Source organism: Carassius auratus, chromosome 7 (genome assembly GCF_003368295.1).
Source record: "Carassius auratus strain Wakin chromosome 7, ASM336829v1, whole genome shotgun sequence".
NCBI classification, from domain to species: domain Eukaryota; kingdom Metazoa; phylum Chordata; class Actinopteri; order Cypriniformes; family Cyprinidae; genus Carassius; species Carassius auratus.
In genome coordinates, this window is record NC_039249.1 from 7,120,343 (window position 1) to 7,185,537 (window position 65,195).

Genomic DNA, 65,195 nt, shown 5'->3' on the forward strand with positions numbered 1-65,195 from the left:
AATGACATTTTTTATCTCAATTATTACCTTTTTTTATCTAATTATGAACTCTTCTCACAATAATTTATATCTTGCAATTCAGACTTTCACCCAATTTCAACTTTTTTCTTGCAAATGCGAGTTTATATATCTCAATTCTCAATATTTTTATCAGAATTGTGAGATATAAACTTGCAATTATGAGTTATAAAGTCAGAATTTTAGGATATAAAGTATATCTCGCAATTCTTAACTTTTTTTTTGTAATTCTGACATTTCCTTGCAATTCTCCCTTCTTTTTTTTTTCTTTTTTTTTATTGTGGACTATAAACTCGGCATTGCAAGTTATAAATTACCAATTCTGAGGAAAATATTGTTTAATGTTAATATCTCACAATTTTGACTTTAAAACTCACAGTTGCTTGTTATAAAGTCAGAACTTGCGAGATATAAACGTTATATTTATTCTTTATATCTCAGAATTTCAAGTTTACGTCTAGCAATTTTGACTTTATAAACACATTTGTGACTTTTTATTATAATATTCTCACTTTATATGTGACAACTGGGAGTTTATATCTCGCAATTTTATGAAAAAAATAAAATAAAAACTGCTCATTTATATCATGCAATTCTGAGAAGGAAGTCAGAATTACATGATGTTTACTCGCAATTGGGAGGGGGGAAAAATCTGAATTGTGAAATAAAAAGTTGGAATTACTTTTTTTATTCAGTGGTGAAACAGGCTAACATAATCGACTCCACAACCAGCCAATAATCCAGCTTGATTGATGGCTTCTGTGCACTGCTGAGGTTCTGACAAAACAATAAAAAGAGGTTATAAGACAATAACCCTAAAGTCAACAGTTCCCGCCAGCATTGATGACCACCCCGTGAGCTGTGTTCACAGAGCTCGGGTGACGTGTTGGGAGAAAATCCTGTTGAGGAATTCTGAGATGGGTCTGGCTGACCTTGAGAATGGGAATTGGGTAAACATGAGGATCTGCTAGCAGCTGTTCCTGATCTATTTGGGTACCTGGACATAGAACAGATTACCACAGTATAGGATATTTGTTTTGGGGTGACATGGGCTCTGTTCCAAAACCTAGTGAGCTGCCTGAATGGGAAAAAATAGTTGAGAGAATATAATTAATGTTGATTATAAAAATAATTCAGTACTCAAAGGTATCAAAAAACTGTTCAAAACTGTTTATCATTATGAGGTATTGTTGTATTATAAGCCTCAGTTTATAAGTTATGTCAAGTGTATCACAAGAGTCAGTAAAAAGGTTAAATTAGTTCGCTACAGGTCAAAAGTTTGGAATAAGTTTTATTTTTAATGTTTTGTTCACCAAGGGTTCATTTATTTGATTTTTTTTTTTAAAGTATACATAAATAGTATTTACATTTTAAATAACTGTTTTATATTTCAATCCTGTGATGCAAAGCTTAATTTTCAGCAAAATTAAAAATTAAAAAAGCTTTTGCTGATTAATATTTTTCTGGAAACTTTATTTTTATTTTTATTCAGAATTCTTTAACAGAATATTCAAAGGAACAGCATTTTTTAAAAACAGAAACTGTCATTTTTTATCAATTTAATCCATCCTTGCTGAATAAAAGTATTCATTTTTCTTAAAAAAAAAAAAATCTAACATATATTGTACTGACCTGAAACTTTTTTGAAGGGAAAAGTGTATATGCATTATATTTTTACTTTATGTATGTTTAAATAAATGTCCTAGTTTGGTTAAATCAAGTCTTATCTGGAATCATTCAGGAACTGAGAAGTGATTTAAAATGATGGAGCAGGTCACAAATATTTGCCTGTGCTATGTGTGTTTGTGCTTATTAGAGTCCCACATCATTTGATTAGCAACATATGCTAAAATTCAAACTCTGTTGAAATCAGCAGTGACCTGATTCTCCCGAACGCTATCTGTATGACACAAGAACGTTATGTTCCAAATCTTTCACTTACAATGTTGCATTTCAGACTGAATACTAGCAAGGCAGTCCAAGGTTTTGGAAGAGAGCAATAATCTTTTCACCAAAACAAAAAACATTTGCTCATATTGGCCTGTCGAGGCGAAGTCTTGACAATTGAGATATTTATGATGGTACAAACACATTGTTGCAATATTTCACAGTTAATCATGTTAAAGTATTTCCATTTCTGAAATATGTCTGAGTCTGGAAGCAGCCCAAGATAATGCTGCCTTCCACTGTTATATTTACTCTAGTCTGTGACCCAACCTCGTCTGCTCTTAACCTCCTTAACAGTTAACGCTTCTTATCACCCTCCCTTACAAGCACCAGCACTGACACATTTGACTCCAGGTTGGCTCGCCACTGGCCAAACCTCTTCTGTTTCTAATCACACCCCTTAACACATCAGCTTAACGCCACTCCACCTCGCTAACTCTTAACCCTGCCTCCTCCACCTCTAATACCAACAAAAAAGTGCCCGTCCTCTCGGAAAAAAAATCCTGCATCCACAGCGTCTGCCTGTGGGAAACGTCCAGCCTTGGCTCAGCAGGAAGCTCGGGATTTACCGCTAAGCATTTAATGGTCCTAACATCCATAACTCACACTTGTCCATACCACCCAAAATAAAGTGGGGGGTTGAGAGGCACAGAATATATTCCCTCTTTCAACATCATTATGCTCAAACTCAACATGAAATGGCTTTTGAAACTTATTTGACTCCCTTGTACGTGAATACTTAACACGGGGCTTGATTTCATGCATCAGGAATTGATTGGATGAAAAAAAAATGCTGTTGCATACCAGATCTGTTTTTGATTTAGCTGATTAATGACCTTCAACTGAAAAAAGAACATAGTTTAAGGCATCTGCATGACCTTTGTTGCAATATTATTAATCATAAGAGTAAGATTGTGCATGTCTCTTGAAAACCTATTTGAAAACAGTCATTTTTCTGCAGTAATAACACTTACTTTACAGATATTAAATACAATATGTAAGCAATTATTTTAACTTAGGGTGAGCAGTGTTTTACACTTAAAAAAATCATTTCCAAAGTGCAAACATGCAATAACATGTCTAAAGAGTTGTTTAATATGTTGCTATATGCAGTATATTCAGATAATTCAGAAAATGAAAATATTAAATAGTTAGAATACGTTAAATATGTTGAATTCAGTTTATCATATACATTTTTTTTAACTTTTGTATTGAATATTTATAAAGTCTTTTAAACTTTGTTTATCTGTTTACTTTTTTCAAATGTTACCAATTACCTTTTTTCATGATGGGATTTTTGGTGAATTATATTAAAACATTTTATATATGTGTGTGTGTGTGTGTGTGTGTGTGTATGTGTGTGTGTGTGTGTGTGTGTGTGTAATTTTTTTACATTTATTGTATTAAAACCAGTTACAAAACATAAAACATTTTATTGGTTACATTTTTCAATTCATTATTAATAACAAGTAAGATTTTAATGATGTTATGACCACTGAATCACTATAATGTCCCTGATTTCCATTTCAGATTTCTGGTCACCTTTTTTTAACTTGCAAACTATACATTTAAATTTCAAAAAAATAAATAATAAAATTTAAATCTTAAGGGATCAGCTGGACACTGAAGTTCAAATACGAAGACTGAATCGTCTTGTTTGCTACCGTCACGACTCGAGCCCCTGAGGAGCAGAACTTGTTTTAAAATATAATTGCAATGACTCCCCATCAGTCTGAACTAAACTGCTTTTTGATTGCTATTCTGTTTTTATTATGAAATGAAGATGCACAAGCTAACAGATGCTGTGAGGTCAAAAAACACTGAGGTGAACTGTTGCTGGATATCTACCATATGCAAATCCAAAAGCCGCTTGAGGCGCTTCAGTGCAGAGATTGAAATACTTACTGAGAATAATAAATAGTAAAGGTGAGAGAACACACAGTTTACTATATTTACAAAGCAAGGCTGCTTCAGGAAGTGCCTCAGTGCTGGGTAAGCAGTTCACACGACTGAATTTAATACTTTGAGTGTAGTGATGCATATGAATAGCATGCCGATCACATATCATATGCAGATCACACTGGAAGTAAAATTATAAAGGGTTAGTGCAGTAAGAATGATCTGAAAATTGGGGTGAGATGTTATGAACATAATGACAGCTATATTCTCATGAATATTAATAAGGTGACATAACATACTTCAAACTACATACTATAAACTAGTTTAAGGCAGGTAAGTGGCACTAGTAACACTAACACAGGCAAAGTTTTCAGTACACCGGCATTGCAGTAAGCTGGCAGAAGCTGCTGCCTGCTCTTAAAGAAATAGTTCACCCAAAAAAGACAATTTGCTGAAAATCTATTCACCCTCAGGCCATCCATGATGTAGATGAGTTTGCTTCTTCATCAGAACAGATCTGGAGAAATCTAGCATTGCATCACTTGCTCACCAACGGATCCTCTGCAGTGAATGGGTGCCGTCATAATGAGAGTCGAAACAGCTGCTCAAAACATCACAATAATCCACTTGTGAAGTTAAAAGTATAGAGTCTGTAAGAAACAACCCCATCACTGAGATATTTTAAACCACAAACCATTGCTTACAGATAAAATACAAGTCCTCTCTATCCATAATATTGCTTTGTCCAGTGAAAGTCACATTGTCTGAATCAGGAGAGAAATGTTCACAGATCAAGCACTGTTTATAAGTGCAAAACAGTTCCAAATATGTTGGTAGATTTTCATGTAAAAGAACAACCAGCAATGAAAATTTTCACCGAAGGAAGGAATATTATGGATTTTAAGGTTTATGTGAGTTTTTAATCAACCATTGGACTCTCATTCGGACGGCACAAATTCACTGTAGAGGATCCACAGGTGAGCAAGAGTAATGCTAAATTTCTCCAAATCTTGTCCAATAGAGAAACTCATCTACATCTTGGATGACCTGGTGGCAAGTATATTTTCAGCAACTTTTCATTTTTGGGTGAAATATTCCTTTAAAGCTACTGTTGAACCAACATGAAGCTACTACCGGTAATAATGCTGTATGTTATTAATCTGCCTCTAGCAATGTAATTACAAACATAAGGACAGTTTTTAAACAGATTTCTCAAGCACTCACTCCATCTATCATTGGCTCAAACTGGTTGTGATGATGCACATTAAATCTGACAGGAAACAGGCTGTAAACAGGCTGTAATGGTTGCTACTCTTGAGGTTATATTCCACACTGTCTTTGAGATCAGTATGGATGTAGCAGTGTAGTTACTGTTAACTGTAATTATACTATTTGAAAATTGTTTTTATTTTTATTAGAAAATTGAAAGGTTGCCTTCGCAAATAAATGAAAATAGAATTAAGTGTAAGTTTAATAAAATAAATATAAAACTAAAAATGAAACACAAATACATTTAATAATAATAAAAAATAACAAAAGAACTACAAATTTACCAAATCATAAACTAAAATTAAAATTAAAAGATAAAAAAGAAAATTGAATTCTAATTCTAATAGTACACACACACAAAAAAAAAAAAATACTGGGATGTGGCAAACCAGTTATTTTTTACCGGTAAACTGCAAATGATCTGGTGGCAGTTGGATATCACAGTCCTTTCAACAACTAGAGATTTGTGAAATGAGGCAGAACCTACAAGCTGAGCCCCAATCAACGTTTGCGGAGGCTTAAAAAGAGGCTAAAAGATTACTTCTCAAATGAATTGTCCTAAACATTCAAAAAGAAATAGTTCACCCCCAAATTAACATTTTGTAACCATTTACTCACCCTCATATGATTTCAATCTCATATTACTTTCAGTTTTCTTTGAAATTCAAAATGAGACACTAGACAGAACAGCCAAGCTGCTGTTTTTAGAAACACTGAGAGTTGATGGTGATTCATACAATCCAATGATAAAAACCAACAAAAGTAATTAAAAGTAGATTAAACATTAAAATTATAAAAGTAAAAACTGCTAATCATTTTAAATCCAAAAAGTGTCTCTTTAAATGCACACACATCAGGTTTAACATCATTATATTCTTGTGTATCAAAATAAAAGTTCTTTTTCTGAAACTTTGGTTCCATGAAGAACCTTTAACATCCATGGAATCAAAAGGTTCTTCAGATTATTTCAATGACAATAAAAGATTGAGAAAATATTATTTTAAAGACTTTTCATAGAAAGTTTTTGTGGAACCAACAATGGTTCTTCTATGGTCCCACTGCGAAAACTTTCATAATAACTTGCATGGTACTTTTTTGTCCCTCTTGGAGCTTGACCGTATAAATCATCATCCTTTTCCTTGCATTTCTGCTCTTTATTTGAAGAACGAAAAAAAATGTGAGGCTTTAAACAGCATAGACAAGAGTAAATTATGATAAAATTGTCATTTTGGGGTGAACTTTTCCTTTAAGGTCCTGAACTAAACATAATGTCACATTCTCTATCAAAGCTGACTGGGCCCATTAATGGAATCATGAAATATGTGCCAGGGCTTAGTGTCAAGAGCCTATTTGCCATGTCAGAGAGTGAAGGAGAAAGAGAGAGGGTCCCATCCAACAGATTAGCAGTGCAGCGGGTGAAAAAAGCCAGCGAGTCTGTTTACAGCTGGACGGAGTGAATGGCCACACAGTGACTGTGTATGAATGAGCCTTTCAGTTCAACTCAACCCACCATAGACTGAGAGAGAGAGAATTCATGACGAGCCGTATATGTCAAAACATACAGATAAGAGCTCTTTTACCCTTTCACATAACTGATGGAGGCTCAGACACAATCGGCAGACTTTCTTTTGCATTTACACTCTTTATTCTGGAGGAAAATCTGCAGAATGGATTCAAAGAACTCGAGCACATAGATGACACATTCAGTAAAAAGATGTTAGATGAATAAAGCTGTCTGCAGATAAATGTTTAAACTCGTATGTGTCTGGTAAAACAGAATTACGCATGCAATCCGCAAACTCATGCATGAGTTAAACCCAACATCTTTACCATAACAGGCCAGATATATGCTTTCATTTTCATGGACCAAACCAGACCTACAGGAATTGCATCCGGATTTACATCATGCATGAATTTAAAGATGCAAAACAATATTTGGTATTCAGTGATTTAATGCTTATCCTGCACTCAGGCTTTGACTGCCTCAGAGTAACGTATATATGTGCTGCATTGATTTAAGGCTTTATCTGTAAAACTGCAATTAAAAGCAGCTGTGTATTTATGGCCCTTCATGGACCAATAAATCAAAACATTAACACAGTTTGAGCCATCAGCAGATATATTGTGAAGCTGTAGAACACATGAAAGCCGCATGATTTTGCCTCATCAATGCTATTTTCTGAGTAAAAAGCAGGAAAAAAAGAGTTTAAAATCTGTCAACCCCTATGAATAGATCTTGAATGTCTCAAAGTTCTAATTTTTTTTTTTTTTGCTACCTAGCAACCTTGTAAAATCACTCTTCCATGACGCAAGGCTTTCCTGTGGAGGTCAAAGCCTCTGTTAACACATAACCTGCCATTTTTAATAAATATAAAAATTTGGATTAAAAGGATGCATTATTATTATATATATATATTCTAACTGACCCTCTGATGTCACATGGACTACTTTGATGATGTTTTTCTTACCTTTCTGGACATGGACAGTATACCGTACATACATTTTCAATGGAGGGACAGAAAGCTCTCGGACTAAATCTAAAATATCTTAAACTGTGTTCCAAAGATGAACGGAGGTCTTAAAGGTTTGGAACAACATGAGGGTGAGTCATTAATGACATCATTTCTTTAAGTAATATCTAAAATTATATATAAATATATATGCAATAACATTCAGACATTTTTAAGTATGGCTTAAGTGTGCAGATATCGTGGGGGCCCCTGTAGCCTTCTCGTTCATCCATAAAGAACAAATATACAAACATACAAGTGCATACTTGAAACACACACTTAAACATCCACAACCTATTCCCAGCTCTCAGCGATGAGGCTGTCTGGAGCCAGGTTTTTTGTCTCTGCTTTAGGTGTCAGCTGTTCAAACAGGCTGGAGCTGCAGCCGTAGTGTCTCTGGACCCGTGATACAACAGCAGTGAGCGCGCAAAGCTTTCGTACTGCTGCCTGACAACTCCACGGAAATCTTCACACTCTCCTCCAACACAGCATGCTCATTTATTTAAATATCCACACACACAAACACAGTATCTGTTGAGCACTAGGCAGAAATGACATGGGAGATTGAGCTGTTGTTCTGTTGCTTATATACTGTTTACCATCCTGGCTTTGTACCAAGCTAGTGCGCATTTTAAGGCTTTGGAGGATGTTCCGAAAGGTAGGCGGCATAACACACCTCATTTGTTTGCAATGAAAAAGCAACCTCTAATGTTTGAATTCAATTCTCATTCCTCCTCTCATTGCTGTATAATTTCCGGTCGTCTCTCTACGGTCTCCGTCAATAACAAGTGCTGAAAACTATCCCAAAAAATGATTTAAAAACTTCACAATGTGATTGAAAGAGTGCATTGTTATGCATTTCCTGTCTATGAAAGGCAGAGTCAACAAAAGGCTCATTTGTTCGTCCGCCTACAATGCAACCATTCAGTAATTTTTCTGAATCTGTAAATTGGGAATAAATAAAAAAATATGAAAAATGGAAAAGCAATCGAGATGGAAGAGATGGTGACATTGAAAAAGAGGGCACAAATGGCTTCAATTGAGAACTTGAGAATATCAATACCCTTGAAAACACAATGCAATAAAAAGCAATCAGGCACAAGGTTAGTGCAACATCTGCTTGTCATAATCTATGCTATAAGCCAAGCAAGAATCGCTATTTCAAAATCTACTCTGGCCCGTAATTGTTGACTATGTACTCATTTAACCTCTGAGCTTCTTCTTAAATGTTACATTTCTCTGGGAGAAGAATTGCATGCTTTCTGTCCCTGCAGAATAAAGGTTGCTGTGCTGAGATGAAGTGTTAGGTGCTGGATTATCCAAACAAGTGAATTTAAGAGCTTAATAAGAACCTGCTGCCAAAGTGCAGCAAACTATTGAAAAATACGAGGGCTGAAAGCACTGCAGTTTAGCTCAGACCAAAACCAAGCTGTATGCAAAAGGCTGAGTGGAAATGAACTGAAAATGCATTATTTTAAATTCTAATTTATTTGCTGAATCTGAATGTAGCATATATACATACATAAATATAGATAGACGGACGGACGGACGGACGGACGGATGGACAGACAGACAGACAGATGGATGACAGACAGACAGACAGACAGACAGACAGACAGACAGACAGACAGACAGACAGACAGACAGACAGACAGACAGACAGACAGATAGATAGATAGATAGATAGATAGATAGATAGATAGATAGATAGATAGACAGACAGACAGACAGAAAGATGACAGACAGAAGGACAGACAGACAGACACACAGACAGACAGAGAGAGATAGATAGATAGATAGATAGATAGATAGATAGATAGATAGATAGATAGATAGATAGATAGATAGATAGATAGATAGATAGATAGATAGATAGATAGATAGATAGATAGATAGATAGATAGATAGATAGATAGATAGATAGATAGATAGACAGACAGACAGACAGATAGATGACAGACAGAAGGACAGACAGACAGACAGACACACAGACAGACAGAGAGAGATAGATAGATAGATAGATAGATAGATAGATAGATAGATAGATAGATAGATAGATAGATAGATAGATAGATAGATAGATAGATAGATAGATAGATAGACAGACAGACAGACAGATAGATGACAGACAGAAGGACAGACAGACAGACACACAGACAGACAGACAGACAGAGAGAGATAGATAGATAGATAGATAGATAGATAGATAGATAGATAGATAGATAGATAGATAGATAGATAGATAGATAGATAGATAGATAGATAGATAGATAGATAGATAGATAGGTTTTCTAAAATATGTATTTTCTAAAATATGTTTCTGGCCTAATACTTGACACAGATAAAACACTGATAGAACTCCATACTCCGATTCAGCCGAGACCTTGTGAGTTTTATCATTTTATCAGGCTGAAAAAAAGGCAAAATTAAATACGTCTGCCCACCGACTCCCACATCTAACACAATCTGACCCTGCAAAGTCCTTTCATGAGAAAGATGTGTATGTGTGCGCGAGCGCGTCTAGCAGGAGGAGCGCACTGCCAGAGGGAGGTGAAAGAGCAGAGCCGCTCTCTAATAGGAAAAGCAGGAAAATAGGAGATGTGGGAAAAAGAGTAGTGAAAACACCTGTTAGACTCCACTTCGCTTTCAGTGCTGAAACTCACAGCTTCTTAAGGAGTCCCAGCGGCGGCTCCCACGCGCGCATAAATCAAGCCGAAGTGTTTAGCCCATAGAACAAATATTATTCTGAAAGATTACTGCAAAGAGCTTTAATGGAGACTCTGGATAAATGCACATCAAATTTCAATTTAGACTCCAGTAGAAACCTGTTCGGTCCAAGATGGATGGCCAGAGTCACCTGCTTCAGTCAGCGAAATGGAAATGATAAATTCTGACGTGGTTTAAAACGGCGTAAAAGAGAGCACTGCTGCTGTCCATCAGCTCATGTACAAACTAGGGAATGAATGACACTAGCCAAATGGTGCATGCATGGAAAAGGCGCTCGACGTGGCCGACTGTAACTCTACCCCAGAGTGCACTGCTGCACTAATGCCACTACCTGCTACCTGCTCTCGCCTCTGTCTTTCCACTTGCATTTCGTTCGGAATCCCACAAAGGCAGAACTTGGGTTTCAGCTGTCGTTATTCATGTACCGGCACGCAGGACAAAGGGATTTGGCCACTTTTGGTGGCAGCTCCGCGGTGTAAATTGCTGTTATCGAGTGGACCTATTGTACGGGATTAGGCTGGCATCCACGTCCATGCCAGCTCTTCCATTAACATCCACACCAGCCCTCTATATATAACCTGTTTCTTACAAAAAAAAGAAGGCAACGTTTAACGGTTCCCTCCGGACCTGTGATGGAGCGCATGACTGTGAGCCAACTTGAGAGGTAGGAGGAGAGAGCTGATTTGGGCTTGACTGTTGCTGTGATGTATGTGTGTGTGTGTGTACTGGTGTGTATGGTTTATGAGGACACAAATGTGTATAATCACATGGGTACTACAACGTAAACATGGTTTACGAGGACACTTCCTGTGTCCCCGTAAAACAAAAGGTTTAACAAACACACAAAAAAAGTGTTTTATGAAATTCAAAAATTCCCAGTAGTTTTCCAACAGTCAAAATTCCAACCTTTACTGTAAAATCAACATCATTTTCCGTCAGAGGACAACAAATTACTTTACAAACGATCAGATCACACTGCACTGTGGAATTCGAAAAAAGGCTCAAATGGCCATAGTGAAAACACCCATAAACTCTTGTGTGATGTCACCATCATGAAGATTAGCCAGTATAAAAAATATAAAAAAGCTTAATGGTTGAAGTCTGATTACAACTTGCAATGTGCACTACAGTATACGTGGCAATATAGCATGTTAGCAAATGAGTTTCAAAATATTGTCAGCTAAACAATGCTGCAACATCACAGAAATAACCCGGCCTGCTCATTATTATATCACAGTGCAGTTTGTTTAAATATGAACTGTATACTAAAATGTAATTGTAGGGCCAATACTGCATAAATGACTAAAAGTACAGCAGCCAGTAGCCAAGAAAATCACAGTGCAGAGAATCTGATCTGATTGATCGCATTCAGGTGAGCGATAACAAACTTCACGAAAACAGTGTTTGACATTTATCATACCCGACCAGTGGATGACATCAATGTCAACATCAAGCTGATCCGACACACTGGCAAAACCCAGAACTCCATCTTTAAAATCCTGTTCCAGAGCTGCCTGGTGAATGATGTCAGTCAGATATCAGCCTGAGGAGAGACAGACAGAGATGCATTTCACCACAGATCATCATGCAAGAGCTGCTGCTGCTGTAGCAATGATGCTCAATTATTTACCTCTGATGAGACTGCTGATTTTAAAATTGAGAGTGCCAGGCAGAGGTACTCCTGATTGACTTAATTACACTATCTAGTCTGGTATGAGGTTTCTGGCATTGAAAAAAAAGCCTCTTTCTCAGGTACTCCCCATGCATAATGCAACAGCAGTAGGAATGCAGTGTAATAGGTTTCTGTGAATCATTTTTTGTGCAGCACTGCATGCCATATATATTTATACCAATATTGACGTGACTGCTTTTATTTGATCAGATTAGTGCATTATGAGACGCTGCAAAGAGATAGAGCAACTGACCAAATGCACATACAGGTTGTGTCAGACAAATCAAAGTTGCTTTATAAATGACTCATATTATAAAACATCTTGGGGGGAAAACGATAGACCTGCTGTTATACCTCGTCTTATTCAGTGCAAAACTACGCAAAGACGTGCATTTGTACGATCAGCTCTTACCTTTGCTGCAAAGTAACTCAGAGATTCACATTTTAATCCATTAAACTGGGCGCCGCATCAGCAATCAATAAACACCGCGCGAGCCTCTGTTGATGTTGATTTGAATGGCGTGCGTGCGTGCGTCCGTCACGCAGCGGTCAGTCGAATGATAGAAAGGCTGAATGCAGAGCAAATGACTGGGAGTTTGTCCGATATCCTCAGCGCAGGGCTGCGTGCTGAAACTGAGCTGACAGAAGTTAGTGTGCTGAGCTGATAGTCCGCTAGGCGTCCCACACCGGACGCGACGCGACTAGATCGCTCCCCCCGCAGCGGGGCATGTTGTCACATATTGTGGAACATTGTGATTTAATGCTTAATAGACATTGTGTGTTTGAGCTCTTTTCTTATTTTATTTTTTCACCGAGAAAACAGGAAAAAAAACATTAAAAAAAATACGAGAAACACAAACCATTCAACGAAAAATAATAATAATAATTAAAAAAATTCAAACCAATGTTTATATAATTAGCATATAGCCTACATTTATAACATTAAAACATTACCTGATAACATGCCCCTAAAACTAATGAGAAGTAACCTTGTTAAAATCTACTTTCATTATAGACCTAAATTGATTTGAAATATCCCATATAGTCATTATTGGGTTAAAATAAATAAATAATGTTTATTATTATGAAAATATCGCTATTCTGTCTATTCAACAATTTAACTGTCCTTGCATATAAATGACAAAATATAAAAAAGGTTCAAGATCCACTACTAGGATAATCTACAAAAAAAAAAAAATGCAAATCACTAAAACACTTATCAATATGGGCCTCTATATACATACATATATATATATATATATATATATATATATATATATATATATATATATATATGTGTGTGTGTGTGTGTGTGTGTGTGTGTGTGTGTGTGTGTGTGCGTATACATTTTTTTTTTTTTTTTTCAAGTATTTGTTCAAATACTTCCGCAACATCATCAAACCTTTTGGATCGATTCCAGAGAGCAGCCCAGCGTGGGCTTTTTTCCTTCTATATGCTTCTGCGAGTGATCAAAGAGTTTGTTGGGGCACAGCATCTCTGTTTATTATGAAGTGAAGAGTAGCGTTTGGCAGTGAGAGGCTTTGATATTCTTTCACCTGCCCTGGTTCAAGTCAAAGTGAGCAGCAGAAGGGCAAAGCTTTTCATTCTTTTAAAGGGACTATTAGTGAGCTCTTGGATCTAAAAGGTTCATTATTATTCCACATAAATCCAGCAGCAGATTTTATGATGAAATAAATTTAAAGTAGCCTACTTAAGTGTTACATTTAACACTTAAAAGAAAAATAGGTGGCCTATAATCTGAATGGGGCAGAAACAACTGTGCATTTAAATTTTAGAGTTTGAACAGCAAAATACAAAAAATTACAATATTTAACCATAAGATGCATTAGAAATAGTCGTAGTCATTTCTGGCTTGTTGCTTCCTTTCTGAGTACAGAAGGAATGAGTGGATTCGTGGACTTTTATCTCCACCTGCTGTTGAAGAAAATTATGCAACGGTTTTCATTCAACGGTTTTCAAACTCAAACAGTAATATATATAGACTATATTTTTAGCAGTTATTTATATTTGATAAAAAATTCAAACATAGATGCTAAATTGTGTATTTGACCATAGACAGCTGTAATGACATAATGTTTAGTGCGATGCAAAAGTCTGAGAATATTTATTAGAATGCTTAAATTTTCTAATTTAATACATTTTTTCGATCATATAATCAGGATAACAATATGAATTAAAAGTTTGATTGTTAAAATGACCTAATTTCAGAAAGGATTAGATTTGATCATCTGTTTTTAAAAGCAACACTCAAGCTGCATGAACTCCAAAAGTTTGTGTAAAATCTGCCGATCATATTCTCCAGCATGATTTGAGGCATATCATATTGATCTTCAACTGAAGTAAGAACATCTGACCCGTACAAAAGGTGCATGATCAATGATTAACATGAGAGAATAATATACTTATTTTTATTAGTGACCTAGGAATAGTCATAACTGCCATCTATTTAAGATTCATTGAAAATCCTAAAACTTTCACTGCAGATTTAGATCATGAATGCCAGATGTAGTGTTTAGGATCCCAGTGTATTGTTCGTTAGATATTGTTATTACTTTACCATGCAGACGGGGGCGTTGTGCGACGGTCGGCCAGCAGCACGTGTCCTTCCAAAAAGTGCTGGCAGCTGTCAAATCGATTAATCGCGGCTAATCACATCCAAAATAAAAGGTTGTGTTTACATAATATGTGAGTGTGTGTGTGTCTACATGTAGCAGGTCTATATTTAAGAAATAGCCTACATAATTAATCGATTTGACAACACTACATTTAAACAAATTACATTTATTTCAATGCATTTTTTCAATATATATTTTAAAAAATGTATACTTTAACCTGCGTCAATTCATTTTCACATATGCATTGGCAAAATAGCTTTCATATACTAAAGGTGCTATACGATATTTTCACACACGCACGCATGCGTGCACTAGCTACCAATTTTTATGGGAACAATCTATGGGCGTAATAATTTGTATTCTGTAGGCTACAAACTGGATTTCTATCCTCTTACCTTAACACTCTCCCCAAACCTGCCCTTAAGTGCCACATTGCTGAAAATTATAGGCAAGCTATAACACCTTTAAATTGCCCAGATTACATAAAAAATAGGGTCATTTCAAACTAGTTTAAACAACCCAAAACTATTTAGCAATGGGTAGATAAACTACTAGTCAAGCATATAGGCCTCTATTCATAGACCGCACGGATGGACAGTGAAATCTGCAGTTGTTGTTGTTGTTTTTTTTTTTTGTTTTTTTTTTGCGGCCTTGGATCTGTTAGTAATTATCCATTTATTTTCTCCATAGGGATTTTCAGAATTCTTCAGGCATGAACCAAAGCAAAATGAATAACAACTTTGCAAACTTTTATTTTGCCTAAAGCATGAAAACACACTTCTCACATATAAAAAGAAAAAGGTATTTTGTCCTTGAACGTTTTAATGAGGGAAATAACTACTCTACTCCTACAGCAAGCTTTTGCATGTTAAATGAAATGGGAAGCTGTATTACTATTTTAATGTTTCAGGATAAGAGCTCTCTGTCGACACTTCTTTTCAATTTTTAAAGTTGGTAGTTCCCAGGAACACGGTAAATTACGAACTTATTCATATCAACACCATTTATTTCAAGGAGGCAATGGAGAGATCAAATTAAGATTTTCGGTGGCTGCAGGCTGAACATAAGGACAGGTGGCTGCTTTTATTTACTGCAGATGCTCTTGTCAATAATAACACCAAAGACAACAATATTTAGCAGTTTAGTAACAAACATAGTTGTTTCTATTCTTACGTTTTTCAAAAAAGTTCTTCTCCAGACTCTGAGCTGTTACTGTGCAAATGATGCAATTATAGGACAATGAGTGCAATAGCAGTGATGCATGATTCCCTTTATCTCTGTTATAAGCACTGTTCCTCTTAACTAGCATAGTAAGCAGTATGATTTACTGCTACTCATTTTGCCAGTGGTTAAAACATGTGCTGTTCTCCTCTTGAATCTAGCCTATATCATAAGTCTACTACTTTTTTGTCTTTTCCTATTTTGAGCAGCACATTAGCCTAACATTGGACTACCTGCTTGTAAATCATCTCAAAACATGAATACTAACAAATAGTGCTCTTTTACTGACTGCAGACCCATTCGTCTCTCTATCTATTTGTATTCTGATGGTGTTGAAGAGAGGAAAACTTTCCAGCCTGTACATCGGCACGATCATACATCATCTCTCTGAATGATTCAGATCACAGTGGAAGAAACAGCCTCAGGTTATTTGTACCAGCAGAGACAGAAAATGTAAAAAAAAACTGGAATTCTATCCTCTTACCTTAACACTCTCCCCAAACCTGCCCTCAAGTGCCACAATTATATATATATATTTTTTTTCACTTTCCCAATAGGACTCAAATCATAACTAGATGCACTGTAAAACAAAACAAAACAAAACAAAAACAATCCTCCTATTTCAATTACAAAACTTGTGTTTAGTTGTTGCCATATTTCTTTTTAAATAAAGTTAGCTTGGTTGTGTGAATAATTTTAACTTAAAATACATAAAGTTTAATTTCATATTAACTGTATAAAATACATCTAACTCAACTAAAAAGGTTTATTATTATTAAAGCTAAGCTTATTTGAATGAGTTAAAGTATTGTAAAAACAGAAGTTGCCATGATTTAATATTTTTCACAGTGAGAAATGCAGACAGACAGAGAGAGTCAAAACATAGCTTCTACATACTGAAAGAGATATTCAACCCACTCACCTGAATGAAACTGACAATTCATAACTAATTTAGACTGTAACAACTGGTGGCACATTTGTATGAATTTTTTTAAAGAAAACTTTACACCACTGAAAATGTCTGGGATATGTAAAAAAGACTCATATGCACCCCTGTTTATTTAATCAAAAATACAGTAAAATAGTAATATTTTAATAATATTTTATCATTTAAAATAGATGTTTTCTATTTGAATATTAATTTATTCCTGCGATGCAAAGCATCATTACTCCAGTGTTCGGTGTCACATGATCCTTCAGAAATCATTCTAATATGCTGATCTGCTGCTCAAGAAACATTTGTTATTATTATCAGTGCTACATCATATTTTTGTGGAAACTGTGATAAAAAAAATACTCAAGATTTATTGCTAAATAGAACTAAATGGCTGTACGGTAACTTTTGATCATTGTAATGCATCCTTGCTGAATAAAAGTATAATTGTTTTTCAAAAATAGTAGTGTTTATTTTCTGTTGTTGAATTTTCTGATGTGACATTTACAATGCAGGCAATGTACACAGGATTCTTTTTAGGCTTTTCAGTTCGTCCACATCACCAAAAGATTAAATGTTCAAATGTTTCATGTTTTCATGGAAGAAAACTGTTGTAAGCGTTTCAATGATAAAGCAAACAGTAATGAAATTATCTGCTAATCTGTATGATTGTCTTGCCTAACCACAGCCACTGTATGATCTTCTAGACATATATTCTCTTGAATAATTATGAAGCAAATTTTGTAAGGTAAAACCTGCAGGTATAAATAGCTTGGTCGTTATCATATCAAAAACATTGTTCTCTGGTTTATTTAAGAAGATGTGTTCTTTTCTTCAATTATTTAAAACCGATGTTAAATGAAACCATCTGCTCCAGATCAGACTGTAACTCAGAATCTCTCAAAATTGGGTGTTCACACCAAATTAGGACATGGCTTCAGTTCAGTTTGTGAGTCCCAGATCAGAATATCATTCCGGATCTGAGTGTGACTCGAAATCAGGGCTTGACACAAAGTCAGGATGTCAAGAAATCAGGGTTTGTCTGAAACAGCCAGCTGTTTTCTTCCTGATGATCTTTCAGGCACTACACCATGGTCTCCTTACTCTTGTATTTACACAAGAAGTACATTGTCAGATGTTTTGGTCTCTGATGTGTCTTCACAGGTCGGGGAATCTGTAGCCGGACGCTGGGATTCGTCTCATTCCACGTCCTGAAGAGGTGAATGTGGTAACGTAGGGATACCTGCGGTTAAAAAAGAAGATTGTGTGGAAAAGTTAGTATTATCATCATTTGACTTTTTAATCACTCTTATAGAGGTTTGTTGTTCAGCGTAGTCCAGATTCAATCTGAATAAATAGCTGATGATGCCAAGTGTGAATTTTTTCTATATTTAATTATTACTGTACTGTATCATCCTTGGTGTCATCTTATTAATGTATTTTCAGAAACACTGCAGGTATAAAATGTCATTGCACTTTCTATTGCTGCACTGAAAACAAGAGTGAACTTACTACAGTCCAGAAGAGGTAAATAGTGAAGAGTGTCAGTGTGAGGACAATGAGTCCCATGGCCTCCATGCTGTTGCTGTAGTACAGATCCATGGCTCCCTGCACACACAGCCAGCCGGACAGACTCGCTAAGGGTGTGATGAACAGGAAACAGATGGCATCTCCACACAGCGTCCGTCTCTGCTGCTGCATGGAAGGTGTGGTGAACCACTGCAGCCACGAAACACAGCTCATTAGGACAGGGATATACTTCACTTCAATCAGTTTGAAAGCTTATGTCATATATTGTTTGGATAGTAGCTCAACTTTTTAATTGATATTTTTTTATATGGAGCTTAAAATTAAGACAACCTAAAATTAATAATAAAAAAAAATAATAATAATTTCCAACCATCCAGATCACAAAAGCAATTTACATAATGCATAAATCAGTAGATATAAAAAATTATGTGCGGAAGGAAAGAAAAAGAAATGCATAAGGAAAAAGAAAGAAAAAATGCAGAAAGAAAAATAATGTAAGAAAGAGTAAAAGAGTGACAGAAAGATAAAATGCAATAAAGAAAAAGAAAAGGGAAAGAAATGCAGCAAGAAAAAGAACAAAGGAAGAAAAAAAAGTGAAAGGAAAAAAGAAGAATTCAATAAGGGAAAGAAAAGGGTAAGAAATGCAGAAAGAATAACCAACAAAAAGAGAAAAGGTGAAAGGAAGAAATAAAATGCAAGAAAGAAAAAAGAACGAATGAAAGAAAGAAAAAGAGAGAAATATGTATGGATAGGTGGGTGGATGGATGGATGGATGGATGGATGGATGGGTGGGTGGTTGGGTGGATGGATGGATTGGTAAATGGATGAATTGGTGGGTGGATGGGTGGATGGATGAATTTATGGATGAATGGATGGGTTCTGGGGAAGTCATGGCCTAGTGGTTAGAGAGTTTGACTCCTAAACCTAGGGTTGTGGGTTCAAATCTCGGGCCGGCAAAACCACAACTTAGGTGCCCTTGAGCAGGGCATCCAACACCCAACTGCTCCCTGGGTGCTGCAGCATAAATGGCTGCCCACTGCTCCGGGTGTGCGTTCACAGTGTGTGTGTCCACTGCTGTGTGTGTGTGCACTTTGGATGGGTTAAATGCAGAGCATGAATTCTGAGTATGGGTCACCATACTTGGCTGAATGTCACGTCACTCTGTGCCTGTTCACAGAGCAGGCAGGTTTGCAGCGGTCAGCAGGATGTATTGCTCATAGACTGTAGTGTCATCTTCCTGTTCTCCGCCCAAACATGAGATAAGCAGCAGCGACACGGACATGTTCCTCATCTAATCTCATTTTCCTGCTAAGTGGATCAGTGTTTGAAAGAAGCCGAGGGAAAGCAGACCTCCCAATTTGTGACGCAGGGACACGACTTGACTCTGACTTGAGAGTGACTGACTGCAGGAGAACAGATGCTGATAATGACATTTAAAACACTTGCCATATGACTAAAATGGAGAGTGTGTTACTATATGTCCATGTACAGCTTTGGCTTTGTTTATTCCTCTGTCTCACATGAACTCTGAAGTCAGATTGACAATTTGATAGTGCAGCTCATGTCATCTGAGGTCAGACAGTCTTCCAGAGCAACATGCAGCCACCGACAGAATTACAGAAAGCACAAATAGACGTTCTCAGATTTAACACCTGCTAAACCTACAAAATAATACAAAAAGTCACATCTTACATTGCCTAAAGCATCAAGTGAGTGAACTCATAGAATATAAGTGATTCCCAAGCTCTGCCGCTGATGATTTTACCTCGGTGAGTGGTTTGGGAAGTCTCTCTAGAGCGAACTCAAAGTGGCAGAGCTCACAGCGGCTGGTGCCGGAGGCCGTGAGCCAGCGCTCCAGACAAACACGGTGCACCATCGCCATAGAGCCAGCACACTCGCAGGGAGATAACAGATCACCCACGCCGCTGCCTTCATGACAGATTCGACAGAACGGCTCCTCAGCGTTCAGACTGAAAACAGAGACCTGGGTATTATCCATCAAATAGTGCAGATTCAGAAAACAATAACTAAAGATCACACAAGATTCCAGGATAGTACAATTAAACATGTATAGTCTTTTAACGCAATAGTCCACCCAAAAACGAAAATGTACTCATCTTCAGGCCACCTTTCTTCATCAGAACAGATTAACATCACTTGCATCCTCTGCAGTGAATGGGTGCTGTCAGAATAAGAGTTCAAATAGCTGATAAAAACATCACAATAATCCACAAGTAATCCACAGTACCCATCAGTTAATATCTTGAGAAGTGAAAAGCTGTGGTTATATAACAAACCCATCCATCATTAAGCTTTTGTAACTGGCAGAAATATAAACAATCCATAATAATGCATCAGTGGAAACAGTCCAAAAGTCCATCCCTTGTTGTCCTCTCAAATCCAAATCTTCCAACATAGTTGTGTAGAATTGTTTTGGACTATTGCAAAAGGTGCTTGATCTGTGCATGTTTCTCTCCTGATTCAGATTAGACAACTTTTCACTGGTTAAAACAATATTATGGATTGAGGTGTCTATTTTAACTGGAAGCAATGATTTGAAGTTATTATTATTATTTTTTCACTTCACAAGATATTATCTGATGGACTGAAGTGGTGATGTGGATTATTGTGATGTTTTGATCAGCTGTTTGGACTCTCATTCTGACGGCACCCATTCAGAGGATGCATTGGTGAGCAAGTTTTATAATGCTAAATTTTTCCAAATCTGTTCTGATGACCAAACAAACTCATATACTTGGATTGAGGATAAATCCATTTTCAGCAAACGTTCATTTTGGGTGAGAATTCAAGTTTGCATCACAGGAATAATTTACATTTGAAAATATATTCAGGCAGAAATAGTTATTTTAAAATGTAATAATATTTACTTTGTTTTTGATCAAATAAATTCAGCCTCGGCGAGCAAAAAACACTTTATACAGTATAAGATGTATAAGATACATAAAAAAATGATTATTATTATTTTAATTATTTTATTGTATTTTTTTTTTTTTGGCTTCCATGGTCAACAGTCCATTCATTTTACTATTAAAACGTATTATAATGTTGACAACGTTATCCATAATGCAAAATCAAGCCACAAAGATGTCAACTTTCTGATGCCAGATATGAATATGAACACATGACCACACACATTTACATGCCACCAATGTCTAATAGGATTTCAGGTACTTTGGCTTGTTTGGCTGACTGGCTTTCTGAAAATATTGCCCAGGAGGGACAATGCCCTGCACACTTTATCTCCAACCCCAATCAAATTTACCTGAGCAAGTTCATCAAGGTCTTCAAGATCCCTAGAAAATCACAGGTAAGTGAATTTGAGGAGGGTTTGAGCTGACTTTTACCCACCTGATGCCGCCCAGCTGAGCAGGGATCACAGAGGAAACATAAGTGCTGCTGTGAATGACCTCCTGTACAGGATCATTGGAGGTCTCAGCATTCGCTTTCACCAGATCCACTGAATCTGGACCAGCACTGAGACCAGGTGATGAGTCCTCACAAAGCATGACTGCTGCACATGAGACCATTCATTCCTGAGAGACATGAGGGACATGTGATGACAGCAGTGAAGAGACACTGACAGAACAGGAGCTTTGTGTGAGGAACAGAATGAATTAGCTGCTTATTTACACTTGATATATAAATCACAGGGTTGGAAATTTACTTAAATTTATGAGAATACCTATATTAATTCTGAACATGAATGTGCAGGAAATTTGTTAGCTCCCATTTTTGTGAATAAATGACTTGAATAGTGAATAATGAGATTTTTATATTCACATATTGGTGATTAATTCAAATATGATGATTTACTGCTCAAGAAACATTTCTGATTATTATCAATGCTGAAAACAGTTGTTGCTTAATATTTTGGAAACTGTTATATATTTTTTCTTTGCTTCTTTGAGAAAAAGATCAATAAAACAGCATTTACACCGAATTCTTTGTTATGGCATAAAAGTCTTTACTGTTCATGTACCCTTGCTGAATAAAAGTATTAATGAGTTAGAAAAAACATAGAAAAAACTTTTGAACAATATTTAAATAAATAGATACATAGGTGCAAAATGTTCATTTTCAGATTGTGGAAAATGTCATGTGGGAATGCCATAAAAAAATTATCTGATGATTGTTTCTGAAAGACATCTTGCCTTATCTGAAAATCTCATTGGTCAACAGATGTTTATTTCAGAAAGCAAAAGTTTAAAAGTTTTGGTTGCGTGATAGAGCATTACTTTTGCAAACCATTGCATTTCCGTCAACATCCTTATAATGCACCGTCAATAAATTCTTCACGTTCTCTGAAGCAACATCTACTCTATATAGGCATATAACATTAAAATTGTAAAATTACTATTCTATCACTTAGCAATATCAAATCAACAACATAGTTTTTAGAAGCAGTTAGGAACTTACCATCAGACAGAACATGTTCTCCATCCAAACTCCCCATAACCCGGGCTCTGAAGGCTTAGAGACTCGTAGGCTCTCTCTCTTTCTCTCTCTATCTCCAGTCAGATTATTATTGAGCCCAAGGTCGGTGGTGAGAAGGATTAGCCTGAAGGCAAGGAAAGCACAGGCACAGAGCCGACAAAGGGAAATCCGTCTCACATCACCGTTGGTTACACTCTGGGCACCTCCTCATTCAAACTTCCTTAATCCAGTTAGTCTTCACCAGTGGCTTTTCATTTTCCGGACATTATTCTAACTGAACAGGGTCTTTCTTTGACTGTAAACTGCTGCAGACACAACAACAACAAATGCTGAAAGTGTTGGTGGCATCTGAACCTCATGGACCAGGCCTAATTTTAGCCCGCTGGCCTAAGAGCAGCCTGATCTCTTGCTAAATACCTCTTTATCTTGTTCACAGACTGATGTCTAAAATGGTGCAACCATAATTCACTCTAATCCATTGCCACATTTAAGTAGCAGGTGATTTTTTCTAAAGTATTTTTGTGTTGATAATAATTAAGAGCTCAAATGGTCTGGTGGAGCATCAGTATTGGTATCTTCATTGTTTTTGGACATCTTTCACTCTTAAGCAGGCACAATTAATATGTTTATATTTTATAGATTATTTTATCCAAACATTTATTCCATGCAAGATATTATCTTGAAAGGTTTTTGTATTAACTGGCTATTTCTTTATATTAAGTGGCCTTAACTACTACTTAAATAAAAAATAGATAGAGTGTACTTATTGTGTTTATATTGTAATGCAAAACACTTTTGCTGCTATTGAGGTGGGATACCTTGGGGTACCTAAACCTACACATGCCATCAAACATGTCCCTAACCTTGGGTTAAGGTGTAAGGGATGGGTTTAACAATGTAATTATAAATGTAATTACAGAAATTAATTACAGATTTAATTGCATGCAGGTATTTTTAAAAATATAAGTAGCTACAACGTAAAAGATGTGGTACAACGTGGTTAATTTAAATGTGAGTACATATGAGTAATTAAGGCCACTTAATATAAAGTGGGACCCATACTCTATTAAGATAAAATAATTATATTAAAATGGTTACAAATAGATACTGTAAATGGTTTTAAACCAATTAATGTACTTAACCATCTTTATCCCATGTGAGGCATAAGGCCAAAAAATAAATGTGCAGATAATTGTATAAGACACTTATATTAGGCCTATTGATGCTATCAGGACTGTCAGAACTGTAAGAACAATTTTTAAATTCAATAAGCAACTTTTTATTATTATTCATCATATTACGAGAAAGTTATTTTAAAATATATTTTCAATATTAACTTTAACTATGTGCTATTTAGTGATACAGCTAACAAGGCAATTTTTAAAATAAGTTAATGATAAAACATTATTTTGTCACTATATATATATATATATATATATATATATATATATATATATATATATATATATATATTCATACACTATTTTAGAACATTTGAAATATTTTTTTTAGCCATGATATCCATTGATACACCTGTCTGGATTAGTTTTTTTTTTTTTTTTTTTAGTTCATTTAAAACTCGAAAATTAGGCCCATTTAAAAATTTTAATCTGGTTCATGAATCTGATTGGCTGAGAGGTTTTCTAAGCATGAGATAATCACACAATATCACCACAGGAGCCGTTACACCATAAATAAATTAATAAATTCGGTATTAATCTTTTAAAAGGGATTTTAGTAAATATTATAATACATATTATAACAGTAAATGAAACCTGTTAATTTAAAATTATATACAGATATATACATATTTTCATAAATGAATATATTTCACAGGCTACATTGTATGATTGTATATAATTTTTTAAACCTTATTTTTTAAACTCTGTACGTTGCAAAGAATTTACCACAGCAGTCAGACATGAAAAACAGAATATCTGTTGAAAAATGAACGCTGAGTGATTTTGAGTGTTTGCACAGGTTTGTTTATTTGCCATATTTAAACAATGTGTCATTAAATCATGTGACAATTTCCCCGTCTGGTGGTCAGATAATTATTTATATTCAAATGTCGTCTAATCCCAGAAAACGCAGACACAACAAAAGCATAATGGACAAAACAGCGGATTTTTTTAACACGTGAGAAACTCCTTTGCAACAATCACGGGAGATCAGGCAGCAAAGGGGTTAATGCACTCATTTACATGACTTGATCTCTCTTCGTGGCTTAGATGAAAGTGCAGAAGGGGAAACACTGTAGACAAGTAGTCATATGAGGGACTTTCACTCTCGCCCCATAAATCTGCCTCTTTCTTTCCTCCCTCTGTCTGCTCGCTTCTCATTCTGTTCTGTTGGCACTAATCCTGTCTGCTATTCATGGCCAAGCTGCTCGCTAGAATGACCGGCGGGGACGGACATCAATGTGGATTCCTTCATGAACCGCGTGAAGGGGTGAATAATTCCTTTGACACCTCTTAGACGCTTGCAAGAGAGAGCCAGACACCAGGGATTATCGGAGGAATAAAACAAGCTCTGGTGAAAGAGAACTTGCTCTTTAATGTTGAGGGATGCAGCGAGCTGTGACCGGCTGCGGCGCTATTGTACGTTCACCCTCCGTCTGGTAGCGTGGAAGGATATGAAACCTCTTTTTGGAAACTTCTAATTTTATAATGAGATATATAAAGCAGGAAACAATTAGGAACGTTTCGGAAAAGACTGCATGCCAGATTTGAACTCATACCATCTGCATAAGCCCACTATTGCGCTAAGCCACTGCTCCAACATGACAAATGTAATTTCAAAATCTTCTCTGTACAAATGGAACATTTATTTTATTAATTAAATAAGTCAACATGAAACATTGAACATACTTTGAGTGTAACAGTATATCAAATGAGAAAAATAGGGAAGCGTTGGATTTTATCATTTGGAATTTATTGGAAAATAAATCATGTGGCTTCTTTTAACATTTGTCCTTGGCTATATATATTTGTGTGTGTGTGTGTGTGTGTTATTGCATATATATATATATATATATATATATATATATATATATATATATATATATATATATACACACACACACACACACACACACACACACACACACACACACCTATCCAAACTGTCTGGTAATGCAAATTGCTAATCAGCCAATCGACTTGCTGAAGTTCAAAGAGATGGGCTGCAGGCAGCAGCAGAAGAATAAAATCACTGATTATTAAAAGATTATCAACAATTCAGAGAATGTATCTCGAGCATTATCATATTTTCTAAGCATCAACCTGACTAAATGTATTATGTTATTTCTTTGCAGCCATATTTTTCATAACAAAACATCTATCACACACTACATGCAAATAATCTGGTATTAACTGCATATTAAATGTGTTGGTTAATGGTTGCACATGTGCCTGTGTTTTAAATGTTCAGAAATTGTTGACAGCTCATTAAAGATCAACAGAAATGCTCTGAGAGCAGCCTTTCTGTAAACACAACATGCACAAGTACACACACACACGCACACACACAGCCGCAGAGAGCTGAGACCTGGATCCATGTCTGATAGCAGGGACAACATCACAGCAAGAGCTACTGATAAAGCCATTAGACACGGTGAGTACATCAACATCACCAGCCCTATGAGCCAGAGCAGGATAAATGCACTGTGCTCAGAGGAGAACAATGGCATGTATCAGCCTCAACAATGCACTGCAACCTCAAAATATGCTTTAAAAATAATGGCTTACTGGAGAATAATTAAAAAAATATTACTAACAGATGTCACCATACATTACATTCAAGTTGACTGATTACATTTATGAATTGCACATTCTGTATTACAAGTTTTCTAAAAGTGTTGTTTAAATACACAAATTATGCATTATTTGCTTTAAATTATATATATATATATATATATATATATATATATATATATATATATATAATTTATAATAATAATAAAGGTTTTGGATCATTTTATCACTCATTAAACAGAAAATACAGTCAACTGTGCAGGAAATTAAAAAAACATTTACATGAAAAAAAGGCTTTCGCCTGTAGTTTCATCTTTAAAAAAAAAAAAAAAAAACTGAAGCATAATGTGATCATTAACTTGCAATATCATTGTAAAATTTCTAATCATAATATTTGAGCAACACATTTTGCACATCTTGAACTGATGTAGTTTTGTCATGTTGCATCACCAACATGCACTGATTTAAATACACCCAATATTGCATGAAACCAAACACATTTGTATTGAATTTGGCTTAAGATGCCAGGGACTCATTCACTCTATTCTAAAACCTAGTGAATTGCCTATGTAGGCAGCAATAATACATCAAATGGTGCTCCCAATGTTAAGGCTGTTCCAAAACAATTTTCTTTTCGAAGGCAGCATCACATATTCTTCTCCGAGAAGGCAATCTTGCATTTCAATGGGCCAAAAAAAAAAAAACCACTTGATAAACAAATAAAATACTATTTTAAGCTTTGTGTGTGATGCTTACGAATGAGTTGAGTCTCCTTGCTTTGGAAAGCTATTTCTATGACAAATCATTCAAACTACTGCTTAATAAGCTGCCTTAACTGTCATCATAGCTGGCCTCTAAGTTTTGGACCTGAGCCCCAGTCTCCAATTCCCAATGGTTACTGCCCTTTTTTCTCAAGTCCACTTGTGTCAGACCTTTTAAAGGCTCTTATAATCAGTTAGCAGCTATAGCATGAAGATAACTGCTATCATTTCTATTTTAGTTTAACATTCAAAATAGCTGCTATCCCTTTTGTAAACATCCAGTATCATCAGCATTAGGACATCCTATACCATTCTATCCTTATCCTATACCGCTAAAAACATTTGATATAATACCATTCAGAACTTTGGGGTCTTTTACTCAGCAAGGATGCATTAAATTGATCATAAGCAACAGTAAAGACTTTTATGTTACAAAAGATTTCTATTTAAAAAAAAAAAAATGCTGTTCTTCTGAACGTTCTATTCCAAGATTCCACAAAAAGTGAAGGATCATGTACAGGGCCGTAGCTGGGGTTAGCGGGGCCCCGGTGCAGATTGTACCAGTGGGCCCTGCTTGAAATAGTTTAATTTGTATGTCCGTTCTATTTATTTATTTGTGCTATATACACAGTTTTTATGTTTTTTTCAAGTTTGTAGGTGTCCAGGTGAAACCGAATAATCAAATATAAAATAACACTGTAGTCTTCAATGTAAAATAAAATACACAGTCAAACCCAAATTTATTCAGGCACTTTCAACATTTCTAACATTATCACAGTTTATTTGCTATAGTTTAGAAATTGGTAATAAAATATGACAAGAACTCAGTTAAACTGTCAGAACAAATTCTTCTTGATAATGTAAGATAACTGATAGAAAGGTGTTCAATGGATTATAATCAACCAATACTTCAGACAACTGTTAGTATGAAAATATTTACACAACTATCCATACTTTGTTGAACAATTACCAAGCAATGCTTAATTTAGTTTAGTCTGCGGGGTGCATTACCAATTCAGGAAAAAAACATGTAAGCAAAACATGGTGAGGATCAAAGTGTCTGAATAATTTTTGGTCCTAAATTTACACTTTTTTTTATCAATTTCACTGGTAGTCTACAGTATGAAGAATTTTTGGGTATAATATGTTAGTACTTTATTTTGCTATACTCACTTACATAAATTAACTATAGTGTCCTGCACCCACTAGTAAAGCAATATAAACAATTATATCTGGTGTCTGAATAATTTTTGGTTGGACTGTGGATAAATTCTTGTTAAAACTACAAAGTAATTCAGTCAAGAGCAGTGAAGGACACCGACAGCAGAGCTAATAAATTATGCGTGGTCACTTTAAGAGACAATGCATCCATTAAAATTACACACATCCGATTTCTTTCTCAACTGTTAATTTTCCCTTAAGACATAACCGACAGTTTTTTGAACACATATTTTGTATGTATTTGTCGGTACAAAAGCAAGAAGAGGCAGATTCGTTGTTGCAGATTTGTTGTTGAAGTACTTTTAGACACGTCTCTGCGTGCGCCCTGAATACCAGAACACCGCGGGTGCTGAATTGGGCTCCTTCACATCTTTTTCTGTTTGTTTAAACTGCGATTTGTTTTTTGTTCGTTCAGGGGCAGGAGGTTGCAAAATTCCTGAAGGAGAGGTCCGTTCAGTGTGGCTGTGAGCATAAGAAATTTCTTTCAAAACCTTTCAATGAAATATTCCTCCAACTTTTGAATGGTAGTGTAAATTATGATAATTTTTTACTCTATTTAAATAGATTAAACATGACTAAGTAGACAAACAGTAGCCAGTCACTTGAATTCTGACAAAATGAAGGACTTTTAATTTATCCATTTAGCAGACACTTTTATCCAAAGCATCTTACAAATGGGCCACATCACAAGCAATTTCTCATAAGTGGCAGCAATATTCATAGTACACAATATGCCAAGTTTAAAGTATAAGATTAGTATACAAACTCCATTAGCACATAGACGTATCCACTATCTGTGGCGTATTTTTAAAAGCATGGAACCCATCCTATCATGTAGGGCGGCAATCAGAAAAGAGTGTAATCTGCCAACGGTATCAAGAGCAGGATGAGTGCCGTCTCTCCAGCGGTTTGTAAATGGATTCCAAAGACAAGCGACCGCACCATGTGACCAAAGTGAAGTGGACGGCATGCTCCTTATCTCTGAAGGAGAAAGGGATGGCTGGGAGCAGTGGTGGCACCTTGGCTCTCCGGACAGAGCTGTAACATGAAAACGGCCGTCCTTGCTGGCAACAGAGCTAAAGTGGATATATTTCAGGTGCTGTACTTCAAGAGGTCAGTGCGTAGAGACATGACAGAATGGACGCTGCTCAAGCGGCTTCTGGACGCTGTGCACCAGCACTCCACCATGATCGGACGCCTCTGGCTCACGGTCATGGTGATTTTCCGTCTGCTAATCGTGGCTGTGGCCACTGAGGATGTCTATACGGATGAGCAGGAGATGTTTGTATGCAACACCCTTCAACCGGGATGTCCCAATGTCTGCTACGATGCCTTCGCCCCAATCTCGCAGCCTCGGTTCTGGGTCTTCCAGATCATCACTGTGTCTACACCTTCACTTTGCTTCATCATCTACACCTGGCACAACTTGTCCAAGCAGCCAAAAGGCGAGCAGTCGAGGGAAGCGTACGATCGCAGTTGCGACTCGGACAGTTGCTCCATCAAGTCGCACAAACATCTCGGACACAGTCTTGCTGATGTCTATGAGGGCATTGCATTGCAGGAAGCCAAGGCTCCGTCCAAAAGCTCCTCGGGTGTCCTTTCCAAGTTCTACGTCTTCCACGTGTGCTTTCGCACCGTTTTGGAGATCGGTTTCGTAGTGGCTCAATGGCTCCTCTTCGGATTCCACGTTCCCGCTCACTTTGAGTGCACAGCGACGCCTTGCATGCAGAAGGTCGACTGCTACGTCTCGCGGCCCACCGAGAAAACCATCTTCCTGATCTTTATGTTTTGCGTTGGGGTCTTCTGCATCTTTCTCAGCTTCCTAGAGCTCAACCATTTGGGCTGGAAGATGATTAAGAAGTCGGTGCTCATCAAGGACGGCTCCTGGAAGGGATACGGCGCTATAAACCAAGACTCGCAGTCGATAGCCTCGCTAACCTTCAGAGACGTTACCAGCACTACTTCTTTACCTACCTTAGATCTAGTCGTGGACCATCAACCTGACTGGACCTGTGCTGGGAGCTGCTTAACGAAGAAAGACAAAGACACCTGCAAAGGAACACAATCACTCAAGGGTAAATCGCAACCAAACAAAGGAAGAAAACCAAAGCAGAAGAGCAGTGAGGTTTGGATATAAACTCAATTATGGACAAGTCAAAGAGTCTTAAAATTGATTACGATGCTATTTTTGTTTGGTAGGTTTTTGAAGGCAGCTGCTACTCGTGTGTTTGGATGAGCTTAAGAAATAAACTGCACAATCAGTCGTGACATGTAATCAATATTTCCACGTCATTTATTTATGCAATATACAGTGTGTAATAATATATTCATTTACAACATCTATAAACCACTTTGTGTATATAAATTATGCCAGAGAGCAAAAAGAAAACAATTCACAGCCTTTCCTTTCACTCAGTGATGTAGTGATGAACATTCGAGTAGAAGTTTTGCAAGAACACTAAAATTGGTACAGGAGTTAGTAATAGTGTTTGGAAACGAAGAGCTATTCTACATCTAAAGTCCGAGATCAAGATTGTTGGGGTGCCACATTTTCTTTCGAGTCGAGCAATTTCTTGTTTTCATAATGACTTCTAGAATAGTAGTCATATATATTATTATATACTAAGAATCAGACATTTCATTTTACTAGAACATTATCTATAATCTCTTAACTTTTGAATTTAAAGCTGCCGTGTGTATTTTTTTCAAATGTTAAAATGTTTTATCATATCCCAGTATTTTGTGCAGGGATAATTAGACACTATACCGTTTGAAAGTTTGGGGTTTTAAATATAAAAAAAAAGAAAAGAGGTCTGCTAAATTCACCAAAAATCACATTTATACAATAGAGATACAATAAAAACTGTATGTTTTATAGTGTAAAAAAAGGTTCAATAGTATTACAATTTAAACGGTTTTCTATGTTAATATATTTTAAAATGTTATTTATTCCTGTGCTCAAAGCTGAATTTCTCTTGGCTTGTGATCCTTCAGAAATCATTCTAAAATGCTGATTTGCTGCTCAAGAAACATTAATTATTATTAGTAATGTTGAAAACAGTTGTGCTGCTCCATGATACTTTTCAAAAGAACAATTATTAAAAATATATATATATATATATATTTTGTAGCAACTGTTTTTACTGTCAAATTGACTAGAAATTACATGTTTCTCCAGAAACTTAATTTCTTTCAAAATAAAAAATACAAAAAAACTACTGACCCCAAACGTTTCAATGATAGTGCATGTACATTTTAAAACAATTTGTTGGAGTGCTCTGAACAATGCACGTTTAGCTCAACCAGTGGCGTGGGTTTGGGGATAAAACTACACATTTTTCCAAACAATGAAAAATGGAGGGTTAGGTATATGTTTCTAAAAGAAAAATAGGGCTGAATAAAAATATCTAAATAATCTCTATAGTGATTTTTTACATTTGAAAATCCAAAAGATCTGAGATCCATTCCCATATTCCTTGATCTTTTTATTCTGTGCCACTAGTTCCTGCACCGATTTCCAGCAACTGTTGATAAATCAACTGTAAAGCAGGATATATTTTAGGAGTTTCTTTCACCACTGACATTTTCTTCAGAGAATGTAAAAATTCAGTACTTTTGGCAACTCAGTTTGGTGCTGTTAGTGGCACAGAATTGATACGTTACAGTTTTAGGCATCATTTGTTTCAAACAGCTTTTTCCCTTTTTGCTCTCTGACTGCTCTATTTGGCCAAAAAACTTAAATAAAAAATACAACAGGGAATGATCTGAAAACATCTGGATGGTCAATGGCACTATCTGTCCAATACAGAAACAAAAACAGTCATCCAAAGTTCAATTTCATGCACAAGAAACATACGGCTCAGAGTAACAAAAATAATATTTAACATTTCTTGAGTACAGTCTGTTTTTGGGGGGACAAACAGACACAATATTCGTCACTTCAAACTTAACTGGTCCGAATTAGAAAGATGTCGACTGCCGCTGATAAGCACAGGACGGTTTGACTACAGAATGTTTCATTAACATCTGCTCATTTTAAAATGTCATTCGGAGGATGACATCGGTCAAATAAACCACATAGGTGAGCAAAAAGTTCTTGTTACATACAGTACGAAGTTGTGAACCATATCAATATATATTTATATATGCTTTTTAGCACTCCATAAGATAAGACTGATAAAATTTTGTATTTCTCGGCATGGCAGAAAGAGATACAGTAGAAAGTGCAATGCCCTAAATCCAAAAAACACAACACAAAAATAAAATGTGCACATCAATGGGTGTGTTATTCTAAAGCTTTAGTGCAATACAGCCACCGTTCAAAAAAAAAAAACACTTGAAGGCGCGAGAGAGCAAAACCCATTTAAAAAACACCTGCGATACTTACTTACTATGATACCTAAGATCACAATAAGTCTGTAAACAGAGACAGACAGAGAGAGAAAGAGGACATTCATAAGAGGAGCAGTCAAGAGAGTCACAGTTTATAGAAAACTTGTGTTTCAAAAAACACATAAGACCACCGCAGGCAGGTAAACCTCATATCAGAGCAAAAGAAAAATATACCTAAACAGCAAAAGTCCAAAATCCACCCCATTGGATGCATCACATTTTCAAATGAATAAGGTAAATGCTGCGTTGAAGATTAAATAAAATTACACTGCAAAAAAAATACAAAATAAATAAAACTAAATTCTTAATCAGTATCTTGATGTTTTTCCAATAAAAATATCTAAACATTATTAAATCTAAACAATTTTAAAAAAAAATTATTATAATTTATAAGACAGATATATATATATATATATATATATATATATATATATATATATATATATATATCTTAAATTGGCAAACTGGTTTATACATAGAACTATAAAAACAAAATACAGTGGTATCTTTTAAAGTAAATTTCAAGTAAATTATCAGTATTTTGTCATATTTAAATAAAAAACATCTTTAAATGAAAATAATTAATTTTACATAAGAAACAGTTTTATATTTGTTTTATTTTTTATTTGACTTACACATTTTTTTACTTTTAAAGTTGAGATTAATTATTATTATTGTTACTATCATTATTATTATCATTAAAAATAAATGTATTGCATTTTAAAGATGTTTAGTTATTTTTTACTAAAGAACAAAGCAAAAACACTGATTAAAAATCCTTTTTTTGCAGTGTAAATTTCTAGATGTTGCACCATGATGCCTGGAAAACGTAATAAGATAAATAAATACTGAAATGTAAAAGGTTCAAAGTTGTCTGTGGTCAAACGCAAGGCTTTCATTGGTGAGAATGCAGCAGAGCATGTTGGGTGAGCGGACGGTTCAGACAGTCTGGTTTGGCGTGCGGTCAGTGACCCGGGGCTCATTGAGGCAGGGGCACTAGGACCTCGACGTAGTTTATGGGGAAGAAGCCTGATTCGCCGTTAATCATGCCTTCATACCAGTTCTCGTCAATCTGATTGGTGAGGATGATGATGTCGCCCTCTTTGAAGCCCAGCTCGCCCTCGTTCTCCGGCTCAAAGTCGTAGAGCGATCGACAGCAGGGCTGGTCCAAGTGTGACTCGCTCTCTGCAAAGAGGAGACACACATTTAAACATTTGTTAAAGGAATAGTTCACCCTTTCACTGAATCTGTCATTTGTACTTATTATGTTGATCCGAGCCCATATGCTGCTTTTTAAATTTTATGATCTTGTCCCACAATGTTCACAGTGACCACAGCTGTCAAACCTGTCATTTTAGTACCACTGATAAACTATAACAGTTTTTGTTATTATTTAGCATTAGATTAGATTTATATATATATATATATATATATATATATATATATATATATATATATATATATATATATATATATATATATATATATATATATATATATATATATATAATTTCTTTTACTTTTGGTGAGCATTTTGTCAAGATTTTTTTTCAATATAGTTTTTGGGTTTTCCTTTAGTTAATATACTACTATAGTTTTCTTAAAATTTCGAAATAGACTTTATTTTTATATTTATGTGTCATTTTTAAAGTTCAGGAATTTCGTGTTTTTGTCATTTTTATCCGTTTTTCTTAAGTTTTGGTTTTAGCTTATTTGGTTTTAGATATTTTAGTACTTCATGTTAAACCAGTGTCTTTATTTTTCTTTCTTTCTTTTTTTTTCAAGTAATGTATTTTTTATGGTTTAGGCCAAAAAAAAGCACTATAAAAGTATAAACATATTATAGTCTTATATACACTCAAGTCCTCCAAAGTTACATTATATTGCAGCTTTAAGCAAGAAATTTAACAATATTTTAGTTATTTTTACATTCAAGGCTCATTCACATTCAGTATATTACTTATAAAAAAGATATTCAGTATAATGCAATTAAAATGCATAAATATAATGCAGTAACCTAAATAAGTTACATACACTTTTTTACTATGTCAGTTTGAAATTGTAAAGATATTTTTAAAACAGAAAACAGGTCTGGAATCACTTGAGGGAGAGAAAATTGGGTTTGAAATGAAATATTTAACACCTGTGTGCTGAATTCAAACATCCAGTGAAACTAATGGAAAGAAAACAGCAGAGGGTTACTGAGAGGAAAGTAAATAAACTCAGTTTGAGAGCTGATGTGTGGGCAGATGAGATGAGTGGGTCCACATGAAATCTGTGAGCACAGATCTCCAACAAAAGCTCTAGATATTTCTGCAGAATTCAAATACTACAATCTCACATTCAGTGAGCGTCTAGGCCTGAAGCTACAGGATGATACTCACGTTTGCTATCACCATTGGAGCTCTCAGGCCATGATAGAGTCATGGGTGCTGTGTGTGTGAACTTATCAACTGAGAGCAAAAACACATGAGATCAAACATCAGAGACAAACGCATGAACATGACCACAAAAAAAAAACAACAACAACCATGTCATCCATAAATTACGGATCTGAATTGTCAGGTTGTTTGGTTTTGATTCTGATTCAATTATTTTGATCGTATTAACCTCTTTATGTTTTCCCAAAGCTTCTAGTTTTAAAGTCTTTTCAAGTCTGATTCCTATTTTGCATCATGTGACTGAAATACAAAAAGTCCGAACAGGTTAAAGTAATAAAATATTTCCATGATAAACATTAACACCTACTTTTTCCATTTACAGTGTGGTTGACTTGGATATCTGGAAAGGAATATGAATGAATATGTAAGAACACATGATGGTGGTGAAATATGTGAGCAACACACAATAAAAGCCATTCATGAAGCTCTAGTTTCTTAAAAAAATAAACGCACACACAAATAATGACAAGGCAGAAGGGAAAAAACACACAAAATGAAACAAAATAGACTGTATAGCATATGTTAATTAAATGTAATTTTTCCACCAGTTGATCGATGGAAAATAATAAATAGTGAAGTGAAAGTGACATTCAGCCAAGTATGGTGACCCATACTCAGAATTTGTGCTCTGCATTTAACCCATCCGAAATGCACACACACAGAGCAGTGAACACACACACACACTGTGAGCACACACCCGGAGCAGTGGGCAGCCATTTATGCTGCGGCGCCTGGGGAGCAGTTGGGGGTTCAGTGCCTTGCTCAAGGGCACCTAAGTCGTGGTATTGAAGGTGGAGAGAGAACTGTACATGCACTACCCCCACCCACAATTCCGTCCGGCCCGAGACTCAAACTCACAACCCTTCGATTGGGAGTCCGACACTCTAACCATTAGGCCACGACTTCCAATATATATTTGTATTGTTACTATTTCTATTTATTTTATAAGCACCGTGCTTGTATTATTTTATTAATAGATATACTGTAAGAAAATTCTCAGACCTCATATGGAATTTTATAGATAATTTAATAGAAAATAGGATCTTGAAAAAAATTTAATAACTAAAAGTTATGTCAAAATACAAAAAGAAAGATGAAAGATTCTGCATATGTTCTGCCTTCATGCTCAGACTGAAGCACACAGGTTGAGGTGTTTTCCTGTGGATACCTGTGCTTTTGACTGATGAGGTGTGGATAAGTCCATTGTGCTGCGTGTTTTCGACGGTCTCCAAACTGGACACGATCGACTTTGGCTTGAACTCTTTTTTGGGCCGACTGCTGGCAGTGGATATCCTGCAAGAGCAAAATATATATGCATATTAGCAAGAAGCCTGCATTTGTTATTGTTGACCATTTCATAACATATCTTCCAATTAAGACAGATCAACAGTAGGCTAGTTCATAAAATACACAGGGGGGGGAAACGAAGTGAACACTGACTAGGAATATGGGATGTTTTCAAGCTGATTTGCAGAATGAGTAGGTGAAGATACCTGCTCTGTAGTTTGCTGTCGAGCTGCTTCAGGATCTCCAAGGACTGTCGATGGTAATCCAGCCCTGCCTCGATCAGAGCTGATAACTGACTCACCTGCTCCACCTACAGGCACATGAAAGACATGACTTTTCACTGATCCCAGAACAGAAACAGAAACAATATATATATATATCACTCTTTAAAATAAATTAAATGTTCTCATTGGTAATTTTCCTTACATCGTTCTCCAAAAAGTAAAACATGCTCCTCTCAGCGAGTTCTTTGGATTCCTCAAACTTCTCCACAGCCTGTTTGATCTCCTCGTCGGGAATCTTGCCTTGACGTTTCTTCTTATAGTCAAAGTCTAACCGTCGACCCTCCAGTTTCTTCAGATGATGCTGTCAGGAAATCACATGAGATGTTATCATGTACTTCACTAACCTTAAACACAAACTAAAAACGGACAAACAGCTATCTGTAAATGACAGTGTCTGTTAATAGAGGGAATCAGGGACATAAAATGAACAATTATTTGTTCTTTATTTAATAATAAAATAATAACAAAACAGTGTTGTACCACAATCTCTTTGAGGTCTTTGTCTTGTAGAGTCTGAAGTGGGTCAATGAAGTTCTGTTTCACGTTGATATCAAGGGCATCTTTAATATCAGCCATCTGCTTCATGGCTTCACCGATGTCCACCAGCGCAGCTCCTGAGAAGATGAGGCAGACATTATATTTTGACTTTAATATAAAAATGATCAAACATTTAAATGTAGAGAGAGAGAGACAGAGAGAGAGAGAAATTGTGTCATATATATATATATATATATATATATATATATATATATATACTATGTCTTTTTACAAAAATAAATATATATTAAAATGTAATCAAAAAAAAATAACATTTTATTACATAATCACATTATAATGCCTTTTTGTGATAATATGATAATCCAGTGATTAAATACTTTACAAATGAAAGGTACTTATTTCATAATTTTTTATTTGCATTTAATTAACACAATCCACAGGGTATTGCAAAAAAAAAAAAAAAGCTACAAAATACCCCAAACAGTAAAACTGTTCTGATTTCAATTTCTAATCGGAGGATCCGCTTTGGAAACCACTGTAATATAACCAGCATGTGCTCATCAGTGTCTGGCATCAGCAAAGCACCACAAGGTGTCAGAGTTGTGTTCAAATGCTAGAAGTACAGCAATATTCCAGGAAACGTGTTTCACACTGCACAGTGTGCAAGACTGTGTGACTCAAAGAGAAACAGAGTTCTTGAGATCGACCAGCATTCCTTCGCGCTGTAGTGGGATTTCCGTAACCGTCTGCCTGTGGCTCATGTCTGTGCATGCATGTGCTTGACTGTTGGTATGTGCGGGCGTTACCGAAAGTGGACTCCTCCCCCAGTTCCCGTCCATATCGCAGCATGCAGTCTCCTAAAAGCCCTTCAGTCTGCGGATAGCCCGTCGTCTTCACCTGCCCTCTGATTTTAGACACCGTGTTCAGCATTCCCAGTTTGGCTCTTGATGCTGTCCGGATACACGACATACACTCGTGACCAAACCAGAAATCATCACACTGCACTCCAAACATGATTCACTGACTGAGAAATTACAGTAATTTAGAAGCAGCAGTGGAGGCAAGAGAGGCAGTATCTACTCAAAAAAAAAATTATACTGCATGAGAAAATAATCAACAACACACACAAAAAAAAAGCTATTTCAAAATACAAGATTAAATAGTGTTTAAATCAATTATATTGTGCAATAGTGATGAAGCTTCAAAGGGAGGTGAGTTTACTGTGTTCTCATTGAGTGAGATAATCATTTTAATGAGATAATGGTCAAAAATCATGTTTGAACAAGTCAGCCTAAATGGATTAAACTAGTGGTAATAATGGAAAAATCCTACCAACCCTTAAACAGTGGTATAATTATTTCAGTTTTAATAAATAGTACAGTAGTATAAGCATGCTACTGTATGTTATTCTAGCATTGTTCACATTTAAGTATAAGGCTAGTGTTTCACAAGACTTCAACCCTGTAATCAAACTAGAACTGGAAAGGCCTTGCCTCCTTATTTCAGAAGTCCACTGCACACAGCTGCTTAGTAGGTGGTGTTCATGATATTTCATGACTCAATGAAATCATAAGTGTTATGAATATGTGAGATCTGTGATCATACCAGGGTTTGGCTGAAGATATTCTGTGGTTTTCGTTATAAGTTCAAAAACAGACTTGTTGGTGACTTCTATTTTCTGTAGAGGTAGGAAAAGGTAAGAGTAAATATATTTGTCATATAAATCACATGTGAAGAGGGGCTTGTTTCTGCCGTTTTTTTCCTCACCCGCTCCATTTCCATGAAGTCTTCATCCAGCTTTGTCCCTTCTGCACCGCTTATCTTCTCACTCAATAACTAGAACGAGAGAGAGAGAGATATTAGATCAGAAACAGGAAACAGTGATATTAGGCAGGAAGAAATCGCATAATGTTTCCCTGTGTACACACTGGTGTGGGCGGAAGAAGAAAAACAAATCAATAAAAAGAGCCTCTGTCTTAGCTCATTGTAGAAATGATACCTGATGTCACAGGTCTGAATTTAGTTTTGTGTGTGTGTTGAAGCAGCAGTGATAAGATTATAAATAACACTGATATGTGTGACCCTGGAGTCTTAAGTCAATGGGGTATAGTTGTAGCAATAGCCCAAAATACATTATATGGGTCAAAATGATCTATTTTTCTTTTATGCCAAAAATCATTAGGACATTAAGTAAAGATCATGTTCCATGAAGGTACTTTGTACATTTCTTACCGTAAATATGTCAAAACTTTATTTTTGATTAGTTATATGCATTGCTAAGAACTTAATCTGGACAACTTTATAAATTATTTTCTCAATATTTCGATTTTTTTTAAACCTTATGACAGTTTTGTGGTCACATTTCATGATGCACATTTAATATTATTATCCTCATCATTTTCATTGAAAATCTAGTTTTACATTAGGCTACCTATTACAATATCAGCTAAAAATTATTACATTTATATTTAGTCATTTAGCAGATGCTTTTTAGTATTATTATTATAATTTATTATTATTATTATTATTTGCATATTAAATATAGCACCAAATCACTTTATTTGAAAATTTAAAAATGTTTCAAGAGCACATTTATTATTATTATTATTATTACTACTATTATTCTTTAAAATGTATTTCCACATCACTTATTATAATATCATCAAAAAAGAAACTAATAATAATAATAATAATGAACCCTTTAAGGGCACATTTATTGTAAGTATTATTACTGTTGTTATTATTATTGTCATTACTTTTCATTTCAATTATAAATTCACATCACTTTATTTTAAACAATTATTATACAAACCCGATTCCAAAAAAGTTGGGGCACTGTATATATTGTGAGTAAAAAAGAATGGAATAATTAAAAAATCACATAAAATTATATTTTATTTACAATAGAATATAGATAACATATCATATGTTGAAATTGAGACATTTTGAAATGTCATGCCAAATATTGGCTCATTTTGGATTTCATGAGAGCTACACATTCCAAAGAAGTTGGGACAGGTAGCAATAAGAGGCCAGAAAAGTTAAATGTAATCTGGAGGACCAATTTGCAACTTATTAGGTCAAATGGCAAAATTATTGGGTAAAAAAAGAGCCTCTCAGGGTGGCAGTGTCTGTCAGAAGTCAAGATGGGCACAGGATCACCAATTCCCCCAATGCTGCAGTGAAAAAAATTGGAGCAATATCAGAAAGGAGTTTCTCAAAAAAAAAACTGCAAAGTGTTTGAAGTTATCATCATCTACAGTGCATAATATCATCCAAAGATTCAGAGAATCTGGAACAATCTCTGTGCGTAAGGGTCAATGCCGGAAAACCATACTGGATGCCTGTGATCTTCAGCCCTTAGACGGCACTGCATCACATACAGGAATGCTACTGTAATGGAAATCACAACGTGGGCTCAGGAATACTTCCAGAAAACATTGTCTGTGAACACAATCCACCGTGCCATTCGCCGTTGCTGGCTAAAACTCTATATGTCAAAAAAGAAGCCATATCTAAACATGATCCAGAAGCATAGGCATTTTCCTCTGGGCCAAGGCTCATTTAAAATGGACTGTGGCAGAGTGGAAAACTGTTCTGTGGTCAGACGAATCAAATTTTTTAAAAGTTTTTTTTTGGAAAACTGTGACGCCATGTCATCCGGACTAAAGAGGACAAGGACACCCAAGTTGTTATAAGCGCTCAGTTCAGAAGCCTGCATCTCTGATGGTTTGGGGTTGCATGAGTGCATGTGGCATGGGCAGCTTACACATATGGAAATGCACCATCAATGCTGAAAGGTATATCCAAGTTCTAGAACAACATCTGATCCCATCCAGACGTCGTCTCTTTCAGGGAAGACCTTACATTTTCCAACATGACAATGCCAGACCACATACTGCATCAATTACAACATCATGGCTGTGTAGAAGAAGGATCCGGGGACTGAAATGGCCAGCCTGCAGTCCAGATCTTCACCCATAGAAAACATCTGGTGCATCATAAAGAGGAACATGCGACAAAGAAGACCTAAGACAGTTGAGCAAGCCTGTATTGGACAAGAATTGGACAACATTCCTGTTCCTAAACTTGAGCAACTTGTCTCCTCAGTCCCCAGAGGTATGCAAACTGTTATATAAAGAAGAAGGGATACCACACAGTGGTGAACTTGACCTTGTCCCAACTTTGTTGAGATGTGTTGATGCCATGAAATTTTAAATCAACTTATTTTTCCCTTAAAATGATCAATTTTTCTCAGTTAAACATTTGATATATCATCTATGTTATGTTCTGAATAAAACATTGACATTTGAAACTTCCACATCATTGCATTATGTTTTTATTCACAATTAATTTCTTTGGGAATCGGGTTTGTAATCTCAACTATTTATAAGTTATCAACCATAACAAGTACAAAAATGATTATTAGTTTATCTGTATTAGCCAGAATCTTAATATAATTTGTATTGTATTGTTACATAATTGGTGCACTAGACTGATTGTTGTGATTCAAGAAACTAGTTATAAGCACCACTAATAATCACTAAGAGGATTAACATATCTTGCATAACAAAACGAAAATTAGGTTGACATTTTTGCCATGCAGTTCAGTGAGAACATAAAAAAGTGAAAAAATATGACACAAAATTAATGTGCTGTACATATTTGTAAGGAAAACACATATTTTTGATAATTTTAATTTACCTCTCTTAAAGCAGGCTAATTTAGAGTCAAAACTTTTCAGAATGGTTCAAGCGTGCTGACATGATGTGCTTTAGTCTGCTGAAAATCCAAGTTATACTTCAAGAATGGTAAAAGCATCAGTAAAAAACGCCTTAACATAAAATGTTCTAATAAATCCAAATACATCCTGTCAGACTTTGAACCCAAATGTCAATGCTGCTCAATTATTGAAAAAAATGTAGTGAAATATAATATGAAACAAGAAAAAAATGATTCTAATCTTATAACATTGATTGTATCATGGAGCCAGGATGTTAGAGAGATCTATTACATCAGCTGAAAAGGAAATTTAATTACATTTTAATGATCCTCTTTGCACACTGACGGACTGCACAAAATAAAACTTATATTAAAAAAATGTTCCATTATGATTTCATGTTGACTTTAAGCCTATTTTTTCACTTAAATATCGGTCAGTTAACTTACTGAGAGGCTGCAATTATCTGTGTATAGCACTAAACCTGTTTTATTATATAAATCTGACTAGCCACCAACTAGATAATTATAAAAACGTGTAGTTTTTCCACACCTAACGCCCCAGTTGTCTAAGCTCAGAAGTTCATCTGTTTCCAAAATGGTAATTGGCTAAGCACCAATTGCAGCATGAAGTGCCCTACATTTATACTAACAGTCAGAATTCTGACCTACTTCTGGCTCTGGTTCATCAACACTGGCCCTGATGGATGCTGTTTGTTTACCGCACTGCTGTGCATGAGTGATGAAGGTGTGAGGTCAGAACATGGGTCAGAAGGTCTTTGTAAATCTGTCTCTCTCTCTATCGCTCTTTAATGCATGGGTGACTGCAGGCAGAGGTTGTTCAAACACCCACACGAAACACTCAAACTGATCAGAACACGCTTGTAATTACAAGACTGTCATTAGCAACATGATCAGCAGAAAGAGTTATGAATCATTCACAGGACTGAATCAGATCAGACGGCTCATTTACTTACTCACTGAAACACAGGTTATGATGTCTCAAAATGACCCAGATCACACTGACATATTCCAACAAAAAGGGGAGTGCTTCAAATATTCAGATCACGTACTTATTTTACCCCTACAAAAAAAGTTTGGCATGTTGGAAATAATGGAAACCAAGAAAGATGGCAAACTACCCTTCTAAAATCCATACACTAGATAGTAGAGTACATAGAGCATACTGTATATTAATCTCAATTATTGACGGTTTAGAATTTTATTTTACTTTTTTTCAGATTTCATCAGAATTAATGCACTTTGACATTGATTCAAATCAAGAGAATGTGAACTAGCAGAAAACCGCATAAATTACCAGATGAAAGAAAACAAGACTATATTACACTGTCATTAGAGAGAAATATAGCATATTTTCATAGCACCAGCTCTTTTCTCAGTGCAGAAAGAGTGCGTGTGGATTGTTGCCAGGTTGAGATGATTAACTAAAACACTGAGCAGAAGATGATGGGAAAAAAAGCTCTGATTGGTTGATTTAAACTCCTGACATCTGGTGACCGCAAACATGAAAGCTCTTGTAGTCATCTAGTCTAATAGTAAGAAACCCCCGGAAGCCAGTCAAAAACACTGCATATGCGATCCATCTAAAAGACTTAGCTATGAATCAAAGTGTTAAATAATCCTAGCTATTTTATTTTCCTAATTGATATTATTTATTTACCATCAAACGGTTAAGATTAACAACACCGACGGCAACAGATGTCATGAATGAAATGCAAATGTACTTCCTGACAGCAGGTGGCGCTTTTGGACAAGCAGAAATACAGCAGTTACTATTGTTACCACTATAGACAAAGCAGAGCTGTGCTTTTAACACTGTTTAATTAGGAATTATACAGATACAACATTAAAAAAAATGTAAATGAAACTTTTCTGGATAAAGTCGGTTCCCTTTCACTCACATTGTTTCCCCCTTTAAACTGGTAAGTACACTCCAACACTGTGCAGTGCTATGTGATGTCTGAAGTGAAATTAAATGATGACCTACTGCTACTTAAAGGCAGACAGTGGCCTTGGTCTCATAGCAGTTCCACAGACACTAAAAAATGCTCATTTCCTCTTCATGGACAAGCATTCGATTTACTGAGGAATGAACGAAGTGCCCTCTGTTTAAATGAGGAAGGAAATTGCAACACAAGTCCAGACAGTGATAACACACACTCCAGCAGGTTGCGCTTTTCCTTACAGACAAACATTGTGTTGTGGAACAAACGGCCAATTAAATCAAGGGCGCGCACATATTCAAAGCTGCAGACGATTGTTAGAGTCAACAAGTGAAAATCAAAGTTTTCTGTCTGTGAGGGTGGGAACTCACAGAAAGCACATGCAAACCAAACTCTAACCTAGACTCCAAAAAACACATGACAGATAGCAAAGCACTCGCTAATTAATAGCAACAGACAACAGCGTGACACCTTTTAAAACAGAGGATAAGAATAGAAAGAGTGAGAATGTCTTTCAAAGCAGCGATTGCTTTACTGTGATCTATCCAATTAGCAGCTACAGCAAACGACTCTGGTGACGTCAGCATGAACCAGTCAGTTTAAACCAGTGAGTTTAACAGCAGCACTTTAACAGATGATCACCAGGTCAAAACAGATCAACTTGCTAAAGACTGAAGGTGGAATAAATGTGTCCATGTTTTAGTATTTATGTCAGTCATCATGTTCAATCAACCATTTATTATCACCAAATAAACCTGGAACAATCACTACACAGTACACAGATTACCATATAATGTGTAAATAAATAGTCATAAAATATCATTAAATTTTTATCTTGTGTGTATAGATAGATAGATTTTGACACAAATTATTATATAAATTAAATTAGATTTTATTTTAATTATTTCATTAAATCAAAAATAAAAGTATATTATTTATTGATTATATGTATGTATGTATATATACATACACAGTATTGTAGTAATCTTTTTTACAGTGGTCTCTTATGGCTTCTGATGGGGTCATATAGGCAGCAAACACAAATGCAAAATGCACGAAGTGTAGACAGTGTGTCAGTCCACTGGGTAAACAGCTGGTGTGTCCACATAACCACTAACTTTCCCAACATTCAACCCAGAAATTAAAATCTCAGAAACCTCCTTAACTTCCCCTCTGAGAAAAAAGATGATGATACAGTTTACAAATCAGGAAGTTGATCTGAAATGATGTCTTCTGGAATGATTTAAGGATATGTGCTGTAACTCGATGATGTAAGATGTATTGAGACAAAAGATTTCTATTGAACATTATTTAGGAAGATAAAATGCACTCTTGTCTTTAACAGTAATTAAGTGATTCAGTAATATTGGGTAACATAAGGCCCCTTCCTTTGTGCAGCACACAACAGAATAAACCTCCTACACACTCAGAAACACACAGAACTGACATGCAAACCTACGCAAAAGGCAAACCGTGTACAGCACAATGCAATATGGTGCAACGAAACCATACAAATTAATATTTCATATTAATATAACAGCAATATTGTTGAAATACTTTTAAAGGTAAAAATTTAGCATCTACGTCTGAAAATTTACTCACCCTCATGTCATCAATCATGTAGATGAGTTTGTGTCTTCATCAGAACTGATCTGGAGAAATGTAGAATTACATTATTTGCTCATCAATGCAGTGAATGGGTGCCGTCAGAATGAGAGTCCAAACATCTGATAAAAACATCACGATAATCCACAAGTAATCCACACCACTCCAGTATTAAGAAACAAATCCATCATTAAGGTGTTTTTTGGACTGTTTCTGCTTGTGAATGGCACTTGGTCTGTGCATATTTCTCTCCTGATTCAGAAAAGATCACTTTTTCCACTGAAGAAAGCAAAATAATGTATTGAGAACTCGTAATTTAACCTATGGCAAAAATTGGAATTTAAAAACGTCCTAATTTACTTACATCACCTGTGTATTACTGTGATGTTTTTATCAGCTGTTTGGACTCTCATTCTGACGGCACCCATTCACTGCAGAGGATCCATTGTTGAACAAGTGATGAAATGCTACATTTCTCCAAATCTGTTCGGATGAAGAAACAAACTCGTCTTCATCTTGGATGACCTGAGACCGGGTACATTTTCAGCAAGTTGTCATTTCAGGGTGAACTATTGCTTTAAAACCAGTCATCTGTTCATATAGCAAAGGAAAAGACTAACATTTAAGACAGCTCTAAGAGACAGCTTTTTGTAAAATGTCACGTTGAAATTTGAAGTGGAAAACCCGATTGAGGTTAGCACAAAAAAAGAAAAATACTGTAGATCATAATCAGAGGAGTAAAGACAGACCTGCACATCTGAAATATATTTTTTTAGAAAACTCTAAGTTATTTTAATAAACTTAGAATAGATATAAGACTTAAACGTTGAACAAAGTCTTTGTTCAACTGCAAGGCCTTTGGTTTGCTCATCTCTGTTTTACTTTGTGGTGACCTTAGATATTTCACTGGCTGAGAATTAGATCTGTGTAACACAAAATAACATCAGCACAAACTGTTCCTGTTTAATAAAGCACAATAGATTTGACCTGAGCCTCAGAACTGTGTGTCACCGATGTTGGGCGGCAGTCTCACAACAGCAAGCGGATACAGAACAGATAATGCTCCTGATGTTTTTTCAGGCAGCACTACTGCTGTGTTCTTTATGTACGGCCATTACTCGCATCTCAAGAGTACAGGATGAAACCAAACGCACATCAAAGAGCCTAACATACAGTCGTGAGAGAACACAGGACATTTGCAGCCGTTTATGATGGATGATAATCTCAGACATCAAGAAAACATCATTCTAAACGTTATTATGTATTTATTTTAATGTGCTGCACATCATATTTCAGTTTTACCTGCCAAAACAGGCAAAAAATTAGATACAAATAATTATTTGCCATCACAGGAATAGATGACATTTAAAAATATATTAAAATAGAACAAAGTAATTACAATTTTATTTAATATTTTTATAAAATATACTATAATATACTATTTAATATACTATATATATAAATATAAAATTATTATATTTAATATATAATGTAAAATATTAAATAAAATTACTAAATGTATTCATATATAAAATATATTTGTACAAAATATATTTAAAATAAAATTACAAATTAAAAGTACCCCACCAAACGGGTTGTCAAATGCAGTTTTTTTTTCCTTACCAGTGGAATTCTAGTGGAGAACATGTGTAGATTTTTATAATGAGAATGACATGGTTTAAGAGAGCATGCTCTAAAAAACTAAGCATGAAAAATATCTAGAGGCCTGACAATTTTTGATACTAAATAACTTCACAGCTGGTGCCTCCATGAAATAAGGTTCTTACTTAAACAGGATACTCATGATCACATCGGTCTCTGTGGCTTCCTCGAACTCCACTCACTAGCAACCAACTAGGTCAGGCTAAATTTAACCATAACACACAAAAGAAATTAGCCTCACATGGCTGTATTATTGCTTGTGACTTACACCGCTCAATGGCAATATTTCACGAACCTTGAAGCAGAAGGACACTGCGATATGAATCAGATATAAAAAGAAAAAATATTTGAATGCATGATTAAAGTCAGCCTGATATGAAAACTGACCTTACATTTTTTAATCCACATTCCTTTGTTTAATCATGCACAAACACTGCAAGGAATTTCACAGAAACAAATGTTTGTCTGTGCAATCCTCCAACAAAATCTCATGCTCCACTTTAAAAACAACAACTTTTCAGACATTTTGGCTAACTTACAGGTTTCACAATCCAATTTAAACTTGAAAACTTGAATTTGAACAGCCACAACACTATTTTAAAATTATAATGAAATACAGCATATTTTTAGTGTGACTGACTGACCATCACTGACAAGGTACTGAAATAAAACCGCACAGGACTGAAATCAAACAATCAATGCATAATTAAACAAACAAACACATAAATAAATACATTTGGATTCATTCACTTTGGATACCTTTTAGTGCGGGCTGCTTCCATTTTCTAAGGAGTATTACTCAAGAGTATTTTGTATTATTATCAACATGTACTGTCATGTTGAATATTTTTAATGCACAAACTGTCAACACAAGATGGATTGGACTGTCAGTCAAGCTCTTTTTTAAAACTAAAAAAAAAAAAAAGCAGTACTATACCATTTCCCTATTTAATGCAGCATTACATAAAAAAAATGTGGTTATTTACTGCACAGACAATACATTTGAATCAGTTTGTATAAACAAAAGGCAGGTGTGTTTACAGTAGCATATTAATAATGTGTGCAATATGTGGTCTAGAAACCAAAAGGGAGAAAATAACCTGCAATATTCCTTTAATTCCTTGTTGACGTTTGTCAGTGAAGGAATGAAGCGAGCTTTGTAACCTGAGGCTGAGTTTCACTACAGTCCATTAGAAACACCAGGCTTGTAGGAGTCTAGCGGTGATAATGATGACTGAACACAGCTGTGTCTGTGATAATAACCGTCACTGAAGACGACAGCAAACCGTGACTCCATAACGGATCCAGTAGTGCTTTATTATCACTGCACATGATGAGAGACGAACAAAGAGTGTGAAATCAGCTTGACATCGGTGTAGCGAGGAAAACATCATCCTGACTCATTTACTAATAGCACGCTGCCTGGAGTCACATCTTACACTCAACGTCAAAAGGCACTCATGATCCATTATCAAGTGAAACTGGAAATCCAGCTCAAAAATGATAGAAGGTTATTTTATTTTGATGAAAGACAAACAAATATTTTCCTGTATAATAATGTGCACTGATGAATTCCTCATTTCGATTTCATGTTGAATTAGTGAATATGAATTTCTGCAATGCAACATTTCTGAGTGAATATTCAGCATTCAATATCGTCTTGTTGTGTCGTCCATTTGTTGTTCTTGTTAATTTAAACTAAACCTATTAAAAAACATTTTTGGTAATTCAAATAAATCTGAAATAAGATCAAATAAAAATATTACATTTAAAACTTAAATAAAAAAGCTTAATAAAAATAGCTAAAAATTCACTTTAAATTAAAATAAAATAATAGCTTATTACAATAAATTATATAATAGTATTTAAATACATTGTAAAAAGTGGTAACCTGCAATTATTACTTTATTACCATTTCTACCCAATTTAATCCATGGAATGAATTAATGTTGGTGTAAAGTAATGTGCATATGTTGGTATTATTTTTGACTTGAATAAAACCTTATTTTAAAATGTTACTTTTTTCAGTAGAATACCAAAATAACATTCATTTTAGAGGTAGATTACATTTTCTGAAAGTTTACAAATATACTTTTTATTTATGTGCACAGAACAATTGTTCTTAATAAGAATAAGACTAAGTAGATTATATATCTATTTTCAGTACTTTTAATAATGTCATCTTTAAAAGAACCAAATCCAAGGCAAAGTAGTGAATGAAGAAAACTGTACTTCAATGGACATGCAGGTCTGTACATCAAACATCTGAGAAAAGACAGTCACAGACTCAGTGTTCTCTCAGATGTATAACTTCCTGCAGGGTACTGGAGTAAAAATACAGCGGTTTGTGAAAGAGTTTCACAGCACGAGCGCTCTGACCTTCTTCCTCCCCAGAGAATAAAGACAATGCAGCATGATCAATGGAACAGCTCTGACCAATGAGACCCTTTCCTTCGCGGGTAAAAATCAACAAAACAATAAAAATAACAACAACAATGGTGTGTGTTTTTTTCATGGGTGGGATCGGTTTTCTATTCTAGCTTTTCAAGAATTGATTCATCAATGCAGTTTCAATAAAAGGTCACAAAAACAGGAATGCTCTACACAGACTCCTAAGTGTCACCCTTTCCAGAATAACATGCCAAATAGCTGGGACACACACAAGTACCAGAGATAATTGATCATGGAAACAGAATTGCGTGACTTGAATTTTGTTCAACTTGAAAACATTTCACACTCAAATCAACATGCAGCAAAAACTAGGGATGTGCACAGCTACACATTTTCATAATTGACTTCAAACTAGGCTATTGATTAAGATTGCAATGTTCTTGAAAAATCCTCTTATGGTCCTTTGATCAGAAATATAGTTAAAACTGAAATAGTATTACAATTCCTGTGATGATAAAGCTGAATTTTCAGCATGATTACCCCAGTATGCAGTGTCACATGATCCTTCAGAAATCATTATAATGCTGACTTCCTGCTCAAGAAACATTTTCTATTATCAATGTTGAATACGGCTTCATATTTTTTGTCAAAGCAGTGAAGCCTTTTTTTCAGGACTTTTCGACAAAGTTTAAAAGAACAGCATTTATTTGAAATGGAAATCTTGTGTAACATTATAAATGTCTAAACTGTCCCTTTTGATCAGTTTAATATGTCCTTGTTGAATAAAATTAATTTGAATTGAATTTTAAAAGAAATAAAATCTTACTGACTACAAAAGATGTGAAAGTAGTAAAACCTTTTACTGCACAAAACTATCAAAGCTCTCATGAGAAAGTCTCCAGTACTGTGGCACACAATGAACTTCAATGTAACCCAAGTAATTAGACTAATGGACTATTCTAGTGGTTACATGTAAAACATCCCATTCAAGAGATCAAAGCTGTATGGCTTTTTTTCTACTGCAACCTTTTACTCAAGCAAACATTTACTGGCAGACACACGGGAGCAAGTAACAAACCACAAAACAAAATTCTGTCTTATTATCTCTCTACAACACCTCATACATGCACCTGTGGATTTTTAGTATGCTAAAAAATAGACCATACTATCAGAATGTTAACACTCTTTCAGAGAAGCTGCATCTCCTTTTAAATGCAACAATGCTTAAAAAAATTAAATAAATGTATATTAAACAGTTAGTCCATTCCCAGTAACAAATATGCACATGCATGTCGAAAAGGCCTTGATGAAAGAAACAAAACTGAAACAAAAAAAAAAAAAAAAATGGAAAATGAATTTTGAGTACTTTGAGAACACAAAATAAACAACTGCCCCTTATTAACAAATCCAATCAAAACTCTGAACATGAGAAAATTGTGCCCTCTCTGAGGAAAGCCTGTTTTACTCTCTCAACCTTCACATCTGATGCCAAGACATTTCTTTCTACAAGCCAAAAACTTGAAATGAACCCATCTATCAGGTGCAGCACCTCGGGTGGGACGGGCTTTTAACATCACAGTTAATAGTCACTTAAACATCCTGCCTGGCAGAGCGAAACACCGTGAAGGCCTCTTCCCCCTCGCGTGGGAAAGTTCATACAACTGCCATCTGAGAGAGTGAAGTAACACTGGTTACATCAGAGGGCTTTTTTACATCACCAGGGTCTCCAAGACAAAGAGCAAAATGGACCATATTAAACTCTATATTTAAAAACTGCTTTTGTATAGTATATTATTTATCTACCTAGACAGACATAAATAGATAGATAGATAGATAGATAGATAGATAGATAGATAGACAGACAGACAGACAGACAGACAGACAGACAGACAGACAGACAGACAAAGGATGCTCATGAAATATATCCAATGGGAGTGGCAGCAACATTTCAACAATAGTGTTTCACATAAAGAATTAATATTACGTCTCTGTCCAATCAGAACTTCCTGAATGAGAGAGGACGGGAAGACAAGAAACACGCTCCCACGACTGGAACATCCTGCCTTATTTTCACACGGACAACTTTTCAATCTTAACACGTAATCATTGTGCCAAAACAAAACTTTTTTGAATGTAACAGCTACAGTACAATCAGACAATAAAGAAAAGCTATGACATATTTATGACTTGATTGATTGTCCTCACATCAATAGTTGCATATGCAAATAAATTACCCCAAAATTAAAGGGTTATTACTTAACAGAACTTGACTGACACTTTCAAGCTTCACAAAAGGTACAAAAACACCATAAAATATCATAAACTTTGTTGTGTTCTGGATTCAAAGCATTGAAAAAACACACTGAAAAAAAGTCTGTTGCACAACAGTTTATGGAAGATAACATTTGGAAAGTAAAGTAAAAGCACTTCAGAATCCATCAGTCTATGCACTAATCCAAAAATGCAAAATGAGATTCAGTCCGCAGTTTTAAAAAAGTCTTATCACTCGTGATGATACCAGACTGAAGAGCTGAAGACAGAGCAGAAAACAGACTGCGGATTTAAGTGGTTTACATTCCTTGGTGCACTAGAATAACTCTAGTAGCGTCTGCTCCCAGCCATCTGCAGTAAAACCATTACTGTGCCAGATGACCGTGGGAGCACTCGCTAATGTGAGTAATAAAGAGAGATCAGCCTCGTCATAGTGATGTTCCTCTCCAGGAGTGGGTGCTCGGATCGATACTCAATCAATAATACATGTGGCTGGAAGTGACCTGAAGTCTTGTGTACACACATCTTCCGGTTAGTCTCATTTCTGTGAAGAGGAACTGCTGTTTTCGCATAAATCGCACATCTGTGTTCTCTGCATAGCATGAGGCCCTGATTTTACAGTCGGTTTCTGATTTAATTTGTGCTGAAAATATATTAATGCTTCAACACTACTATTTGTAATTTGCAGTTTAGTTTTTGCATTAATGCTGGAGAAAATGCTCTAGAAACATACAGCTGTAATATTTCTGCTCAGTCCGTTTTCAATGCCAAATAAATACATTTTCATACATTTTTCTTTTAAACACTACTTTAAAAATAGTGCATGCCAAAATAACCATGAAAAGGCTATTACACACCATTAAGCCCAAAGAATACTTTAAAGTTAACAAGGATTAAGCATTTGTCGAGCACCTGTTCATTCTTGCTATCAGATAGAGTATTAAAAAAAAGAAAAGAAAAAAAAAAGATACTTGGGCTTTAGGCTTGAACCGTTCAAACTGGCAGTAGCAATGCCATTTTCATGGGTTAAATTTCAGGAAATACATGCACGTACAACCTTGAATTTGCTCTAGATAAAAGTATCTGCAAAATACATAGCATAAAGCATAAAGAAACAGCCACAACCTTTTTTTGTCAAATCTGTTCCAAACTGAGAAATGAACCTTCAACAAAACATTGGAATGAACTACAATCAAACTGTTACAGTATATTATGCATAATAATACAAGAATTGGACAAAATAATATGAACAGCTGAAATATAGGCAAAATAATTAAGGTGATTTACCACCATTAGCCTTTAATTCAGTTTCTAACCTTTTCTGAACAGATTCATACAACTTCTGAATAATCTCCAGTGGACTGTTGTCTATCAAAACATCTGCCAGTTGCTTCAGATGTTGAAGGAGGAAATCTGCTTCTCATTCTTCTGTCCAAAACTATCCACAGTGGTTTCCAACTGACCAGGAATTATGACACCATCTTGTTTTGCATTTTACCACTAGTGTTTGTAATGAACGATTAAACAGTTGCAGCTCTTTCATGATGTTGGCTTGGTGATGTTTTTTTTTTTGTGGAAACAGGGTCTACAAAGTAAAGAGAGTATGGAGGTTTGCTGACACTTTTTTGCAGTATTTCTCTGTTGTCTGGACACAGTAATTCTTAAAGTTTGAAGGTCATTATCAGGTTTCCACCCACTATTGTTCTTTACTGATAAAGTCTTGCCATGCTTTGTGTCCGCAGTCATAATTGCAAACACTGGTGTTCAACACTACTGAACACAATTTATATTACACTTATATAAAACCCAGAGAAAACAGACAACTAAAAGATAAATAGACAATAACAACATTTGTTTTGACACTGTGGCATGCACAAATTGCATTAACTCCAATAATAATTGGTGTTCATAACCCTGCATGTATATTGTACCAACATCCTTCTATACTGGGTCTGGAACTTTGAATCACATTTTTTTGTATAATACCTGCATGTGTACATGAGAATTGTTTCCTTAATCGGTTACAAAAAATAATAAAAAGAAACGTACACCTACAGTACAGTACAGTAACTTGTATGTACAACAGCAATGAATCATTTCGCCATGTTCACATAACTCTTGCTCTCACACACACCTAGTTCTGATCCATGTTGACATCTGGTTACTAAGTTACTCTGATCCTGGCGTGCTGCTTATGTGGGAAAATCCCAACTAAAACTATTCATTCTAGAGGGTGCAGTTGAGCTTTCCTGCGCAATCTTGGTCTTAAAAAGAGCAACTGACACTTGATGCATTTCATTCACACAGTGATTTGTTGCATACAGTGAGAATAGAGCCTTTGGGAAAATAGGACAAGATTATAAACAAGCTCTTGCCTGCCCTGCTCTTATCAGCCATACAAATATGTGTAAACAATGATGTCAACTAATGACAAGAGAACTTTGGATTAGAAATAGACTATTGTGGATGCCTATGAATGCAGGGAACAAAAACTGTAATAACCTACATGGATGCTCTTGCATTTCTACTATCAAAAAACCTGTGGGTGGTTGAAATGTGCTGCTTCCACTCCATTTTCAATAATGTGTTCATAACCAGCAGAATTGTTGTATATGAGCAGCAAGTGTGCAAACAGACTGTATACTAGAATAAGAAGATGTCATATCTATTTGATCATCCCAATCAGATTAAATTTAAGTCTAATAAGTGAACTATATTTGATATACCAACAGCTTTCCATATATATATGGGTTAAGGAACAGTTCACCTAAAAATGAAGAGTGGATTACTTGTAAATTGTTGTGCTGTTTTTATCAGCTGTTTCGACTCATTATGACGGCACCCATTCATGCATGCTGTATACCTGCATCACTGCATTAAAAGTCATTTTAAATGCACCATATAAATTTAAATGTATACATAAATAACAGCAATGTGAATGCAACAGCTACTGATGCCTTTGTAGAAATGGACTATACAAGGTCAGCTGTGATTTATTTAACTAGTGAAAGTGTCCAAATATTGAGGGTTCCTCTTTTAAAGTGAGTATTTAGCTCAACCATGTGATCTCATGACTTGACTCAGTGTAAAATAACAGTCCGATTAGTCTTACTCATGAAATCTTAAATGCTCATTTAAAATACACTTTATATATGTCAGTTTAAATGAAAATAAGTTGTAAAATTAGTAAAAAATAAAAATAATAATAATATTTGCCTTAGGGTCCATGGAAATGTCAACAGAGCAATTTGAACCACTGCAGCAGGAAACAAAACATTATTGTTGAGCCATTTAGACAGACAATGGAAAATATCCACCAAAACACAAGCATACATATATTTTTAAACTAACTGCCGACCTTCTAGTGGGCACAGCATGGGGTTTCAAAACAATAAAAAATGAAAAACAAATGCCAAACTAGGATATAGGCTTTGGTGAGGCAACATATAAAAAAAATATTAATAGCCTATATGATATATGTGAGATTATAAAAATCTATTTCTTTTTTTATTCAATCTGACTGGAATTACTATTATATAGTTTATGGGATGATATTATTTTTATGGCCTTAATTTGTGGAAAGGTCCTTTAAAACCCACAGAACCCATACCACACATGTGAAAATCATCACAATATGACTTTTTTAATGCTAAAACATAAAATTAGCAGCCAAAAATGAATGACCTGAGCCATATAGAAACCAGAAAGTTAAAGAGAAATCAACATTTTAAAAATCCCTCATAATAACAACTTAGAAACTGCATAGCAACACCCTGGAAATCAATTTCAATTTCAACTTTAGCAACATGCCTATGAGTTTCACACAAACAAGCCTTCTTCAGAACATGTAAAACAAATCAGTTGTGTTATGTTATGTAATCCTAATCTGATTCCTTGGTCTCAGCTTTTCATGCCATACACTGTAGATTTCAGATCAAGTAGGGCTAATTATTCACTATGCAGATTGTGAAGAGTTGTGCATTAAATCTTGTTTTACAGTCTCTGATGACTGCAGTTGTAAAATGACAGGAATTACAGTAAACTATCAGACCACTATAATTTGAAGTGTACAGCTGAAGCTTCATCATTAAAGCGTAATGATGCAGAACCACCTACTACCTAAGATAGGGCAAAACATTAATCAGGTAAAGAGTGATTTGACAGTTCTCCCAAACAAACCCATCCTGCACTTCCACTGAATGTCTTAATTCAAAGAAGAGGATGTTAAACTCTAAGCAGCCAAACAAAGGCAGCTGCTAACACAGAAATGAAACTGTAGAACAATTACAGTATGAATGTGCCTACTGTGGTACAGCTGTTAAACCAGGATTTCTCTGCCAAAACAGATGGGCATCATTCATTAACTGTACAACATTAAGTGATGGCATTTTGTATTATGTGTTTTGCCTATAATAAAAATACCACTTAAAATGTAAACAGTATTTGCATAATGGTAATTATTCAAGTTGCAAAGAAACTGCAATGGTGACTATTTTTAATTCCATATTGTGATGTACATCTAATAATAATGGATTATTGAACAAAAAAATTAGAATGGGGACTATGCAGTGGTTTTTAAATGGATTTTGTGTAATGCCACATCTCAACTGTTGTTTTGTTCATTTTCATCTCTTTGTTTGCAGATTGTTGATCCAATTGTTACTACTCACAAAACAAAAACTAGGTTTAATGTTCAACGGAAAATCACAATAATAAAATTAGAAAAGCAAATGGGAATTGTTCCTGCAAGGTTCTCTCACAGTTATGAACAGACGTTCTTCCAGTAATGTTAATAAAATGTTTATTCACAGTTATCTGATCTTTAATAATGTTCTCAAAATGTTAGCACAAAAGCATTATTTATATCGTCTATGGAATGTTTTATGTCTGCAATGCTTCGTCTTGCATTGTTATTACTTTCAGAATGTTCCGAGCACATTCAAAAGTAACGTTCCCGGAATGTCTGCAAAATTCTAAAATGGAATGTTCCAGAGAACTTTCAAAAATAAAGTTTTCATAACTTAAAGGGATAGTTGACCCAAAAATGAAAATGTGATGTTTATCTGCTTACCCCCAGGGCATCTAAGATGTGGCCAGGTGACTTTGTTACTTCAGTAGAACTCAAACAGAGATTTTTAACACAAACCGTTACAGTATGTCAGTCTTATAATGGAGGTAGATGGGAAACACCAAAGCCAAACATACAAAAAAAAAAAAAAAAAAACATACACAAACAAAACCAGATTAAACCCTGCGGCTCGTGATAATACAATGATGTGTAAAGACACAAAACGATCCATCTGTGCAAGAAACGGAATGTATTTATATCGTTTTTTACCTCTGATTCACTGCAATGTCCGAACTGTTATAACTGTCCTGAGCGTGTTCTCAAACAGCAGGCGCGTGAGGCATCTTTTTCTTGCTTTATGGTGGATCGCAGACTTGCATTACCGCCACCTATCTCTCAAGTGGACCAATGACACTCCTAATTGAGATTGTAAATAGTGTCAATGGTCCATTTGAGGGATAGGTGGCGGTAATGCACTTATAAGTCTGCTGCCTGCTGATTGATAACACACTCAGGAGGATGCGCTCAGGACAGTTATAACAGTTCAGACTAGGGCTGCACGATGTATTGTTTAAGCATCAATATCGCGATGTACAAATCCACGATAGTCACATCGCAGTCACATCCGTTTTTAATTCGGCTCCCATGTTAACAGGTTAGAGCTTGCAGACTGCCTGCATGAGACGCGCGTCTCAGGCACGGCTCAAGCCGCGCGGAAAACACGTGCAAGCTAGAAATAGAGCCGACGCTTATTTATATTGCACCTGTCACCGGGAGAGAGAGAGAGAGCCCGCATGCGAGAGAGCGCTCGCGCAAAGCGAGCCCCGGCCGCACGCTCAATGTCTTCAAACAACACGAGCGCTGTCTTGCTCTCTCTCCCTTGCGCATATTAATCAATTGACACGATGGTGTCGATGTTTAAATCATTTAAAATGGGAATGTAAGTGTGCTCACCCCATTTTTGTTTGTAAGAAAAAAAATGTATTTCATATCGCAATATATATCGCAGAAAAATATAATATCGCAATGTAAATTTTTCCCAATATCGTGCAGCCCTAGTTCAGACATTGTGTGAATTAGAGGTAAAAAAAAAACTTTATAAAACTGTTATATTTCTTGCACAGACTGATTGTTTTGTTCTTTACACATCAATGTGTCATCACGAGCCTGCAGGGTTTCATTTGGATTTGTTTGTGAAAGTTTTGTTTGTTTGTTTTTAGGGGTGCCGTTGTTAACTGAGAAGCTGCGCAAATCCACTTCATTTTCAGCATTTTTTGGGGCATCTTCTCAGTTAACAACGGCTCTGTGTAGTAACAGCTGCTCTATGTGAAATCACGCACCTGATGGAATTTACCGTTGATTAGAGAACCGGCTTTACTGACGAGATGCGCATTAACGATTGGCCGATCGTGATCGGCGCACCCCTATCTGTTTTTATTGTCTGTTTTAGCTGTGATTCCCATTCACGTACATTATAAGACTGACAGACTGCATCGGTTTGTGTTAAAAATCTCTGTTTGAGTTCTACTGAAGAAATAAAGTCACCTACATCTTGGATGTCCTGGGGGTAAGCAGGTAAACATCACATTTTCATTTTTGGGTCAACTATCCCTTAAGCGTTCTTGAGACATATTTTGTTAGCTGGAAGGCATCTTATAACTCACATCAGAACAAGTGATAACGAAAAACACAACAATTACAGTTATAATAGATATTTACAATAAAATGGTACTATTGATTAATATAACTAGTATGAAGGAATCACCACTAGCATGTACTGAATAAATCCTAGAAACTCAATGAATAAATATCGTAATTAAAAACTAGTAACACATTAATAAACATCACAAGTTTTTTGGGAATAAACGTCAAAATGGTTTGCCATAGACTGCCTGGTCACGCGTGAGATCATAACAATACCGTTATCTAAAAAAATAATTACATCATCACGCAACATAAGTCGTGATAACACCTCCATATTTCAGTTCCAGGGCATCCTCGATAGCAGATGATGATTATGATTACTATAATAATGCACATACATCAATGCATGATTACAATTACCAGTTTACAATTACAATTACAATTTTAAGCAGGCCTCACAACAGCTAGCTGAGGGGGGATTTGCAACATTTAAATAAAAAACGCTTGATTACGTCACAGTGAGCGGAGAATTATGAACAAAAGCGCTGATACAAATGTAACAAAGTTGACACAAATACTGACATGAGAAGTAAAGCGGCTCTGCGGCGTTTCTGCCGCTCTGACGGGCCTCTAGAAACACAGAAACCAATCAGACAGCTTCAGTTAAACAACACACGAGCGCTTTCTCCACATCCACCTGTTAAGACCCTCAGAACTTGGGTCTTATAAGATGAACAGTGTAACGCGGGCGTCTCCTTACCTGACTCGCTTTGTGCAGCTGCTTCTTAAACCCCGCCACAGACATCCTTCAAATAAGACGAAACGCGAAATGAGATGAAAAAAGGAAATATTCAGGAGGCAGAAACGTTGATTTAATCCTTTAAAGGAGCACAAGACCCTATATATGAAACGCTTTCGGTTTATTTCACCGCCGCTGGGAAAAGGACCTGCATTTCGCGGTGGGTTTTTTTCCCCACACTGACAAGTGCTGGTCGGTTATGTTTGATCTGAGGATTGTGATTGGCCCAGAGCCGCATACGTCACCGCAGCATCTCGGAGAACCCCTTTACGAACAAAAACACTATATATCAAAGCTTGTCACAAATATAGGAGAAAGGTTCAGCTGCAAAGCAGAGTAAGCGCTCGAGCAGCCATCCGGGAAATAACTCTCCAGAGCATTCTTTCAGCATTTCAATACAGCAGATTACTGTGTAAATATTTGCGGTATTGCAAGGAGCTGAGAAGAGTCAGCCAGATGTATGTTTGTGTGAAACTGCGTGATTTAGTGTGCTCGGTATTAACAGCCATCCGCTGCCTCCTAGTGGCACTTCATGAACCGTACAAAGAGAACACAGTGTCTGTATGTAAATGTCTAGTGAAAATCAGTCGAATTAGTCAGCAATTAATCAGTATTCTGCTACATTTTTTTTGAAATGCCTAAATTAGACTTGAGAATAAATCTTAACTTTTCATTTGCAGGAAATTACTGTTGTTCCATTTTGCGTTAGTACAAGCTATGGGGAACTGTATAGGCATCCTATTTGTTTGCTTAAATTACTTTCCTATATGCCTCTGACTGCGCAATTGGTTTGGTATTTTAGTCTTTAAGATTATTTTTGACCTACATAATGTTTCTGAGCAAACAAACTCAATGTCAGTGTTGCATTTGGATGTCATTTGAATACTAAGTCAGAATAGATGTTTGCTGTGAATTGTATTCACATACATTGTACGCAGAGAGGTTCTGGTTTTTATTTATTTTGAAAGGATTTTTTTTAAATCAATGACACGGTAAATTGTTTGAAAGTGACATTAAAATACATTTAAAAGGTTGCAAAATATTTATTTCAAATAAACAGTGTTCATCTGAACAAAGATTCGAAAAGATTTATTTAAATGTTATAAAGATATTTCTCTATATTTCTGCAAATATAAAACATATTTTGGGTTGAAATATGAATCATAACAAAATTGTATTACATAGCTAAACATATCTACATTAAAACTTGCACTTAAGCTTAATAGTTTTATCAAAATAAGCAACTTACATATCCAGCAAAATGTATTTGTAAGGTCATTGCTTCCCAAAATATAAATGGTGTTAATTTACTTCAATTTAATGTAGCACAATTGTCTGCCATGTGTATTGTCAGATAGAAATGTTGATGCTGATGATATTTTGCATCATTTGTCCACTGTGGCAGAATCACTGATCATTCAAGTGGATGAACCTGCATACTAAATTTCTATTGCTGGAGTAAAAACATTGCTACAGAGGTGCTCAACATCCTCTGCTTGCATGAGGTGGAAAAATCTTTCTCCACTGTTCCAGAACTATTTTTGGTTTAGTTTGAAGAACCTGAAACTCAAACCCAACCCAAGGTGAAAATTGTGCCATGTTTCTCCACCAAAGATGTTTCAGAAGCACCTCAGCATCTCACTCTTCCTGCTGAGTGAACAAATTCGTAAAAACATGTTGTCGCCAAATTCAGTGTTTGAGCATGAAGAATACAAATGGGAGACCAAAAGGCAAGAAAAGAAAATGATTTAGAAGAAGAGAAAGATTTAACCTATATCTATATTTAGATAATTGAGTCAAATTTAAATAAAAAAATAAAGCAAGCTTTTTAAAGAAATATATTTCTGCTCTATGTGGATGAAAAAAAAAAGATATAAATATATAAAAGAGGTATGGAAATCCTGCAGGTTTGATGCTATAAGCTCTTATAGTAACCCAACTCCCCTGAGACTCTGCTCTGTCATTTTCTATACTGTATGTGACTCTCTGTTCAAAAGTTACATTTAGTTTTGATAATGTGGCTTTGCACTTGTAGCTTCATAATTTTATCACTAGATGTCCTACTTAGTACTAATCATAGACAGTAAAATTAGGTACTAATTTGTTATTTATATTTCTTATTTATGGCTTTGTGGTTTCGGTTTGTCCTTTATGTCTTTCTTATTCCCACATTTATTTATTTTTAATCTGGGCTTGATTTGCTTGTTTTGTTTTTAAAATAAAAAAGTTATCTTTTGGCAAATGTAAATGTACTTTTATAACTTTCACAACTTTCACACATCGAAATGAATAAAAGCCTCGGGTTGAAGGAAATGTAAATTCACATATGTACAGTAGAGGGCGCAAGACAAACTATAAAGTGTTGCCCATTTAGGTATTGTTTTTTTCTGCTTTACACACACAAAAAATTGTCTAGCAGGACACGTATCACGTGAGTTTCAATTGTTAATTTATAATTGTACATTTATGATAACAACTTGTTATTAGTTTGTACATAAACTTGCTGAAAAACATATCTAAAATGTGTACTTTGCGTTGGGATGAAAATGACCTGCAGTGTGAAAAAGTCAATTTCATTGTCCAATTTAATTTATCCAGTTTATTCACCTCGTCGATGTATTTATTTTTATTTTGTTTTACCTTTTTGATGAAAGTACAGTGACAAATGTAAAATATATAGTAACAGGTAGTTTGCCTTGTAGATGTGGCATGTTTATGCCATTATAAAAATATGGACAACACGACTGTCTTCTTCAAGATCCACATAATGAATAACTATTGTCTCATAGAAAGTTTAGTGACTCATAGATGAAAGTCTAGCCATTATCGTCTCTGGCTACTTCTTTTGGGTGACAGTTTTTTTTTTTTTTATCAGTAAAAAAAACACCAACAGTAGAGATCTATAAGTGGAAATCCCCGGTGAAAATGAGTAAAACTTTCAAAGCAGCCCATAAACCGTATCTCTGCAAAAAAAAAAAAAAAAAAAATCACATCAATCACACCTACAGTATTTCTAGTTCTTACAAACAGTTTGTTGTGAGATAGCAAAATAAGGCCTGATATGTTTTGCCAATGCGCTGATTTTGTACAATATAAAATGCTTTGTTAATACAAATTGTTATCATCTTGGGCTTACATTCACATTCTGTACTTTTCGTTTAGTCATAATACATGTGATAAAAGCTTTTGAAACAAATCTTGAACTGTAAAAAACTGGTAAAAATGAAAGTCCAACTAAATAACCAAGTAAGATGCTGTATTTGTACTGTACATTTTTTTTGCTTGATGGATTTAAAAATAATAATAATAATAAAGTAATAATTTAGTCTAATAGTTTTCTTAACTGTAGAAACAACTGCTAATGAGCAAGCAAAACAGTCTCTGACTCAGACATTTACTGTTACACAACATACTGTTCCACAACATTTACAAGTTCTGGAAAATGTTGGTCTTCACCATGTTTACGCCACAATCTACGTGCCATTGACTGCGTAACTGGATCTGACCAATGTAAGGAGTGAATAAGTGACAGTCAACTTAACTGTTTCAGTGCTTTTTGATAACATGTTTCCAATGGGCAGTGGTCACATGATCCTCAATACACTTTTTTTTTTGACATTGAATTCTTCATACAGAGTTAAGCTGATTACACAGTAAAAATGCCAGGGCTATGTCTCTAGGTCAATAATTACTGACATGAGTGTATCATATAGTTGTTCTTCAAGCATTAAATCATAGTTTTTTTTTTCAAGATTATGTTGCACAAAAGCCACGCCCAAACGCTTCAATCCGATGGACATGATTGTAGAGTCAGCATAAGTCTCCAGATACTCCTGACATCAGCACCTAACAAGCTATTGAATTCAAACCTCCTATTATATATCCCACTGATACGCACAAGGACCAAGAGTAGACGTTCTTCCTTCCCCTGTATTTTAATAAGGACTGCAATTTTTGGTCATTTTGAAGCCCAGCAATCACAAAGCATATGATTAATGCTTCTCAAATATAGGCTGCACCTATGCTAGCTTAAAGGAAAACCCTAATTATTGTATGGAAAACACAGAAGACCCTTTTGGACTTTTAAAGTGAATGGTTCTGTTTTTTTACTCCGTAAACAAATTCTAGTAGGATTTGCAATTTTTAAAAATGTGTGTGTGTGTGTGTGTGTGTGTATATATATATATATATATATATATATATATATATATGTATGTATGTATGTATGTTTTAATTGTGGTGCCTTGATTCTCTGCGGAATTTCATTTAGATTTTTATTTTAGATACTTTTGTAGTTATTTATGTAATTATATTTATATTATATGATATTATTATCGATTACTATTATTTATTTAGGCGTGTTACTTCTTTATTTTTTTACATTTAGTTTCGCCTTGTTTCATCTTTGGGCGGATCCTGCACGCCGTGCGTGTCGCGTCATTGCATACAAACGCTCTGCTGTACGTCACACAAATATTCAAGCGCTACAGAGGACAGAGCACGCACGCATTCATAATCGTTACAGCCACGAGGACGGACTGAAGGTTACCTGCTTCAACAGTGCTTGAACGGCAACCGATCTCCTGTCTTTTCGCATTTTCCATCAGTCACAACTCCTTTGACTCTAGTCAGTTTGTTTTCGAAAATTAGATTTAAAGACGCTTGCTTAAAAAAAACTATTCTACGCTAACCAACTTCGTTGACTATCCGTGCAAATAACATCTGAAAAGCCGTAAAACTGATTTGAAGGTAAGTTTTTTTTCAGAATCAACACATATTCAAGTTATAGTGTTTGTTTTAGTTTAGATAACGGGTGAATAACGTCACCTCGGTTGCATAGAGACAGCGGCATCCATCACTAGCAGGGGCGCCATCTTTGTTTGTTTGTTTTTATCGATTAAGTCCTGCTGGGAAAAACGAGTCCAATCAAATAAATCTAAGAATTCGATTAATTTACCAAATTGATATGTATTTGGGTTGATGTAATGTTTGAAAAGGTTGCCGTGTCCTCCAATAACTTTACGTTACCCACCACGTCATTCTCATATTCTTTCACTTTTTACTTTATTTGTTAGAATCGCTACGTTATAACGTCGGTCTTCTTCGTAAACACCCACGAAGACGTACGCTATAATTTTGCGATTATTTCGCGGCTCGATTTTTTTTTCACTGTTAGCTTTATTTAATATCAAAACATTATGGTGACTGACGCTGTCACCCTAAAAAAAAAAATCGCTTAAAAGACAAGGTGTTTTTCATAATCCTTTGGTTAGTACACAGATTACAAAATTGTCTGTAAGATTGTCACCACAGGCCACATTTCAGATCCATGTATTCATAATTGTTTATCGCTTCTCAATTACAGTTAAGTTAAACATAGGTTACACTGTAAGTGTGCCAGCTCTTGAGCAGGTGGGATTGGACCAACAGGCTAAACCCTGAGAAGAATTATCGAAGTGATCCAGGAAATGTTTGTCATGCGTTCATGTGCCTCTTCCCATACCAAACAAATGATAAGAGGGTCAAACTTCAACACCACCTGTCCTGAGACCACATTCAGTCTTGTAGAGCATCTTATAGAGAGCATAAACACATGCTGGCATGTCTGGAGCAGA

General features: G+C 35.5%; 4 protein-coding genes across 6 annotated transcripts in view; 1 reads left to right on the forward strand and 3 right to left on the reverse strand.

The window, feature by feature from the left end:
* LOC113105686 (ADAMTS-like protein 3) overlaps window positions 1-12,687 on the reverse strand; it is a 152,575-nt gene extending 139,888 nt beyond the window's left edge. Inside the window, exons 1-2 of the mRNA XM_026266920.1 lie at window positions 12,455-12,687; window positions 11,791-11,913 (exon numbers count right to left, since the gene is read on the reverse strand). Coding sequence (XP_026122705.1) covers window positions 11,791-11,859 — 69 coding nt within the window. The 5' untranslated portion in view covers window positions 11,860-11,913; window positions 12,455-12,687. The remainder of the gene's footprint in view (window positions 1-11,790; window positions 11,914-12,454) is intronic.
* Window positions 12,688-17,194: 4,507 nt separating this feature from the next.
* Window positions 17,195-22,885, reverse strand: LOC113105690 (E3 ubiquitin-protein ligase MARCH3-like). Its single transcript, XM_026266924.1, has 5 exons — window positions 22,801-22,885; window positions 21,733-21,917; window positions 20,129-20,333; window positions 18,346-18,552; window positions 17,195-18,076 (listed from the first exon to the last, which is right to left on the reverse strand). The coding sequence occupies exons 2-5, from the start codon at window positions 21,909-21,911 to the stop codon at window positions 17,918-17,920; spliced, it is 750 nt and encodes a 249-aa protein (XP_026122709.1). The 5' UTR covers window positions 21,912-21,917; window positions 22,801-22,885; the 3' UTR covers window positions 17,195-17,917.
* A 6,035-nt stretch (window positions 22,886-28,920) lies between these two features.
* On the forward strand, window positions 28,921-31,423 carry LOC113105691 (gap junction delta-2 protein-like). Its single transcript, XM_026266925.1, has one exon. The coding sequence runs from the start codon at window positions 29,601-29,603 to the stop codon at window positions 30,690-30,692; it is 1,092 nt and encodes a 363-aa protein (XP_026122710.1). The 5' UTR covers window positions 28,921-29,600; the 3' UTR covers window positions 30,693-31,423.
* Window positions 31,424-33,643: 2,220 nt separating this feature from the next.
* Window positions 33,644-59,929, reverse strand: LOC113105692 (endophilin-A3-like). Of its 3 annotated transcripts, XM_026266926.1 has the most exons (11): window positions 59,542-59,928; window positions 39,225-39,293; window positions 39,063-39,135; window positions 38,264-38,407; window positions 37,440-37,573; window positions 37,102-37,260; window positions 36,882-36,985; window positions 36,557-36,681; window positions 35,696-35,728; window positions 35,332-35,400; window positions 33,644-34,132 (listed from the first exon to the last, which is right to left on the reverse strand). In XM_026266926.1, exons 1-11 carry the CDS (start codon window positions 59,584-59,586, stop codon window positions 33,927-33,929), a joined length of 1,161 nt encoding a protein of 386 aa, XP_026122711.1. In that variant the 5' UTR covers window positions 59,587-59,928; the 3' UTR covers window positions 33,644-33,926. The 3 variants fall into 3 exon arrangements, with proteins under 3 accessions (XP_026122711.1, XP_026122713.1, XP_026122714.1); XM_026266928.1 differs by lacking the exon at window positions 35,332-35,400 and having other exon boundaries at window positions 59,542-59,929; XM_026266929.1 differs by lacking the exons at window positions 35,332-35,400; window positions 35,696-35,728.
* Window positions 59,930-65,195: the final 5,266 nt, after the last annotated feature.

Excerpts from the sequence above, each read along its gene's own strand:
- LOC113105691 (XM_026266925.1), top strand. The coding sequence starts at position 29,601 with ATGAAAACGGCCGTCCTTGCTGGCAACAGAGCTAAAGTGGATATATTT.
- LOC113105692 (XM_026266926.1), bottom strand. The coding sequence starts at position 59,586 with ATGTCTGTGGCGGGGTTTAAGAAGCAGCTGCACAAAGCGAGTCAG. Across the intron at positions 36,682-36,881 it reads GACAGCAAACTACAGAGCAG|GATATCCACTGCCAGCAGTC; the intron begins GTATCTTCACCT and ends TTGCTCTTGCAG. Across the intron at positions 35,401-35,695 it reads CCACACTGTAAATGGAAAAA|TTGATAAGTTCACACACACA; the intron begins GTAGGTGTTAAT and ends TTTTGCTCTCAG.
- LOC113105690 (XM_026266924.1), bottom strand. The coding sequence starts at position 21,911 with ATGGTCTCATGTGCAGCAGTCATGCTTTGTGAGGACTCATCACCTGGT. Across the intron at positions 20,334-21,732 it reads GCTCAGCTGGGCGGCATCAG|TCTGAACGCTGAGGAGCCGT; the intron begins GTGGGTAAAAGT and ends CTCTGTTTTCAG. Across the intron at positions 18,077-18,345 it reads TTTACCTCTTCTGGACTGTA|GTATCCCTACGTTACCACAT; the intron begins GTAAGTTCACTC and ends TTTTAACCGCAG.